At 34.1% G+C, this 72,089-nt stretch overlaps 1 long non-coding RNA gene across 1 annotated transcript; it reads right to left on the bottom strand.

Annotated features, from left to right (window-relative positions):
• Nucleotides 1-20,795: 20,795 nt before the first annotated feature.
• On the bottom strand, nucleotides 20,796-37,064 carry LOC141494939 (uncharacterized). Its single transcript, XR_012470590.1, has 3 exons — nucleotides 36,952-37,064; nucleotides 34,524-34,659; nucleotides 20,796-21,359 (listed from the first exon to the last, which is right to left on the bottom strand). It is a non-coding gene; the product is annotated as an uncharacterized LOC141494939 (long non-coding RNA).
• Nucleotides 37,065-72,089: the final 35,025 nt, after the last annotated feature.

Genomic DNA, 72,089 nt, shown 5'->3' with positions numbered 1-72,089 from the left:
TGACTTCATCAACTGGAGGGGCAGGGGATTTTTGCTCAGGAAGAATACAAAGGTGGAAATATATTCTCCAATATGTCAAGAATCAATTACTTTTTCTCATTTATCAGTGAAGATAATAGTCCATCTCTAGTTGTATAGATAGTCTTAGAGAGTTTGTAGAAAAATCATTCATCCTGCAAGCAAAACTGGAGATAAGCATTTCTGACCTCACCAGGATGGTTCTCAGAAGATAAACATACAATCTGTTCCTATGAGGAAGTCTCTAGTTTGTTAAATACTCCCAGAGCTTTTATTCCCCTCCCATGTCTTGTCAAATCGAAGATCTCCTCATTGGCAAATTGAGGTACTAAAGCAGGAAATTTTTAAGGTTAAAAACTGTTACCTAATATTCAAAATTATATTTTCCCACATATTTGAGATTAGACTATGTTATTGTTTTACAAAATACACTACAAATTCACAAAATATCCTACCAACAAAACAATTGGACTTTGAATTCATCTCACAAAAATGAGAGGGTAACTAGGCGATGCAGTGGATAGAGTATTGGTCCTGGAGTCAGGAAGACTGATCTCCCTGAATTCAAATCTAACCTCAGAAATGTACTAAATGTGTGATCCTGAACAAGTCACTTAATCTTGTTGTCCTTAGTTCTTTGCCTGTAAAACATACTAGAGAAGAAAATGATAAGTCACTCTAGTATTTCTGCCAAGAAAATCCCAAAAGAGGTCATGAAGAATCAGACATGACTGAAATGACAAAACAACCTCACAAAGACTAGTACTCTACATTTAAAAAAAAGAAAGGCTTTAAAAATATTATTTACTACCAAGAATTAAAGGATTTAACAAACTATCATAGAAGGCAATCATCATCTGTCTTAAGATGAAAAAGTTTCTATTAAATTTTGAATTCTAGAAGGAAAGTGTTCACTTCAAGTCAAATAACAAACCATAAACTAATTCAATGCTCATGAAGTATATGCTTCTAATTATCTAGTTATTAATTATGAGATGAATGTTTGATTTACACAATAAATTAAGAATATTTAATTTTAATGGGCTATTTTAAAACAAAAGGAAAATGGTTTTGTCTAGCTCGGAACAAAATCCCTTCTATTTAGTAGCACCCTTCAATTTTCAAAACACTATTCTTTCCACTATCTCATTTTATCCTTATATTACCTCTATAAAGAAGGTATTATTTCTATATTAGAAACGAGAAAATTTTAACTTGGAGAGATTATATTCTGCTAATTCAAATATTAGGTTTTTGCTTGATGTTGAGTTATTTCAGTTTTATCAAACTCCTTATAACTTCATTTTGGGGTTACTGGAGTTGTTTGCTGTTACTCCTCCAGCTCATTTTATGGCTAAGTAGATTGAGGCAAACAGAATTCAGTGACTTGAACAGGGTCTACAGTTAAGTGAGTGTCTGAGACCATATTTATACTCAGGTCCAATGTGCTTATTAAACCAAATGGGTTACAAGATTTCCTATAATGAATTAGTAGACATATTCCACAGAAGCTGTGCTTATTATATTCAAATATTCGATTTGGTCAATGTTGGAATCTTGCCAAATATTCTTCTCCCTGTCCATTGGCCAGGGTCTAACATTAGGAATTCACTTAACTAATTGATCAACATTGCCCTAATAAATATATCCCATAATCACAGCGTGTATTGTGTTAACAACTGAGTAAAGTTCAATGTTTGTAAAGACCAAACAGGTGATGTCATAATTTCCAAAAGAATTATGAGAACCCAGGTCTCTACTCCTTGAAAAAAATAAAGTCATTGGTTATGTAGCATCTGGTCTTAAAGTCAAAGTCATCCAAAGTTGGTTGCCTTTCCAAAGATGGACAGGACTTGAGTATTAAAGAAATTCTAGTTAAGGACAATCTGAGAAGCCATTGACCTGAATGAGAGAAAAACCTAACCTAGTGATGCTATTTGAGAAGCATCCTTTTAATAATGATACCCTTCTATGTTATGTTAAAGAACACATGAAAGGTAGTTAATTTTAGCCATGTTGATTTTTGTAGAGAACTCTTCATGTAGGAACTTCCCCCATAATCTTAGACCAATAGTCCATGGAGGGTATGGTATATAGTTGGAAAGATAATCTCCTGGCATAACTTCTTATTATACAGGTCTTCGATTGATATTAAAACTGGTCATTACGAAAAGAAGGAGGAAGAGTGCAGGTGTATTTACTTTTGGGAAATTACAAAATGATTTAAATGAGCCATGCTTCACTTTGAAAAAAGGACTATTTTTCCACACTGACCAGAAAAGGGTTCTATATGGCATTGTACTCAGTTTCCATCTTAACTTTATATGAAAAATTTGATATTGTCTGTTTTATATATTTGCAAATGATAAAAGAGAATGAATAGTAAGATGTCCTTTTGGGTGGGATCCACTTGGATATCCAAATGGGAAAATATATCTACAAAAGAAAGAATGATAGCTTCTATATTATTAATTTAAAGAGAACTTGGGAAAAGCTTCTGCTGGCAGCCCATGCTATTATTACCACTGAAAATTCAACTGATATGTCATCTTGTCCAGAAATACTGATCAGAGAATGGTTTTGAAATTTGCTACTGCCACTGGCGGCGGAGTTATTTCTGGAAACTTTACTTTGCACCTTTACTGATCAGATCCACAATCACTCAGACCCATAAAATTAAGAACAAAGTTTTCAATAGATATTTCCACATTAAATTCTTGCAACCTCTAAACAATGTGCAATGTAAAATTTTCCAAATGGAGAGACCTTGAGGAAGAAATACAAGCTATACTGGGACAGAAAGAAATATATTCTATTCTAATTGTTCTTCCTGCTACTGAATTTGTTCTGAAGATATATTCAACAAACTGAGAGGTGAGCTTTCATCTCAGTATCTTCATTCAGGTATAAAAAGCAACCATTTCATCTATTTGCTCAAAAATCCACAAAAAATTAAACATAAAACAACTTGTGTAGAGAAGTGAATCCTCTGATGACTAAATCCAGGGTAGGCTAGAGATAGCTCAAACCAGGTAATTGATAAATTACCAAGCTTATATTTATCTATACCATGGGAGGGGGGAATGCTACAAGTCAGGATTGGATTTATCATTTTGTTTGTTGTCTAAAGAAAATGATGGCGAAAGTATTAATGTAAATTAAAGTATTAATGCAAATTAACCTTAAAAACATGTCTGGAAGACATTTACCAACATATTCCTCATTGTATTTGACTGTTAAGAAAAATGAGACTACAACAAAAAAGAGTAAGTTAGAAAAATTCAGAAAATACTTATGCAGAAAGATCTTTACTTGGATTAGTAGAGGTTCTTTTTGTCTACTTCTTACTCATAATCCTATTGTTTTTCTGGAAATCTGAATTCTTTCCTTAATTGGATTCTGGTAATTATTCTTTCAAAACTAAATAATAAAAAGGGAATAAAACAATCTATACAATCTCTGAAAGCTCACTATTGAGCCATTGAGATTTAGATTTTTTAAACCATCAATGCTAATAATTTTTGTAAAGAAGTTTGTTTTTTTAAAGCAAATATGGATTAATTACCTATGTGTTCATAGCCCTGTGGGAAATGTCAAGATATGAGGAACAAATCACCCCATTGTGTACTAAAATAGTTTACAACAGAGGTGTCAAACCCAATGCCTGCAAGCCACATGCAGCCTACAAACTCCCTAGTAAAGTTGAACCAGATGAACCTGTAATTGGGAAATGTTTAACAAAATACAAAAAATACAGGACATTGTTAATTTGTGATTTTCTAAGTTAATATGTGGCCCCCAGGGATTTATTTCTGTTTCAGTCTGATACCACTGAATTTACCTGAATCTCTACCAGATTAGCTTAGTTAAAAAAAAAAAGCTATTGAAGGGGCCCTTTAGGAATAATTCTCTCAAAATGAAAAGACATGTATTTGTATCATTTTGCTCAAGATAAAGGGATGAATGTTGAAATAAGAGAAGAGTATTATTATTATTATTGGTTTTGTTTTCTCTTTCCTATGCCTTTTACAATAATAAAAGTCCTCCCTTTCTCCTTCCTTCCTTCTTTCCTTCCTTTTTCTTTTTTCTATATATATTTACTTTTGTAATATGGCTAATATGGAAATAGTTTTATATAACTCCACATGTTTACTCAACCTCATAACACTACCTTCTCAAAAGGTAGAGGAAGGACACAAGGGAGGGAGAGAATCAGGAACTCAAAAATTTTTTTTAGTTTTTTTTTTTTATTTTGCAAGGCAATGGAGTTAAGTGGCTTGCCCAAGGCCACACAGCTAAGGTTAATTATTAAGTGTCTGAGGCTGGATTTGAACTCAGGTACTCCTGACTCCAGGGACTGTACTCTATCCACTGCACCACCTAGCCACCCCTGGAACTCAAAATTTTTAAGAAACGAATGTTAAAATTTTAAAGTTATTAGGAAATATTTAATAATATAAATAAAAATATATAGAAACTCCAAAAGCTCTAATGACTTTTGCTCTTCTCCCCACCCCATTCAAGTTATAAGGGGATAATGGAGACTAACTTGAATAACTCCTGAGCTAAGCATCTGCTATAGCTATCTTTGCTGCTCTCTTTGCCATCTACAAAGGAGGTCAACTCAACCCAAGGAATAGCCTCAACAAAGTAGGTTAATTATCTCCCAGTAGCTTACATACTTTCTTTTCTATTTGAAATTATGAGCATTCATCTATATAATTGCTTTAAGATTTTCAAAATGCTTAATAAATTATAAATTTATAATTGTCTCATTTTATTTTCATAACAACCTTGGGAGATGTTTGCTATTATTATCCTCATTTACAGATGATGAAACTGAGACTTGTAATTGTCTAAAGGTAGATTTGAACCCAGTTCTTACTCAGGCCAGATCTAGCACTCTATCTACTCTACTACCTAGTTGACTTTTGCCCCTTTGGTACTTTTACTTTTAAATCATTACTTTGGTATCAGAAATGTTCCTTGCACATCGAACATGGGACCGGCCAATTGAGATCCCGTTCTTCATTAGCATGCATAGCTTATATTGCGTAATGAAACCTTCTCTGCTCCATGTGGATTTAGGCACATGCACATGTATCCTATGATGGTTTCTTTTCTACTTACTGTGTGGTGAAGAGGGGCCTTTCCATTGGCTGCTGAATTAGAACTGGTATGCATACAAAAGGCATTAATCAGTCAATTTGATTGCTCTCTTTGTTGGTGGTAACTGAGGGAAGACATGCTATAAGCCTCAGAACCTCCCCACCCAGGGTGTGGTTCATGAGTACTTGGCCCTTCTATTACTTCTGTTTCTGTTGTGTCTATTATTTCTTGCTCTTGGTTTGGGGAATATTGCAGTTAGCCAAAATACTGTGAGCTTCAAAAATCTTGGAAGAGTGAGAGGTAAGAAATTCAAGAAGTAGAAGTTCATACCAGAGCTTTCTTGAAGTTAGGTCTAGAGAGATCCCAGTGCCATTCCAAAGACCAACTGATTGATATAGCCAATCAGGGGATCAAATCATTAATTCCTTATTTCAGATGCCATACTTTGAAGCAAAGGAGTCACTCATTCAACAACTATGATACATGTATAAGTGAACTTTAAGGCTAATAATTTTGTGGTATTTAAAGGTTGAGCCTATTCTCCCTATACCAAAATGGTAGAAAGGGACAACATAGCACAATTCAGGGGGGGTATATTTTGCTCTCTGTGTTGCTGTATGTTTTCAGTAAATCTTTTTGTGTAAAATATATATAATATATATTTATATATATAATACATATTTGCATATATACAATTATATACTCATATACTAGACACATGTATAGAATCATAAGTTCAAATCTATGTACATATGTAATATAGAAATATATATCATATATGTATGTAAACATATCTAATTTATCCTGATATATTCAATGTTCATTGGTTTAGTGATATTGTGGTACTAATCACTACAATAAATGACAAAAGAAAGCTATTAATTGTGCTATTAATTGATATTAAGATGAATGAGCCAGAATAGGAGCCTGAGTTAAATGAATCAGGATGATACTCCAACTTTCAGATATACCCCTCAGAGCTTGCTACCCTTTTGGGGAATCTGAGTTGATAATATGAGTGGGAGTACTCATAAATATTCAGTTGATCCTCTATAGAATAAAAGAACATATTCTATCATTTCTTGTTATAATGGGTCTCCCTGAAAGGCTACTCCAATTTTGAAGTCTTCTAGGGTTCAGTACTCATTCAAAACACAATAATGTATGCTTGAGGGATAAAACTTATGACCAGATTACATAGCCCCACATCATCTCCTCTAGACTATGCTATTGCTAAATCATGCCATATGATTTTTTTTGGTAAAACTATTACAGATAATGAGATTGCTTTTTGCAAAATTGTAATTTGACTAGAAGTGGTGCTGAATCTTGAGGCTAACAGGTGCTGTTTGGAAAACTCATGATTGATGTTCAGCCAGAAGATATAGCTTTAATTTGATGACTTTGTAACAGCTGGCTGTTGCTACTGTTGCCAAGGGAGACTGACGCAGCTCCCTGAAAATGGGGTAAGTGCTTTAAAATCATCACCATGTGTTTATTTTAATGCATTAATTCCATTTTTGGCACTCTGACGTTCATTTCCATGGGAACCAAAGCAGTGCCCAGTAGCTTTCTGCTGTGAGTGAGGAGACTTATACGTTGGAAGTTGTAGTTTCAGGCTGAGCCCCACAAAGACAGTTTTCAAAGAACCCCTTGAGGCTTTTGTGTGCAAAAGCTTTTCCAACAACCAAGGTGTCTAAATTGATTTAAAAATAACGTTTAGCACTTTCTTTTGTACAGAAAATAAATAAGAAGAGCAAAAGTTAATTAATAAAACTTTGCTTCCCAAGTTTTGCTTAGCTTATATGGTTTCAATCTATCTGCTACTTCCCCAAGATTTCCATTTTCCTTCTGATTCCAAAAGATTCTCACAAACCCTTCCCCATGTCTTCAGAATTTCATTTTCACTATATGTAAAAATGGACATTTATGTTTCTACCTCTTGACACTGAACTATTGTGATTATTGTTCTTTCATTAAGTAAAATATAAACTCAAACCATCAATAATTTGATAATAAGATTCCTAAAAGTATCATACTAATGGTTAATGATAACTGGATTGGATTAAGGGTTGACTAAGTGGGGGAGTGGGGGACAGTGACAGTTAGAAGGAACAGAATGTTAAATCAAAAAGCATATAAGAAAATAAAGGCCTTTAATAGGAAATTTGTCAAACCATAGATTTATCCTGATTTTGAAGAATTATTTACTTATAAAATCTTAATATTGGTGATAGAGAAAGGAATTATAAACTCATATGTTCTGAGGTTGAGGGGACCTTAGAATTTATCTAGTTCAATCTTTTCATTTTGATAAAGGGAAACTGGACACTTGAGAGATTAAATAAATTGTCCAGGTTACAGAATAAGTGGCAGAACAGCCATTCAAATCTTGGTCCTATTTGTATGGGGTTTTTTTGCAAGATTTGGACTTTACTGGAAACTGAATCTGACTAGATACTAGGTGAAACAAAACAGAGGTTCCCCAACTTTTTGATCTCAGAACCATTTAGAGCTCTGAAAATTTGTTTGAGAATGCCTTTGAAAACTTGGTTTGTGGGGGGTTTCTATTGATGTTTGTTGTTTTATATGTCTTTTTCAGTTGTGCCCAACTATTTGTAACCCCAGTTGGGGTTCTTTTGCAAAGATACTGGAATGCTTTGCCGTTTCCTTTTCTAGCTCATTTTATGGATGAGGAAAGTGAAGTGAACAGGGTTAGGTGACTTGTCCAGGGTAAGACAACTCATAAAGTATCTGAGGCCAGATTTGAACTCTTGAGGATGAGTCTGACACTATCTGCTCTGTCACCTTGCTATCCCTATTGTTATTTACAGTATTAGAAATGATAATATCTTAGCATTGTTATAAAAAGTTTTATTTCATGGATACCCTGAAAATATCTGGGGAATCCACAGAATTTGCCAGACTGGTTAAAAGCCATAAGATTAGGAGTTTGGGGGAGGGCAATGAGAACCAAAGGAAAAATTTTGAACCTAAGTAAGAGAGTTTCCTAGCCTCAAAAGCAGTTCAATATAGTAATAGATAATTAAGAAGCCATCAAGAAATAAAAGTTTTATTCTAACTAAGGTCTTAGTCTTATGTAGTACAGTGTTGAAGAAAATCTTAGAGTACTCATTAAATTGAGTTGGCATAGGAAATATGTATCATGTCCACTGGTGGATCACACACACACACACACACTGATGAATAAAAACATATATTATTATCCATTATACTTATTTTTTTAATTCTTCCGGTCTCTCTGATTAATCCAGGTAGGTTTGTAGGGAAAAGTTTGCCTTTCATAAAATTGTTATGTAGGACTGCAAACATTCTTTTAGCAACAATACAATTTTGAATGTTGGGTCAGGATTATTTTTAAAATAAAAGACGCAGGATAATTTGAGAATAAAATATAGCATGATACTATATTTGCAAAAATGACTGCTTTTGATAAGGAATCATTTTATGTTTAAGTTTTAGGCATTAAAAAAACCTGCACAAGGACAAATGCTAGAAATGGTTAATCCTTCAAAATCAATCAAACAATCTAACAAAAGAGACTAAAGAATGCATCATGAAGATTTTGGAATGTCATACTAATATTTTTGCTGGTTTAAAAGTCAGAGAATAATAGCTCTCTTTTTTAAAAAAAGTCTTTCTTATAGTACTTTAATTTATAAAATGCTTTACATATGTTATTTCATTTGATAGAGAACATATTTCGGATGATGGCAATTTGCAGTATGCTTGTTAAGGAAAAAAATGTGCGTTAGGTTTCAAAAATGTGCTGAAGGGGAGAACAGAACCTGAGAAAAGACTGCTTCAAATTTGAAGCAATTATTTAATTTGCAAGAAAGTATCCATGTTATAATGCCCCAGAGATACATATTGGCACATTCTTCCTTCCTTTCTTTTTTTTTTTAAGTTCTTTTTCTGACAAATGAGAAGTAAATTGTATGTCTATAATGGGGATTTATTATTGCTTAAATCAATTTTCTGAGTAGGTTGTGGGATCATCATTTCATATTTAGCCCATCATCCACATCCTCTCTATTTCTAATACTGTACAAGGATAACTTATTTTCATAATACTAATACCACTGAGTGAATTGAAAAAAAAGTACTCAGTATAAATTATACTGAGTATATAAATATATAAGATAAATAGTGCAAGTATTAATATCCAAAACATTTAATTAGAGCTGCAATTTCATTGATACAGGTAATTTCCAATGAGGAAATGCCATTCACCATTTAAGTTCAGTAGAGAGGCATCCAGTTATCCCTTCCACATTGTGACTTTGCTCATGGCCGTTTCCATATATGGCTGATGCGAATAAGAAATTAAATGGGAATTTTGGAGGAGTTTTGGAGGAGTCATGCAAAGATCACAGCTGGTGACAAAATACTTAGCCCACATTTTGCAATAAGGTACTCTAAATACCCCATAAAAGAAAAAGCAAAGAAATTCAACTTCTTTTTTATCAAGGGAGAATCAAAATTTTTTGTTGATCATGGGATGCTATATCATCCCCTAACCCTGGATATGTGGAAGGGATAACACTTTATTTCAGAGCCTGGGAAGGAGCCTGGGAAAGAAAAAGAACTACATTCAAGATCTTGCCTCTTAAATTACTAGCTTCATGTTGTGACTAAATTCTTTAAGTTCTCAGTGCCCCCAAGCAAATTTCTAATTCTTTGGGTTAGAAACATATCTATTTTACAACAGAGGAAATTCGGACTCTGAGAAATTTGATCTTTGCACCAAAGTTGCACAAGTTAAAAAGCAGAAAAGCTAAGTCTTTGACCGAGGTCTTCTGTTTTGGAATCCGGTGCTTATTTGATTTAGGGAACCCTGCTTCCCAATTACTTTGTGGGTGTGCCATGTAAGATGGTACAGTGTGTCCTACACCACCATTTGTTCTTTCCATTTAAACAAATTACTGGGTGTGATGGGAAAATAATAAAAGTGAAGTCTTGAACTCTAGCACTAAGAAAAAGGGGGTCTGCCAAAGGCAAGGATTTATACAAGAATTCTCAATTACAACTGATCTGGTCAGGGAAGAAAGAAAAACTGAACATTCCCTGAGAGGGAACAGTGGCAGAACTGGAGTTGTCTCATATTGTGTATGGTAATTTGTCTTTGCCAAGGCAAGAACCAGGATGAAGAGGAAAGTAAATGATTATGGAAAAGGCAAGCCATTATCAAACTTCCTAGTGACCCTGGATCAAGACTTCATGAAATCAATCTATCTGATCCAATAAGCATTTATTAAGCCCTTAGTCTTCACAAGCCACTATCTAAGCACTGGGGTGGGGAAGAGGTAAAGATAATATATTTTTTTAAAAAATGATTTTATGTAGTTTACATTTTACTTCTCATGATAACACAAATTGAACCCTGGGTAGGATAATGAGGTAGGTGCCACTAGGTCTCAAGAAGCACCCAAGGACACCTTTATATTACCTATTGAAACTGCTCTGCAATTGCTTAGAAAGGATTTATAGAAAATCCCTCAAGTGGGACCCTTAGTGAGAATCAGGTGAAAGACTTTGATCTAAGTGTCTCTTGGCTTTGGTGCCAGACTGTGTGATTCCAAGTTGGCAGGGTTTGGGGGAAAATGTAGGGCTTTGGAAAAGGGGCCTGAAATCAGGAGGCTCTGAGGGTTTTTTCCAAAAATAGAAGACCTATAATAAATCTGATTTGTTTTGAAACATTCTGGTTGGCAACGAACACAAACATGCAGGGTCCAAATCGACCAAAGTACAATTCTCCAAAACTTTCAGTTTTGTCCTGGCATCATTAATCTTAATCAGTAAGATGCAGCAGCCCACTGGCAGGCAGAACATCGGAAACCATTCACCTATCAGTGCTCCAAGATTGCCAGATATTTTGCAGTCCAAATATTTTGATAGTGGGGTGGTCTACCATTGCCAATTAAATGGAACAATGTGAAATGAGAACAAACCTTGAAAACTATGCCTTAGAGATTTTATTGAATAGTTAACACAGGCAAAGAGGCATGTTTCTCACTTAGGGCACTGGGGCCATTAATACTAACTGCCAAGGACCCTTGATATTCCAGAGAAGGGAAAATATAGATTTATGACTTTAAAATTCTCTCATTTTTCACTTAGACTTTACCATGAAGGAGAATAGTATAATGAGCAAAATCCCAAACTTTCTAAGCAAATGTTAAAAGATTCTTCAATTCTGAGATTCCATTTATTGTTGTCATGTGTATGTGTAATTAATCAAGAAATATATATTAAATCTATGGGTCAGTCACTGTAATAAGCACTAGAAAACACTTTTCTATAATGTCTTAAGATTTGGAAAACACCATCGTCCCTTGAGTTTGGTGCAGTGGATATATCGTGTTAAGAAGATATGAGTTCAAATCTAGCCTCTGACATTTACTAATTATTTGACCTTGAGCAAATCTCTTAACCTTTCTCACCTCAGTTTAATCATCCATAAAATGGGAATAATAATAGTATTTACCTCCCTATCAGGTATGAGGTTTAACTGAGATATCATTTATAAAGACCTTTGGAAACTTTAAAGTATCATATAAATATATGTGCTATTACTATTCCTAATATAGTACAGTTAATTATTCAAATATTTTGGGGGAGGAGGGATTGAACCTATGATTTCCAATGGTCTTTGGAATACTAAAATATGGAAAGAAAGCAGGGGTAGGGGTGGCAGGTGGAATGCCAGATTTGGAATCAGAGATCTTGCATTCAAATCTCTGACTCATCTATCTGATAAAAGATTTGGATTATGGGTCTGCTCCCATAATATACCTGCCAGAGTTAAATCTTTAATGAAACTTCTTCCTCAGATATTTAATGTAGTGACTGACACATAGTGAGTACTGAATGAATATTTACTGGTTGATTGAGAAGCACATCTGAATATCACCTACTCAGATCCTTAGAAAGATGTTTGGGGTAATGAGATATAAAGTTGTCTTCAGTGGCCAGCCTGCTAGTATCTTTCATTGGCAGGACTTGAACCCAGGTCTGCTGACTCAAGAGTATCCTCTATTCACTCTCTGATGTTTTATCTCATTATTAGTGTGAACTTAAATTGAGATTATTATGAAATTTCTAATAATAATGATAATTTTGATGGTATTTTAACTTTTAGAAAACTCTTTTCATAACAATATCATGAAGTGGATTGTACAAATATATTCTATCTATTTCATGTTTCTATACTACTTTACATTTTGATAAAACCTTTCCCAACCAAAAACCAAAGCAATTTCTTTCATACTATTGAATCATAATAGGTAATATCATATTAATGACAAAACTACATAGAAAAGCAAGTTTTGAAAAGGTAAAATTGCAAATAAAACCTCCAGGTTATTGGAATGTTTTTTCATTAATTTGTTAATTGTTGAAGCAGCAACTTGCTATCAGTAAAATGAAGTAAATCATATTCAGTTCACAGTGAAACCTGACCTGGGGGATAAACAATTAATCAATCAGCACATCATTTATTAAATACACACTATGTGCTTATGATAGTCACATGGGATACATTGGAAAAAAAATATTTTCTGACTTGGAGGAGTTTATATTTAACCAGGAAAAATTATGCAAGGCAAAGCCTTGTCCCATTCCCTCCTCCCCCTTCTCCCCCCCCCAACACACTTTCTAGGTCATTCAAATCTAAGTATGGGTTATTGACACAAACCCTGTAAGCTGCTCTCTATTTCATCTAGCTTTGTTCATCTGTAGTCCATCAATAAAAAATTTTACAAATCCAACATGAAACTTAACATGTGATAGAAAGGTTTAATGGATGGTAAACATTTCAGAGGGAGGTTGGGAAAGTAACTTGGAAACTATAGAATCTGGTGATATGGGGAAAATGAATATACACAAATAGATATCAAGATGAAGCAAAATATAAAGACAGTTAAGAGAAAATCAATTTTATTAAAGTTCATGGTTAAGAATTTTATTTTAATAAAAATAATTTATGAATCACATATGAGAAGGCATATCCTTCCTTCCCAGAAAAAGAAGTTTTATTAAACATTTCAAAAATTTAATATATCTCACAGTAGAAAATAATGATAATACTTGGATGTGACTTTTGAAAAATGTTTTCAGTGGAAAATGATGCCCAGATTTTGAACATGAGTATAATAACATTACATGAATGGGTTTTGTTTCCAAGAACTTGTGTTCAAATCTGACCTCTCCTATTTATTTCCAGGGTGGCTTTGCACAAACTATCTAATTTTTGCTGAATCTCAGTTGTCTCATTTTAAAAAAAGAAGTGAACATGGAAAATTTAGATGAGATGATCTTCAAGATCTAACTTTTAGTCTTAAACATGATCCTATAGTCTTAACATCTCCCTTGATGCCAGGGCATAGCATTCTGAATATAAAAAAGATAATGAATAAATGATAAATATTAGAATGAAATTGGTAGTGATGAAGGTATTAGAAAAAGAAATGCTTTGTAGCTTCCACAGGAATTCATTAATGTTTTAGCCACTTTCTTTTTTATGAAATTCCTAAAATATCTAATAAAATTTCTTCCTGTAAGAAGGTAAATTTGACCATTTAATTGTCAGTATGACTTTCTGAGATGAGATCAATGACTGACATTTGTCTTCAGATGATGTTTCTCTCTCTTCTGTTTTTTGGAGTTCCTCTGCCTTTACATTGGAAACAAAAGCACAAAAATTACCAATAGGTATTTCATACCTGAGACGAAAAAGGAGATGAGGAATAAGATAATCATCCTCTATTTTTGAAGAATTAAGTGCACCTGGTCCAGATAAACTAAGAGCTGATGACTGTGATTGCTGAGATTTTGATAGCAATATTTCTTGAAATACTATGGTTAATAGGAGAAGTACTATTAGAGTAGAGAAGTTTGATTTTGCTCCAGTTGGGAGATGGGGATTGTTACCTTCAGAGAATACAAACTAGAAGATAGTGAGCTTGGAAACAATCAAGCAATAAAGCAATAAAGTATGTTTCAAAGAATCAACTTTAGGCTTGATCTCATAAAATAAGGAAGCTTTCTTCTTAATCGAAAAACAGAGCTAACTAGAAAAATTGAAAAATAGAATGATCTACTTCAGAAGTTACTATATATTCTGAAACAGTATAAACCCATGACAATAGACAAAAAAAAATGACCAATTCAAAAGGACAAGTTCAGATAATATATGAACTTATGTGTTGTAGAAAGAGGGATGTGAACAATTTCTCCCTCAGCTATGGGGCAAGTTTTAATTTTAGCTAATTCTTCTTACTAGGTCCTAAGGTTGTTGTTTTTATACTTCTGAAGAACTTCAAGTCCCTTCATTATCAGCTAAACTTGGCACTGTAGTACAAAACTCTAACATTCCATCAGAGTTATGCTTGTCACTTAAACTTAGTGTTTGCCAAACTCTACCTAATACGCTCTATCCATACCAAAACTCTCTAATTTGAAATCTGCATCATATTGCTTTGTGCCTTATAATGAATATGTATTAGTTGATATACAATGAGTTATACTACAATTTTGAAAATCCTCTCTTAAAACAACATTATTCTAAACTTGTGCTATTTTCAGTTGAAACTCTGGAGCATTATTTGGTTACCTGGGACTTTCAACAAAAGTTCTGGGTCAAGTGGAATTCTGGTCCAATATGATCTAGACTGATCATTCTATACATCTAAATAGCTACATGTGTGTTCTGGCTCCTCTAACATGGAGGCAATGATAGGAGAAGAATGCATTTATTAATCATTTACTGTGTATTAGTCATTGTGGTGAGTACTTTAAAAATATACTTCATTTGATCCTCATAAAAACCTTGGAAGGTAGGTTCGCATCATCCCTATTTTATCACTGAGGAAACTGAAGTTGACAGAAATATATAGGTTATGATTTACTCATGTTCACACAGTTAGTAAGTGTTTCTTTTCTTTTTTTTACTTTTTTAAGTCAGTGGGGTTAAGTGACTTGCCCAAGGTCACACAGCTAGGCAATTATTAAGTATCTGAGGTCACATTTGAACTCAGGTCCTCTAGGGTCAGTGTTCTATCCACTGTGCCACCTAGCTGTCCCTAGTAAGTGTTTGAAAATAGAATTGAACTCAAGTTTTCCTGACTCCAGATCCAGTACTGTGCCATTACTGTAAGCAGACTGATATGGATTGAAACACCTCCATGAAACACCTCAAGAACTCTTGCCTGAAATAAGTCATCTTCTATAACCACCTCAGGTAATGAACTCAGTACGGTATGGTTTAGTGTTTGTGTCTATACATCACTGTATATAAAATACCAATGAAACTCATTTAAAATTGAAAAGTCTTAACAGTTTACATGTTATCAAATAGATAGGTGGTTCTTGCCTAAATTATAGCCTGATATAAAGGAAAAGACATTAGATTTATTACTGGGATGTCTGACTTCTTGTTTTGTCTGTCAATTAACTGACATTCTGAAAATAGTTATCCTTTCTTTTTTCTTATTCTAGAATGTTAATTCCATGGTCACTTGCATGGATTATTTCAATTTCCATTTTAACCTCTGGATTCCAAGATATTAGGAAAATTTTCCTGAAAATTTCCTGAAATATAATGTTTATCTCTATTTTAATCACATTTTAGGCAACTCGATAATTATTAAAATCTCTTTGTGCTGTTTTATAAATGATTTATAAATGATGATATATTTCACATTTTTTCTATATTTTTGTATCATTTCACTTTGTTTTACCGTTGTTTGATGTCTCATTAACTTCCACTTGCCCAATTTTTAATTTTAAGGGATTCTTTTCTTCAGTGAGTTTTTCCCTCTCTTTTTTCAAATGGCTAATTCTAATTTTTAAAAGAGTTCTTTTAACAAATTTTTGTGCCTCTTTAGCATTAGGTCAATTCTATTTTTTAAGATGTTATTTTTCAGTATTTTTTGTGCTTTTCTAAACTGTCAATTCTCTTTTTGTAATTTTCTTTTATCACTTTTCCTAATTTTACTTCTACTAATCTTATCTCTTTCTTTAAATCTTCCAGGAATATTTGTTCAACTTAGGTCCTATTAGTATTTTTCTTTCAGGCTTTGCTCATAGTCCTTTTCACATTATTGTCTTCTTATTTAGTTGACATCCGACCTCTCCTGCTGATCTCCTATGTCGTCTCAGGCTGGAAAAATGTCTCACACTGAGATTTTGTATATAGTGCTCCACAATTTGATTTGAGGAATTATTGTGGAGGGAATTTTGTCTTGGTCTTCCCTACTACTACTACTGCTGTAGCATGTTCAACTTCTTTTTGCTTGTTTGCTTTGCTTGCTTGTTCATTTTTTCAGCCTATTGCTTGGCTTTGAACTTTGTTAAAAGTAAGGCTCTGCTCATCTGGACTTAGGGAGGCACTGTCCCAAGCTTCAGGCTTTTTTTGTGCTGCTGTTTTCAGAGCTAGTTCCCAGAGTCTGCAAATTATTCCAAGTTGTTATGATCTAGGGATACATGTAGTCAATTCTCTCCTGGTCTGTGCACTGGGACTAGAACTGTTCCTCTGTAGATCTTCTTGGCCTTGGTCCTATGGCCAGGTCCTTTGCTTTCCTAAAACCAAAGCGCTAGTTGTCCTCTTCCTTAGAACTGAGATCAGCACCCCTGCTCCCTTGTGACTGAGCAGATGTGCTCCTCTCCAGCCTGGATCAGACGGTTCTTGTGGACAACAGAGTTGCCAGTCAGCACCAGTTAACTGCAGTGCTAGCAAAGAGTCCCCTACAGTCTCTGACAGGTTGTTCAATCAACTTATTATCTTTGGGCTGACATCTCCCAAATTGGCTTCTTTAGCTGTTACTTCTGTTGAGGCTGCCTTCAAAACCCTGAAATGATGTTGGTGCTACACTCAGGCCAGTCCCCACTTGGTGTCACAGACCTCTTCTACCTAACTCCTAAATTGTCTTGGACTGGAAAAAAATGTCTCATTCTGAACTTTTGTTGACTCTTCTGCGCCAAAATTTGATTTGAATAGTTTTTCTAAAATGGTTTGGATGAGAATGTTGGGAGAGTTTAGTTAGCTTGCTGCATGTACTCTGCCACCTTGGCTCCACCTCAGTTTAAACTCTTAATATAATCTTGATAATACTTTAAAAATATATTAAATTGATGATCTTTCATCTGTATATGAAAAAGTTGTTTTTTTCCAAGATAATTGATTCCAAGAAACATTTAGAAAAAAAATAGGCTATTTTGATTTTAAGAGGGAAGGATGCAGGATGCATACCAGTGAAACCACCTTCCGTCTCTCTCTCTCAGACTCATTCTCCAACTTGGCTCCCAAATTTTATCTTCTTGTGTTTATTTTCCGTCTTCCCACAATTCCTTCCAATGTCTTCTTTGGCATTTGTTAATTATCTTTTGCATTTTCCTCCAACAGCTTTCAAGCTTCTGTCTTCTTGGAATTACCTTCCTTTCCTCTTAACTTACCACCAAAGTATCACTCAGCAATTGTCATGATTGCATGGACATTTTCCCAACCTTCTCACTACCCTAACTTGAAGATAGTAGTTCAGATCTGAGATTCTATATTTGTTAACTGTATGATTATAGGAAATGATTTTACTGCTCTTAGCCTTAGTCTTCTCATTTGTAAAAATAAAATAACCCTCAAATTACCTCCTTTTTAGGATTATTGTGGAATGTTTAAAAGACAATAACATTCAAAGAAATGAAAATTGTGTTTTTATAGTTAATCTCAGTCTAAACTTGCCAGGATATTGTTATTTTTCATTTCTAAACATAATGAGGTTGATCAGATCTTTTATTTTACTCCTATTTTTTCTCTTTTCTTTCAATTCTGAAAATATTTTTCACAATAAACAACTCATGCAGTGAATATTTTATACACACACATATTTTTCCTTAATGATACTACAAACACAAACAACAGAGTAGTACATGTGAGGAACCACAAGCAAGCCAGCATAGCTGTGTATAGACTATACTCAAGTCTAATTCATCTATAGAGGGCTATCATCATATTACCATTATTTTCCAGATTAGGAAGATACTGTGAGATCTAATTCATTCTCTGCAGTTTTTCATTTTTTAAATTCATATGGAGCAGGTCTAGTTTATAGCTATGACTGAATTCAAGATAATCTAATAAAATGATCACATTTTATAGATAAAGAAATTGAGAGCAAAAGTTAAAAAACTTGACCAGGTTGCCTAATTAGAGCCTGGTACAGGCAAGATGGGAATAACCTAAGTCTTCTATCTCCTAGGTTAATGATTTTTCTAATTGCACATTTCATTGCACACCATTGGATGTTAGTCTTCTTCATCCAGAAGAGAAAATAGATAACTGAAATATAATTACCAAGACCTCTTACTAACTGAAAATAGCTTACCCAAGGAGAAAAGTAGCTAATTTTCAATAAACCAATAATTATTTATTAATTCCCAAGTATAATACTAAGTGCTGGGGATTCAAAGAAAGGTAAAAAATGGTCTCTACTATTTTTCTACTTATCAAGAAATTTACAGTCTAAGTTTGGAAGGGTAGAACATTAGCTTCTGTTAGAATCTTCATCACCAACATTAGCCACACCGGTCCTTGTGTCTTCAAGTTTCTTCATTTATGGTCTAAGGAGTGTTTTGTCATATTGTACTAAATATAAGAAAATTCAGATACCAGTTCATCATACTAGAATGAAAAATTTCTCCCTTCCCTCCCACCCCTTTCCACCACCACTCCTTCACCTTGATCACTTATTTCAAGGACTCAAACTCTTTTAGAAACAAATATGTAAAGTTTGCAGGAAACTTGGAAGTCACTGAATGAAGCACTATCTTATTTTATCATTTAATAAGTAAACTGAGGCACAAAGAGTTTAATGACTTGCTTAGGATCACACAGGTTTTTTCTGAGAATTTGAATTCAGAAGTTCCTAATGCCAAGATAGATATTTTACATATTTTGTCACTGACCTGCTCCATCACTTATTCCCAATTCCTTTTTTGCTCTAAGAAGAGCAGAGCATAAAATTTAAAAAATTTTAAACAGCTTTTCTGCTTTCCAATGACTTTGGGTTACCCCTGCCATTGGCATATCTGAAGAGTGTCACTAACCATATCTGTGTCAACAATTCATGCTGTTATTATATCCAAGTTTTCAAAATGCCATTCAACCTGACACTTTTTGTGTGTGCTTAAAATTTAGTAATAATAAATAATATTTATTAAATGATATGAAAGTTATTTAATAAAAACTATATAGCAGTATGTAAAGCAATCTAAGCTAAGTTTGCTCAGTTAAATAGAGAATGTCTCTTTTTAAATATCTCTGAAAATATTATTAAATGATTATTTTATACAAGGGAAAAAAAGTTAAATGACAAGTTGTCAGAGTGTATAGTCCCTAAGGAAAAAAGAATGAGTTATTCTTTCTGCAGGAAGATGACATAAAATTTCTTCAAACTCTAGCAGAGTAGTAACTCATATGAAATAAGATAAATAGATATTTGAGATGATGATAAAAAGGTATCATCTGCTTGAAATTACACAATACTATTGATTTTTGCCAAAACTTTATAACTGAAGCCAGTCTATGATTCTAATTCCATCATGATTTGATAATTGGAATTTTTTCCCAATCTGCTAATCCTTTGTCTTTATAAATGTATTGTTATTAAAACTGTTATGTGTTCTATTGTTAAAGTATTTCTCACACTCACATGAATTATAATCATTACTGAAGCAACTACATGTTGCTATATTTTTAGGTTTTTATATAATTACAGGTATTACAAAAGTGCTTGATTCTACACTATCTAGAAAATTCCAAATATTCAAAATAATTTCATGCTTTTACATTTTGCTGAGATGATATAATTTTTTTTACCCACAGTACATGAGGAAATTATGAAGGCTTAAATATATAATTCCATATATTGTGACTTAATCAGCATTTTAACTTGACATTTATGCTTTCTAGCCACAAAATTTCAAATTTTGCTTAACATGTTTTTGATTGGTTTTTTTTTAACTTTCCAGTGATAGTTGATCTTGACTACAATGCAGTTGAAAGTAGTGAAATTGGGGCGGCTAGGTAGCGTAGAGGATAGAGCACTGGCCCTGGAGTCAGGAATACCTGGGTTCAAATCCAGTCTCACACTTAATAATTACCTAGCTGTGTGGCCTTGGGCAAGCCACTTAGCCCCATTTGCCTTGCAAAAAAGAAAAAAAAAAACCTAAAAAGAAAGTAGTGAAATTTCTTCAAAAATTCTGATCCTTAATGCAGTCTTTCAAAAAGATAATTTAGTCAATGATTTTACAAAACCAGAACACAAAGAATGAGAAAAAATGCTCACATACATATGTATGTGTATATTATATATGCACAAATATACACATATATATATCAATATCAGGATCTATGTCCCACATAGCAGTAACACATAACAAATTACATACCACTAATCCTGGTCCTCTAGGACCACTTGATCAATTTTAATAATTTGCCCTTAGTTCTTTATTGGTGTTTAATAAAAGATCTTTAGTTACAGTTTTTCATTTGGTTTGACTTTTATTAGATTGGTAATAAATAGAATGATTTTTAGTCAGAAATATTTAAATGATTTAGACATTGAATTGTCAAGTGAAAATTGTATGCAAAAACCTGTATTACATAATGATTTTAGGAAGGTATTCTAACAGCTCCATAAGTACAACAGACTTTTTCAATAGCAGCATTAGGACAAAAATCAATTAAGTTTGTTTTCAAAAATTCATCATTAAAGTCAAAGGCATTTAAAATACTCTTTCCTATGATTTACTGCAATTCTTTTAAAGTAAAAAAATAGTATCATTAGTGCAGGATCTGACAACTGATTGGATTTAGAAACCACTCAAAAAATTCCTAAATTTATAAAAAATGACTTTGTTGAACTGTTATGAGGTGGCTACAAATCACCACTGGTAAAAGCTATGACCAGAAAACAATGCATCAGAAATTTGGCAAGAGTAAGGAATAGCCAAGAGAGAATACATGTACGTGATTGGTATCCAAGCAACACCAAAAGAATTAGAGGAAGATACTTGGGATTAGACCTTCATATAGTAGGTTGATGCTGGACAGAAATTACACAGCAAGAGCATCCATGGATGAGTTGAAATCTTCACAATTGGAAGGAGTATCCCCAATTCTGAAATCACTAATTCATGAAGGTAGTGACATATCCCTGCAAAGTTTAGAAAATATATTTTATTTTAAGTATGACTATAATATGTATTATATGATTTGCATTCTCATTCCATGATTATCTCTATTTTGTTTGTATACACCAGGTTAGCATTTTGCTTTTCCAACAACTGAATCGCATGGACATGCTAAGAACTTTCTTCAAATATATCGACTCCCTTATTTTTCCTTCTTGGCTATAACAGACTTGCCATCATTAAGAAAATTGAATACCTAATATATAGAGTGATCTATCTATAGTCCAAAATGACACTTTGGCAATCATACAATAAATTATATTTTTCATTTCATGTCATTTCAATTCAAATCACATTTTTGTTTTATGTATATCCTATTTCCTGATAATAGGACTTGAGAAACTTTTTTATTGTATTGGCAAAGTGGGAAAAAATAATTCTCATAACCCTGTTTGCTTGTTTTCTTAGTCATCACTTCTTTTCAAAAGAACAAAGCACATTTTGGGGGCAAGGTCACCATGATGGGTCCCTCTTTGACACCAGGTGCTAATGTAATGTGCAGTGGGCCTAACCACTATTAATGAAGTTAATTTATAAATTTAAGTTATAGTATTCCATTTTCTGAGCCTGCCAGGGCTTTTCAAGTAACTTTTCAAAAGGCTTTCTTTCCCCATCCCTCTCACTCCAAATATCTTTGATTCCTTAAACTTTGATCACTAAAGTGCAAAAGTTTAGTTGGATAAAATTGTTGGAAGAAAGTCGGTCTTGATTTTCAGCTTCTTTATGTGGTAAGAGTAAAATTGAAATTGTTCTCTGTATTTTAGTTGGGTAAAACTGGCCTTTCTTCTACCCAACTGGTATACTCTATCTGGTGCACAAAGTCTGGGAAACAAAACATTAAATCAAGTTTCTTCCCCTATCAGAAAATTTACCCTTTATGAGGAAAATCACATAAATGCCATAAAGAATTATATTAATTTCCTACTTGGGAAAATAAGGATAGATACAAATATTATTTTAAGCACATTTGGGGAGATCTGTGTCAGCTGTTGTCAATATCCAAAGAGTCTGAAAATGAACATTCTGCTCTGAAGCAAGATGGTTGGGAGACAGGTCAGGTTTTTACTGGCAGACTTTATGGGGTGATTATGCTCATCCTTCAATGTAAGGTGCTACTTTCCTTTGTAAACATAAAATGATTCACTGCTGTTGGAGATGGGTTTTGAAAGGGCAAATTAAATAAAAATGTAGGCATCCTATTATTTTCCCTTCATGATGAAAGCAAGCGTTTTCTATCCCCCAAATTTTTGCTTCACACATCTTTTGACTAATGCAAGAATATGTGATTCTGGTGACCCCCTCCCCTTTCAAGTACACATCACTTTTAACATACTTATTATTCTCTTTTGTAATATTTTCACATTTCTATTTTCTTTCTTTTTTTCTTTTTTTGGTTTTTGCAGGGCAATGAGTTTAAGTGACTTGCCCAAAGTCACACAGCTAGCTCTGTTTGTGTGTGTGTGTGTGTGTGTGTGTGTGTGTGTGTGTCTGAGGCTGGATTTGAACTCAGTCCTCCTGATGCCAGAGTCCATGATCTATCCACTGTGCCACTTAGCTGCCCTATTTTCACATTTCTTGATCATTCTGGGATTTCTTTGGTATTTTAGGGGATAGAGTTTGAATCTATGATTTCATTCATAAAAGGAACTGCCAAGTAAAGAAAGTCCTATTAATTCAAGTTATCTTTTTTGCAATATCTGGTCTTAGTTTTCTTGATCACAGAGAAATTAAGTGACTTGTATAAGTACAATCAACCCTTCCACATCACAACTTTCCCCATTGTGATTTCAATATATTTATATTGTGAGTTGGCCTAAGAAATTAAATGGGAAATCTCAGGGAGTTTTACCAAAGCCACAAACAACATGGGAAGGCCAGTAGATAACACAGAAAAAGTTGAGAAACTCAGAAATGCATAAAATATTCACATGGTATTCTACAATATGAACATATTTTAACTTTTCATACCATGATAATTCAGACTACTTCTCTGGTAGAAAGAGAGGGCCAAAACTTTTACACGGATTTTCCAGATTGTGGGGGTGCTGCACACTTAACTTCCATGATTTGGAAGGGATAACTATATATACACAGACACTATGTATCAGAAGTAGGACTCAGATTCGTCTTCCTGGTTCCAACTCCAGTTCCTATTCACTAAACCACACTACTTTTTCTGTATTGTAATGACTATGAAATACATACATTTTCCCAAATATCATTCTAACTATTATACTTAAAACCCAGAATCCAGATGAAAAGTGAAATATTTGGCAATCTAGATATGTTGAATCCTCTAATATATGTTAAAATAGCACACATGACTGAATGTTTTAATTATCATCCTGAAAAGTGGATTAAAAAAACCAGAAAGGATATTTTTTCATAAGCAGAGGTATGAGTGAAGGGTACCAAGGTAGTGCCATTTCCCTCTCTACCACACTATTTGAACAAATTTTCTTTAAATCAGATTAACCAAAGGTTTTTCTATTTTATTGACTTTTTCATAAAATCATAACATCAACTCAGTTTTATTCAAGAGATCAATGGTTTTCTTGCTTTCAATAATCTCTTCCTTGATTTTCAGAATTTCTAGTTGGTTATCTTATTGGGGATCTTTTGAATTTGTTCTTTTTCTAGCTTTTTTAGTTTGCATGTCCGATTCATTGATCTCTTCTTTATTTTATTTATATAGGCATTTAGAGACATAAAGTTTCCCCTCAAAATTGCCTTGGCTGCATACCATAAATTTTGGTATGTGGTCTCCTTAGTATCATTTTCTTGAATATAAATATTGATTGTTTCTATTATTTTCTATTTGCTCCACTCATTATTTTAGATTGTTATTTTTTTTTTGGTTACTCTTTCCATGATCCTTTATAATATATAAATTTTTATTGCATCATGGTCCAAGAAGTGTGTATTTATTATTTCTGCCTTTCTGCATTTGATTATAGGGTTTTTGCCCTAGTACATAGTCAGTTTTGGTATGGGTGCCATGTACTACCAAGAAAAAGAGATATTCTTTTCTATCCCCATAAAGTTTTTTCCAGAGTTCTATCCTATCTGTTTTCTACGATTTCATTCACCTTCTTAACTTCCTTCTTGTTTATGTTGTTGTTAGATTTATCTAGTTCTGAGAGAGGAAGGGTTAGATCCCCCATTATTAAAATTTTGCTGTTTATGTCTCCTTACAATTCAGTCAGCTTTTTCTCTACGAATTTGAATACTATACTACTAGGTGCATACATGCTTCATAATGATATAGTTTCATTACCAATGGTGTCCTTTAAGAAGATGTAGTTTCCTTCCTTATCCCTTTTAATGAGATCGATTTTTGCTTTTACTTTGAGATCAGAATTGCTCCCCCTGATTTTTTTTTACTTTGAGGCATAATATATTTTGCTCCATCCTTTTACCTTTACACTATGTGCATCTCTCTCTGCTTCAAATGTGTTTCTTATAAACAGCATATTGTAGGATTCTAGTTTTTAATCCATTTTGCTATCTGCTTCCATTTTATGGAACAGTTCATCCCTTTCACATTTACAGTTAAGATAACTAATTCTGTATTTCCCTCTGTACTATCTTTCTCCATTTATATTTTTCTCTTTCCTCTTATTCCTCCTTACCAAAGTTTTATTCCCTTTTCTTTAACTTTCCTTTTAAAATTTAACTTTGTTTATTTTCATTTATACCTGTGCCTTCCCTTTTTCCATTCCCTCCCTTATCTTTCCCTTTCCCAGCACCCCAACCTCCCTGTAGATTAGGATAGATTTTTAAACCCAAGTGGGAAATTCCTTATTCCCTCTCTGGGCCAATTCTATTGAGTAGAATTTACTCAGAGTGTACACACTCCCCCTTCTTTTCCTCTAAAATTAGAAAAACTTTGTGCTTCTTTATCTGGTGTTATTTATCTCAAATACTATTAATCAAGTATCATCAATCACAGTTTATTTGATTGCTTGATAACCTCATATTGTTATCAAAGTATCATCACAGATTGATTGCTTGATTGCTCAATAAGCAGCAGCATCTCAAATTACATCAAATTATAATTATTTTTTACCTTACCCTTTTTAAAAGTACTCTCCAATGACACACCATCCTCTTCTAGAGCCAAAGAGTCAATTCAAAGCCAAATCATACTTTGAACTATTTGTGCCCCTCCTCCCAGGCCTATTTTCTCTAACACTCTACCCTCCCCTCCCCACCTAGGTATTTAACCCCATCATAAATGAGATAAGGATTAACTCCAGCCCTGAAACATTTGATTCCAAAAACTTTAAAACCCTCTAAGTACCAGGAGGCTCTGGAGTTCTCACTTGAGAACTTTACAAATGATTGTTAAGTGATGGGAGAGCTGACTCTGGACTGAGGACTGCTCAGTTTATGATGACCTCACCAGAGTAAATGCTAAGATTTGTCTGTACATCAGAGTTAAATTGGGTCAAAGGATAAATGGAAACACTTAAGTTTAAAGTTAACACCCCTGCTTTTCAACAGGGCTTTTTGTCTCAAACATAGTGAAATCATCTTGGACTTCTTCAGTGGAGAGACAAGACCTAACTATACCCAGATTGTTTAAGTCCAATCTCTTCAATTATATTTGACCCTGTAATTATTCTGAGAGAAGTAAGGTTCTCAAGACTTAGAACTGTTTTATCTTCCCTTTTAGCTTTGTATACAATTTGATGGTCTTAAAGAATCTTTTTTTGCTTTTTCCTTCCACTTTTCATTTACCTTTTTATGCAACTCTTGAGTTGTGTATTTGGTGATAAAATTCTCTGTTCCATTCTGTTCTTTGTGGTAGGAAATTCTAGAAGTCCTCTATTTTGTTAAACATCTATTTTTTTCCTTGATAGCATATGCTTAATTTTGCAGGGTAGTAAATTCTGGGTTGTAAACCTAGATGCTTTGGGTGATTTTGCATTGATTTCTTCTTTCAGCTTTTATACTTATCTTTGTTGCTTTAGCTCTGCTCCTGGGATATAGGGCTTATAGAGCCAAGGTTTGTTTTTTTGTTTGTTTGTTTGTTTGTTTTTGCTGGAGCTTAGGTCAGATCCTTGGCTCATTGTTGCTCAAGTTGCTTCCTATGTAGTCCAGGCCTTGACTTTGCAGAGGTTTGTTTCCTCCTTTATATCCAGGTTCTGACTTGGCACTGGTTTGTTCCTGACCCAGTCCTGTCGTTTGCCCCATTGTTCTCAGGGTTTGACTTTGAGGTTGGGACCCTCCCTGCTTGCTTGCTATCTAGCTGCCAGGACCTCTCCTGTTGTCAAACTGTATTATACTGTGTCTAAAAGCCTCCAGTTGGCTTTCCTGCATCTCCTGCCTCCTGGGCTGGACTTCCCCTTTTCCCCCAAAGAGACAGACCTTCACTGAAGATCTTCCTTGATGTCTACCATTGAGAACATTTTCTTGTTGAGATTTGTAGCTTGAATGTCAGAATAGAGGCTTCATTTATCTGTGATAGGGAAAAGCTCCAGGAGCATGTTAGCATCACACTGCCATCTTGGCTCTGTCCTGGAAATCCTGGCACTCTTTTTTTTTTAGGTTTTTTTTGCAAGGCAAATGGGGTTAAGTGGCTTGCCCAAGGCCACACAGCTAGGTAATTATTAAGTGTCTGAGACCGGATTTGAACCCAGGTACTCCTGACTCCAGGGCTGGTGCTTTATCCACTGTGCCACCTAGCCACCCCATAGTCCTGTCACTCTTTACATGATTCTCATTTTCTAGATGCTTTGAACTTTCCCTCCACCATTATCTTTATAATGACTACAAAGACATTCCCTACCTGAGGAAATCTCTTGAAACTCTGCATGAGGAAAGTGACTGTCTTTTGCCTTTTTCTCTCATGTTTTTATCAGAAAATTTTGGAAGTCCTCTATTTCATTGAAAAACCATCTTCCCCCCCAAAAAAAATTTGCTTATTTTTGTGAGGTACTTAATTCTTGGTTGTAATCCAAGGTCCTATACCTTCTGTAATATCACATTCGAATCCTCTAATGCTGAAGCTGATAAGCCCTGTGTAATTCTGATTGTGGTCTCTTGGTATTTAAATTGCTTTTTTTTGACTGCTTACATTAATTTCTCCTCTAGCTGAGAATTATGGAATTTAACTACAATATTCCTTGATGTTTTTATTCTGGGCTTTCTTTCTGGAAGTGATTTATGGATTCTTTCAAGGACTTTTTTGTCTTTTTGTTCTAGGATAGCTTTCCATTATAATTTCCTGAAAGATATTCTTCCAGACTTCTTTTTTTTTTTTTTGATCAAGGTGTTTGGGTAGATTATCAATTCATAGCTTTCTCTCCTGGATCTATTTTCCAGGTCATTTGTTTTTCTTAAAGGGTACTTTATATTTTCTTCTATTTTATTTTTCAATCTTTTAGTTTGTGTTTGATGGAATCTTGGCATCTCATAGAGTCATTAATTTCTATTTCTCCTATTCTGATTTTCATGGTTTTATTTTCTTCAGTTAGCTTTTGCATTTCCTTTTCCAGTTGGTTAACTTTACTTTTTTTGATGAATTTAATTCTTTTACCATTTGGTCATTTTTACTTTTAAAGGAATTGACTTCTTCCAGTCAATTTTTGATAATTCTCCTGCAGGGCTCTCATTTCTTTTTTCCATCTCTCTTGTTCTTCTTTGGTTTTTAAAATCCTTTTGTGCTCTTCCATGAAGACTCATATTAGGCACTTAATAAATTTTTTTTAGGTTTTTTTTTTAGGATTTTGCAAGGCAAATGGGGTTAAATGTCTTGCCCAAGGCCACACAGCTAGGTAATTATTAAGTGTCTGAGACCAGATTTGAACCCAGGTACTCCTGATTCCAGGGCTGGTGCTCTATCCACTGTACCACCTAGCCACCCCTTAAAAAATGTTTATTGACCGAATGACTGACAAACTTTTTAAAATCCAAGCTGCCATTTTCTTTTATAATTTTACTATATCCTTGCAGGCTAAGTACAATGATTATATCCTCTTTAAAAAGGAGGAAACTGAGGCTCAGAATAATCTTACTACCTAGAAAGACAGACTCAGAACCTAGATTTTTTAGGCCAGTTTTTTCCAACTACAGAAATCTATCCTCTAAGCTGCATTGATTCTAGGATGTTTTTAAGATATATTAGTAGTAGTGGGTTGTTGCTGGTTGGTAGTGGGGACTTGCTGGTTGAAGTCTATTAGTTGTGGTAATAGTAATTGTGTGCTTTTTGTGGTAAAGGTAGTAGAATCTGTGATTTCACTAATATAGGGAACAATTGGTGGGGAAATTTCAGCCATATAGAATGACGCCTCTTCTATATTTCATAGTCACACAAATTGTCTGGGGGCATAGAGAAGATAACTGACTTGCCCAGGATTACACAGTTAGTATATCAAAGACCAGACTAAACACCTGAACTTTCTGGGATTCATAGACTGATTTTATTAATACTTATATGATATCTCATATGCTGTGGAATTAAATATAAAGCCCTGTGAATTGTTCTCCATCCCACCCCCATTTCTTCAGACCTTAAATTTATTTCCTAACTTTGAAGATGAAAGACCTACATTTGGACTGAACAACCTTTTCCTTTATAAACCTCCCTCCTGTGATTTAAAAAGCAAAGCAAAACAAATACCCATAAGGCCTTTTAGTCAAACCTCACCTCTCCAAAATGTGGCCTGACTAATGCTCAAAATAATTGGAGAAAATGGAAGTTTTCACAAATTAACTCATGATTTATGTTTATAGGTACTAATGAAAATAAAATTTGCATTTTTCCATTTATTTCATGCTTTTATGAAAATATAATTACTATAAATTATAGCAACAAAAGCTGCCAAAAAATGTGAGCACCAAATGGTGAATGAATAATTTCCAAAATGATTTCCCCTTGTCAAATCATTTCAATCCAAGGGAAAAAAAATCAAAATTGGACAGATATTTAATGGCGCTGATTAGAGCAACAGTCAATTTGATAATGAATGAAGCAAGATTGTTCAAAGCAATTTAAAATTAGCCTTTCAGGTGATATATCTCCCCATTTCTTAGCAGAAATGGAGGAAATGTTCATATGTATGGAACAAAATTTAATGCCAGATTGATTTTTCCAAAATATTAATTAGTTTTGCTGATTTTTAAAATCTTTTTTCTTTATTTTTTAAAGGACAAATATCAAGAATTTAAAACTTAAAGAATTAAAAATCTATCAGTTTCCACTGAAAATGGTGCCCATTACAAGATAAACAGAGGGCTGAACACATAGGACTCAGTAATATTGACAGCTACCTGGTAGTAGGCTACTCACGTAGACTGGAAGAACCAGTCATAAAATTGGGCACAGGACTCAGTGTCAACCAGAGATATCTGAGAGAGAATTTAATCTACACCCCCCCAAACAAAGAATATTGTAAATTAATTTACTGAAGTCTGCATATGTGTATGTGTGTGTGTGTGTGTGTGTGTGTGTTATAAGGACAGTTATGATAAAAAACTGAAAACTAAAGGAATAACTATAAATTGGGAATTGGTTAATTATGGCATATGATGTGATAAATATTATGTTATATGAAATTATGGAGATATGACTAGAGAAACCTAAAGAAAGGCATGAATTAATACAAAATTAAATGAAATTGACTGATAAAAAAATCATATGCAACATTGTAAAAAACAGACAACTTTGTAAGACCTAAGAACTGTGATCCAACCCATGACCAACCATGATACCAGAGAACTGATAATGAATATCCCTAACTGCCTCCTTCTGAAGGGAGATGATGGACTAAATATGAGAGTGAGAATGAGAATACATGTTTGAATATGATCTTTGAGGGAATTTCTTTTGCTTGATTAGGGATATTTGTTCACAACATTTTTCTTTGTTTTTTTGCTTCTCCATTCTCTACTTCTTGTCCCAAGGGATAGCATGATTTAGAAGATATGTGTTTCTTAATTAAAAAAAATTCCAAGAAACAAACAAACCAACAACAATGTGAATACTTCCCTATAGTTGGGCACGAATAGGCTCCTACTACTCATTTCCCCTCTCCCCTTCCCATTCTGCTCCAACATGCACAATTAAGAAATTGGATGACATCCAGTTGCTTGTTACAGTTGATGAAGTTTTGACTGCTTCCAGTTAAAAACAGGATATTGTGCATTTCTTTGAAGAGAAAAATTAAAAGAAACTCCTTGTTGTTACAAAGGAAAGGGGGTAATAAAGAAATATCCCCCATTAAACCTGTACTTGCTAAGAGGCAAATGCAAAGAGAGTTAAGGGTAAAAAAGAGAGAGTCAACAAAAAAAAAGAATAAATCCCTCCAGTTCAATTATGACTAGATCTTGTTCTCAGAAAGAATTGTCTCATTACATACTATCTGCTGCATGATCTTCTATTAAATTATTACAATCAACTATTTGACAAAATAAGTCTTAGTTCATTGTGAGAAGGGGAAAATTCACATTGAACTATAGATTTGTAGAGCTCAAGGATATGTAAAGATTGATCATATTTTTCATCTACCGCATTTTACATTGAGACACAGACAGGATATGGAAAAGACAAGTCTAGGTGCCAAGTCCCTGGTCTCCCTCATGTAGGGTTCTCCCCAGTGCACAATGGTGCCTTATCTATTGGAAGATGAATAACCTTTCCTTTAACTTTCTTGAAAAAACTGTCATCCTAATAGTGTCAACTAAATATGTTTGCCAATGGAAAACATTCATTCCCACAGAGAGATTTGTTTATGGTTAATAGATTAGTCAAAGAATTCAAATACCAAGGTAAAAGATGCCAGAGAAATATGGCACATAAATAATTATTACAGTAAAAGCAATAATTGAACTGAATATTTTTGCTCCCCTTAAAATAGTCAGGACATAAACCAGTGAACCTCAAAATGTTCAGAATTTTGATTTAAATAGATATCTCAAAGATCCAAGTTCAGACTCAGGGTTAAAAAAGTGTTTGAGATCTTTGTTATTTTTATCTGACAATGCCTATCTCTAAAATAAAATCCTCAAAAGCATTCCCAGTTCTCCCCTACCATTCTTTTTATTAAAAAAAATCCCTTCATTGTATCCTACTAGCCCTTTAAGCTATCATTCCCTAACTTTCCTTTCATAGTCAAAAATCTAAAAAAGGGGTGGCTAAGTGGCGCAGTGGATAGAGCACTGGCCCTGGAGTCAGGAGTACCTGAGTTCAAATCCGGCCTCAGACACTTAATAATTACCTAGCTGTGTGGCCTTGGGCAAGCCACTTAACCCCCATTGCCTTGCAAAAACTAAAAAAAAAAAAAAAAGATATAAAGGAAAGATAAATAAAAACCTATCTATACTCATTGCCTCCACTTCTTTTCCTACCACTCATTCCTTAAGTTGTTGTTGCAAAATGAATTCCAATATCTTTATTCAACTGAAACCCTTCCCTCTATAATTACCAGGTATCTTTTAATTTACTAATCTTGTCATCTTTTCTGAGTTTTCATTCTTTACCTCTCATTTGACATTGCTAAACATTTGACATTGCTGACTAACCCCTTCTCCTGGATTGTTTCTTTTTTTAAATTATTCTTCTTTGCTGGTCTACCACCGATGCTTTATCTACTAAATATGAATAATACTCCACATTTGTGACCTGGCCTCTTTTCTAACTGCATTATACATTTTCTCTCAGTGATCTCATCTGGTTTCATAGCATCAACAGCTAGGAATCACAGAGTTCAAATCCAATTTCAGACACTGTTACCTGTTTGACCATGAGCAGGTCACTTAACCACTCTTTGCCTTTTTTTAAAAGTTTTTTTGCAAGGCAAAGGGGTTTAAGTGGCTTGCCCAAGGCCACACAGCTAGGTAATTATTAAGTGACTGAGGCCGGATTTGAACTCTGGTATTCCTGACTCCAGAGCAGGTGTTCTATCCACTGTACCACCTAGCCACCCTTTTGCCTTAGTTTTCTTGATTATAAATTAGGCATTATTATAGAACCTATCTCCTAGGGTTTTTGCAATAACTTGCAACATACATAAATGCTAGGTATTATTAGCCCTATGTAGATAACTTACAAATCAAAATATCGAGCCCTAGTAGGAGTTCTGATTCTGCATTAATACTTATTGAATATTTCAAACTAGATATTCCAATGAAATGTTAAACTGTGTCCAAGACAGACTTATTAGCTTTCAAGCAAAAACAAAAACAAAACAACCCTATGACATTTGTCTTTTTCTCTTTTCTTTCTTTTCCATGTCATGCCATGTATCACCTCTTAAACAGATTTTGGCAAAAACCACCCTTATCACTCTCCTTGCCTTAAATCTTCTCCTGTCCCATCCTTCTTTGACATAGGTGCCAAAGCAATATCCCTACAGGACATGTCTAACCATCTAATTCCTCCACTCAGTAAGCTCCAGTGACTATTATCTCTAATATAAATTACAAATTCCTCCAATTGACATTTAAAGCCCTTCGTGGTCTGATTCCAGCCTATCTTTCCAAGTCTCCTGGAACATTATCCCTCTTCATATATCTCATATGATAGCCAAACTGAAATAATGGTTTGTTCCCAATATACAATGTTCCATTTCCCATCCCTATCCATATATGTATTTACCAGGCTGTCTTTCATGCTGGAGAGAACTTGTTTCTTCTCCTCTAACTCTTAGAATCCCTTGCTCCTTTCAAAGTTCAGGTCAAGTTCCATGTCTTACATTACAGCCCAATAGCTAAGCTACTCAATAATATGGTACAATGGGTAGAGTACTAAGTCTGGGGTCAGGAAGATCTGAATGCAAATCCAGTCTGTGACACTGAGTGACAGCTTAGTCTTTTAACCACCTTCTGTCTACATTTCCTCACCTGTAAAATGGAAATAGTTAAGTCACCTATCTCCTAGAGTTACTGTCAGGATGGAAAGAAATTACAATTGTAAAACCCTTAAGATAGAACCTGTTACATAATAAACACCATATAAATGTTATTGTCATTATTATCATTATATATGTACTATTCTAATAGATATGCATATTTTAATTACTTTCATATGTGCATATTATTTCTTCCCAGTAAAATATAAACATCTTTCAGACAAATACTACTTTAATTTTGTCTCTAATTCTAAGACCTAGTAAAAAAGGCACTTAAAAATGCTTATTAAGTAAATAAATATGAACCATTAAATGATAGCTAAGAATTCTATATTTATATAGTCCAGTAAAATTTACAAAGTATTTTCTTCACATGGATACTTTTAAGTAGGTAATACCAACACTAGTGTCACCATTTGTTAGGAGAATGAGTTTCATGGAAATAACTCTTCTAGCTCAGCAGAGTATAATATAGTATAGTAAAGCACAGAATAGATTAGTATAATATAGTAGGTCAGTGATGGTGCTTGTATTCAGAAGCAGTTGTTCTGATTCCACATGCCAAACTCCTTCAGTTAAAGCATATAATGATGTGTCAGGCTAATAATTTCCTTTCTGAAATTAACCCTAAAACTGAGTACCCTTTCATATATAAAAGACTTATTCAAAATATTCCTTCAAAAATTTTCCTTAAGGATTCCATTGTTTCCAGTTCTTCCCTGGGATGCTATTTAGTGACCTCTGACCAACAGCAATAAAGGTTTAATCCAAATCTGAGTTTACACCTAGATGGAGAAATGGTAAATAGACCCAATCTAATAGATGGATCTTCAAGTCTTGGTTGAGTATGCCAGGACCAATCTTACCGGAATATTCACTTTACAAGTTTCACATCTGAGTTCAGTTCTCTGATGAAAAGGAAATGAGTAAAGCTATGAAACAAGATTTCAAGCAAGATAAAGCCACAGAGTATAGAATTACAGTGTAGGACCGACCACCCAGAAGTTACAATACAAGGAGCCATACAACTTGCAATTCATTCATGGAAAGATGTTTGGCACTTGGATTAGATCCTTTGTGTCTGCTGAAATCTGCTGTCAGTTCATTGCCAGCACTAAGCTGACGTATTGATGACTTAGGAGCCCTTTCAAAGTTTGAGGGGAAGGGGAGTGGTGGGGTGGGGAAGTAGTAGGAAGCTATTATTGCCCAAAGCAACTTTTTGTTTGTGTAGAACACCAGTTGGAATATTCTGAAATTGCTATTTTAAAATACCTAGAAAAGCAGACAAAACCATTTTCTCTGAGTCTCTCATCTCCTGGAAGTCCAATGGGTTGGTCTTCAAAGTAAACATATTGTTTTACTTTGTTCTTCCTACTTTTAATGACATTTTCTGTTTGGTTTTACTTCTCTGTAATATAAAAAAGACAGAAAGGTTTAGTGGAATGAATATTGGATCTCAGGATCAGGAGACCTGGCTTGTCACTTAGAGATTACCCTCATATATGTCCCTGCACAAGTCCTTCAGTTTCTGTGAACCATAGTTTATACATCCTCAATGTAATTCCTGCAGTATAAATTATGTACATTATTTACACATTTTTTTCCATCTTCTTGCTCTACCTACCTTAAGGGGCTGTTGTGAGGAAAGGGGCTTGACAAAGTGCCAGGCAAATGTAAGCTACTAAGATTTCTAAAATCTTAACATTTATATAATTTTCCTTTTAAATTCCCATAATAGGAGAGCAAAAGAAAGAAAATGGAAAATAATAAACTTTAAGAATCTGCCCATCCCCCATATGTGTAAATTCATGTTTCTAATCAATAAAAGAAAATAGAGAAATGTTTTTTGGAATTCTTTTATATAACTTCTATATATGGAGAGAGAGAGAGAGAGAGAGAGTGAGTAGGCACTTAAAATGTTAGGCTTGGTAGGCATATATATAGTAGATACTTAAAATGTTAATATTTTTATTTTGTATAATCAGTCAGAAGAGAGATCACATGAGGAGTCATTTTCTGGTCTCTGTAATGAATACTAATTCATAAAGTTTACATTTTCTACTTAATTCACATTATGCCTATTTGGGAAGTTCCCTATAATTGTTTTAGGAAGGCTGAGAGCATTCAGTTATTCATATTTTTCAGTTATTCATATTTCTTCATATTCCTAATTATATTCCTTCTTTTCTACAAATAGCAAGGTTTTACAAATTAAATAGATAAAGATATTTTAATCTAAATTTTCAAGGAATTATAGATCGAGAGATGGAGGGAATTGTAATGGTCATAGAGCCCAAACACCTTATTTTTCAGGTAATGTAAATGAAGGTCAAACAGCTATAATGACTCAAGGTCACCCAGACAGTTCGGGGACTCAAAGCAATATCTTTACATTCCCAAATCCAGGGTTCTTTCCACCATACTTCTCCCCCCCCCCATTGCTTACCTTCCTCATGGTTAACTATGATTCTGATTTTCTGATTTATCATTAAACACTAGAGTCTAGGAATAGATACTCATATAGATAGGTAGAGAAAGATAGACAGATATAATATAACCCTATTCTATCAATAATATAGTGCCTATAATACATATATTATATGGATAATATAAAGCACACAAAAATGCTTTAATATTTTCAAAAAATCTATAATATCATCAGTACAAAAGCTCCTTCCATCAATAATCGCAACCACTCAAGTTTTTTTTTTCCCCAAAAAAAACAGCAAGCAAAATACCATCCAATATCCAACCATAATCCTATTTTTTCCTTGAAATCAGTTAATGTGGGTCTTTGCATAGCACCTAATCTGTCTCTCAGTCTTCAAAGTCTTACCATTCTGATAGGACTCAGTGGGGCATGCACTTTATTGCCTTAGAGTTTTCAATTTGACACAGGGAGACATCATAGTAGCACTTTAGATGATGGGAGAAAAGTGAGGTGGGGGGGAGGAGAAAGTTTTTGGTTCACCAATGAAATTAAGGGTCTGGGATTTTTTCAAATAGAAAAAGTAGAAATGGTTTCAATTTACTCAAAAAAAATGTCAATTTCATCTCGGTTTTCACTAGTTTCCAAAGATTTGATAATTTCAAAGTGTATTGATGACAAGAGGTAAAGGGCTACTTCTTTCCCATACATTTCTTGTTATATTCTCACAGAACAGTAGGAGGCATTCCCCCAGGCCTTCCTCTTTATAACTCACCCCAATTCCTACTTATGACCACCCAGAGGGGAATCTCCTGGAGCAGGAAATGGGGGTGGAAGAAAAGAGAAGAATGCAGTTCCCACCACATTCCTTGGCTCTGCTGTTGTCTCATAGAGGATACTGGGTGAGGGTTAGGGAGACCTTCCTCCCACTGCATCTTTTCTCCATCTGTGCCAACTGCCTACTTTCAGATGTTCTGCTCTCCAGGTTGAACTGTCTTTTTGTTTGTTTGTTTATGTTTTGTTTTTAACTCAGCACCTTTAGATACTGCCATCTGCTTCTAGGGGTCCCACTCCCAGGAGTTGTCTGAGGGTTGTTCCTTGGCAAACCTCATTTGGGAAACCTGACAGGTAAGTGTCTTTAAGCTAGGATTTTTCAAGACACAATTGAAAATAGGTGGAAGTAATTTTCAAGTCACAAAACCTGAGTTTGTATTCTAGATACTTAAACTTTGTGGGAATTTTAGGAAGTAACTTAATCTGTCTTATACTTACTTTATCTTTAAAAGATGATGATTGGGGGAAGCTTGCTGGCACAGCGAATAGAGCACTGGCCTTGGAGTCAGGAGTAGTGGCCTTGGGCAAGCCACTTAACCCCATTGCCTTGGAAAATCTAAAAAAAAGAGATGATGATTATGATTGGAGTAGAAATCTGTGGTTAATTAGATTCTGAATCAAGTTTTACTTGAGATCATTAGTGAAAAATTTCTGAGTAGGAAAATTTCATAATATTTTATTTTTAAATTATAAAAAACTATAAATATCATATTGTCTCTATTCAGATAGCAATAATGTTAACGTCACTCTCCTCCAAAAGCACACTTAAAGACAAAGTTCACTTTCCTTTCCCTCATTTCCTTCTTTCTCATAGCAACCCAGTGCACCTCTAATACCAAGGTTCTTTGCTATGGTATAGTATGGTATAGCAGAAAGAGCATTAGACTTGATGTCTGAGAGCTAGGCTTAAATTTTGAAGAGCAATTCATTTAACATATCTAAGCCTCAGCATGTTCCTCTGTAAAATGGGAATGTTAATTTCTATAGCATTTACCTCATAGGGTTGTTGTTAGGACCAAATGAAATAATACTTAATGAGTATTATGTAAAGTATTATGTTATGTTACATTTAATCCTGGATATTATTAAATATATAGTTCTGAAGTAAGGGCACTTTTAAGTTTTGAAATGTTAAAAAGCAATGTCTTTTGAAATATTTTGTATTTTCAAATAATTACATTTTCTTTCTTTTTTTTTTAAGTTTTTTCAAGGCAATGAGGTTAAGTGGCTTGCCCAAGGCCACACAGCTAAGTAATTATTAAGTGTCTGAATCCGGATTTGAACTCAGGTACTCCTAACTCCACAGACCGTGCTCTATCCACTGTACCACCTTGCCGCCCCACCAAATAATTACATTTTCTAAGGAAAGTCAATCAGTGGATACTCATGGGAAGGTACTACTCAAAAACTTGTTGTAGTAGTGAATTGGAAACACCAACTTTTATAGAAATTTATGTAAAGAGAGTAAATCCTCATGCCCTCAGTCCAAAAGAGTACTTTTAGTCACATATATTGGTATGGGTGGAATAGCATCATCTACTTCATAAGAGTTTAACATGCTAGGATATCATTGGGGAACAAACAATACACATCAAAAGAAAAGATAACTCCTACCTTACATTGTCTAAGTGTCATATGATGGTGTGTGTAACTTAAAATATAGTTAAAATAAACTTGTAGCAAAGTTTTCATAAATTTCTGTTCCAATGACCTATGGCACATTTTCCAAACTTAGATAATTAGGATCTTGCTTCCAGACTTTCTTTCATGTTTCTAATAGCTGCCCAAATCCACAAAGACTATAATAGCAAAGTCTTGGCAGGAAACTGAAAAGGAGAAAATACTAGAGATAAAGTTTGCTCCATATCTGGAGTATTAGATTAACCATCTTAAAAGTGAAATATCTTTCTTAACATATATCTCATAGGTCAATTTTTTCGTATTCCTCAAATATGTAAGCTTTTCTCTGAAACCATTTTCTCCATGTCAGATTCTCTAGGCTTGTATAAAGAAGTGAATAATGTTTTGGATGAACTTATAAACTATTTACTACTGAATAGTTGTAAAGTACTTTGGTCTCAAAATTAATTCAATTTTAAAAATTATTCTGAGAAAAATCATGTTATTAAAACAATGGAAATCATAGGAATGAATAGAAATTTCCTTAAAATAAGAAGTTGGATCTATCTAAAACCATCATCAACATTGTCTCTAATGGGGATGAGCTAGAAATCTTTCCAATAAAATCACCATTATACTAGAAATATTAGCTTTAGCAATAAGAGAGGGGAAAAAAAGCCTGAAGGACTTAGAATAGGTAGTGAGGAAACAAAACTCTCACTCTTTGCAGATGATATGGTGGTATTATTAAAGAACCCTACTGAATTAACCAAAAAATTTGTTGAGACTATTATTGTTCAGCAAAGGATATAAAATAAACCCATATTATCAGCAGCATTTCTATATAGTTCCAACAAAATCCAACTGGAATGATAGAGAAGTTCTATTTAAAATATCTCTTGACCATATAAAATAGAAAAATCCAAGAAATATATGAACATAATTTCAAAACACTTCTCCAACATATAAAGACACATCTAGACAGATGGAAAAATATTCATTAGTCCTGGTTAGGCTGAGGCAATAAAATAAAAATGACATTTTTTTACCAAATTTCATTTACTTACTCATTACTATACCAAGCACACTACCAAAGGATTGTTCTAGAAAGATAGAAAAATAATAATGATATACATCTGGAAGAGCAGAAAGTCAAGAATATCAAGGGAATTAATCGAGCAAATGTGAAGGAAGGTTTAGCTTTACCAGATCTCAAACTGTAGTACAAAGTAGCAATCCTAATCTAGTTACTGATTAAGATAGAGTGGTGGGGTAGTGGAACAGTTTAGGTAGACAACACACAATAGTAAATGACTGTAGTAATATATTCTGATGTGAATATAGGACAAGAACTCATTATTTGATGAAAAGTGTTATGAAAACTGCAAAACAGTTTGGCAGAAACTAGGAATATACTAATATCTCAAACTGTCTATGAGATAAAATCAAAATGGTTACATGATTTAAACATAAATGGTGATACTGTAAGGAAATTAGGGGAGCACTAAAGAATTTTGCCTTTAAGAAATAAGAAAACAATTCATAGTCAAAGAAAATATAGAATGCCTTACAGGATATAAAGTAGATAATTTTGATCATATCAGATTAAACGCTTTTACAGAATCAAAACTCATTCAGCCAAGATAAAACATAGGAAACTGGGATGGAGGGAGGGTAGAATTTTATATCAAATTACTATGATAAAGGTTCATTCTAAAAAATATAGAAAATAGAATATAATTTATTAGAATACAGTAATCTCAAAAAGGTAAAAATTCCATACATACAAAAAGTATTCACAGCATCTTTTGAGTGGTAAAGAATTGGAAATTGAGGGAATATCCATCTAATGTGTAATTACTGAAAAAATTTTGGTATATGTATGTGATGGAGCTCTATTGTTCTCTTTAAAAAAAATCATAGGAACAGGATTTCAGAAAAGCCTGGAAAGATTTGCGTGAATGAAATGAGAAGAACCAGAAGAACATTATATACACTAAGAACAACATGGGGTAATGATCAACCATGATGGACTTGTTCATTTTAGTAGAACAATAATTAAAAATAGTTTTAAGGGACTTGTGATGGAAAATACCATCCAAATCCAGAAAAGGAATTGTGGAGTTTAAATGTAGACCAAAGCTTACTATCTTCAAATTTTAAAACTTGTCTTCAGTATTATGTAGTTTTGTTATCTCTAATGCTTGCTTGCTTTCTTTCTTTCTTTCTTTCTTTCTTTCTTTCTTTCTTTCTTTCTTTCTTCCTTTTGGATCTAAATCTTCTATCACAACATGCTCAAGTTAGGTCTAAAAAAGAATACCGAGAATGGATAAATGATATGAACAGGCATTTTTCAAATGAAGAAATCAAAGCTACCCATAGTCATGAAAAAATGCTCCAAATCACCATTGATTAGAGAAATTCAAACTAAAAAAATTCTGAAGTATCATCTCACATATATCATATTGGCTAAAATGACAGAAAGGGAAAATGAAAAAAGTTGGAGGGGATATGGGAAAAATTTGAAAATTAATGTTCTGTGGCTGAAATTGAAATCTGATCAAATCATTCTAGAGAGCAATTAGAACTATGTCCAAAAGACTATAAAACTGCAGATCTCTTTACCCAGAAATATCACAATTAGATCTATATCCAAAGAGGCTGAAAAAAATATATAAAGTATTTTTATGTAACAATCATTTTTAGCAGCTCTCCTTGAGGTTGCTAAGAATTGAAAATTGAACAGATGGCCATCAATAGGAAATGGCTGAACAAGTGATATATAATAGAACATCATTGTGATATAACAAATGATAAGTGTTTTTTTTCAGAAAAACCTGGAAAGACTCAGGAAATGATGAAGAAACAGAAGAACATTGCACACAGTACCAGCATCATAGTACAATGATCACCTGTAACTAATAAAAATTTTTAGTAATGCAATTATCTGAGACAATCCTGAAGGACTCATAATGGAAAACCCTATCCATCTCCAGATAAGTAACTAATGGAATCTTTTTTTTTTTATTTCTTTGCAAGGCAAATGGGGTTAAGTGGCTTGCCCAAGGCCACACAGCTAGGTAATTATTAAGTGTCTGAGACCAGATTTGAACCCAGGAACTCCTGATTCCAGGGCCGATGCTTTATCCACTGTGCCACCTAGCTGCCCCTTAACTAATGGAATCTTAAAGTAGATTGAAACATAGTTATGTTTTGTTTTTGTTTATGTTTTGCCTTATTTTCTTGGTTTTCTTTGTGTTTTCTTTTGCAATATGACTAATATGAAACTGTGTTTTACATGATTGCACAAAAATAACCCATATCAAATTGCTTGCCTTCTCAATGAGGAGTGAGGGGGAGGGAGGGAAGGAAAGAACTTGGAAAAAAAATTTCAAAAAATATTGTTAAAATTTTTTACATGTAATTGGGAAAAAATTAAAGACAAATACTATAATCCTCTTATTTAGTTCATCCTTTAAAAATATTTTCCTATTTTTTTAGTATTACAAAATTTTCCTTTGCTGTGCAAATCTATTCACAAAAATATCCGACTTCATAAAAACAGAGGCATTCAATTGGATTTAAGATCCAGGTTAAAATTCCCCCTTATGTAGTCTTCTATGAATTTGAAGCCTCAATTTCCATATCTGTTGAATAGGGATAAATTATTGAGTGTGAAGATGATCCTGATCTGGTGAATAGGTCAAGCTTCAGATAATTATTTATTTTAGCCACAATAAACCTATGAAGGCCATAGACTTAGTGATTATTTGCTACATTTCTCTAATATATTAGTTTGAGTTTGCATTTGGCTATAGAAAAGCTGGCTTGGTGTTTGTCACAATTGGTTGTCAATCTTTCCTTAAATTATACCATAATTCAACTTATTCTTTTTCATATCACATAAAGATGGATGTCCACTAGCCTGGCATATCCAAAACTTGAAAATGAGACATCAATAATTAAAGTCAATTCAAGGAAAAGAGTCAAATATTTTATTTTAAAAATGTGTGAAAATAGTCAGTTGCATTTGAGGAAAAATAGGTATGAACAATGTCTACATATAATGTAGAAATAATGCATATAAAATATTAAAATTCTAATTAATTGTGGAGAGGCACTAGTATGAACACTAATGCTAGAAATAGAGATTTGAAAACCAATCTATTAGTATTTACTGACAGGGAGTCCTTGGATGATTATCTTAGCCTTTATATCATTCCTCCGTTTCCTTATCTATAAAATGAAGAGTTTGGTCTGAGTGCTCTCTCAAATCTCTTCTTGTTCTAAATTGATGATCTTGTGATTCAGTTAAATGTTTAAAACTGTAAGGAATGAATTGCTAAGAAATGTCCAATGTTCATATTTAGATATAGGTAAGGGATATTTTATGTAATAGATGTCCTTACAAATGACTATAGATCTGATAAGCCCCAAACAAGGTAAATTGTGAAGAAATGGAGATTTGTGTCATTGGTTCAGCCTATGTTTCCTGGCACTCAGTCCTACATAGTCTGATAAAAATGGGGGTGGAGTATGGAGGAAGGTGAAAGAGGCAATAGGCTTCTAAACATCTGCTGGGAACCAAGTCATGATGCATGATGTGATTGCTGATTGAAAGTGCTAGCAACAAACACACTGCCTGGAGTCATAAGCAAGAACATGTTTTGAGGAGCTTACTGAGGCCAAAGTAGAGCCCACAAGTTCTGACAAGGGACCTTTCACAAATTAGAAAACATCTCTGGAACATTAGTGCCTTCTAATTTTCAATTCAAATTCCATACTTCCATAAATTTTCTAATCATTGAAAATGCAAGAAAGTAGTTGCCAATGTCCACCACCAATATCCCTCCATGGGGTACTAACCATATTGGATTGGCTCATTGTTCTCATTTGAAAAGTCCTTGTGGAAGATGATCACAACAAATATTTTTAGCTGATATTTATAAAATATTAGACTTTGAAGGGTTCTTAGAAGTCACCTAGCTCTACTATATGGTTTTACAAAGGAAAAAAAATAGTCAGGAATGATAGGTGACTTGCTCAAAACCATATGTCAGTGGTCTTTTCTCTATAGAATACTGCATTGAACATGAAAGAAAAATAAATGAAAATAAACATTTTAAATGCATGTGAGAGAGGCAGAACCAAGATGATGTAGAAAAGGCAGGAGGAATTTTGCCGAATACTCTCCTGAACACCTTCCAAATAGCTTTAAATTTAACTCCTCAAATCAAAATTTGGAGTTCCAGAGCCAAAAAGAGTTTCAATTTTCCAACCCAAGACATCTTAAGAATTCAACCTGTCTGTCACCCTGGGGTATTGGTCAGACCCAGAGTACAACACTGGCCATGCCACCAATAGCAGACCTTGTAGGTAGATACAACAGTGTCAGCAGAAGTTTTGAGTTCTCTTAAGACTACAGTAGTCAGGGGTTCAGGCAATGGGTCAGAAAAATATTATAGAAGACCATTTGATAATACTAGGTTGAGGAATCTTTTCTATTGTCTATATGCAGTTGCAGGCTACATTCCAAGGTAAAGAGGAGCATCAGAGCTTGAGATATATGACACCACAACAGAGAAAAGTTTCTGTAGGAGCAGAAATCATAGTCTCAATTGTAAAGTAGAAAGCGTGTTGGAGCTTGTAGCTTTAGATGAGCAGAGACTCTGGTCACAGTTTTCAGTCCAAAAAGAGATTTAGCACTTTTGGCTAAAGGGGACTATTGTCCCTACTGTAATATTAAAAGGCAGAGGTAAGCAGAGTAGTAACCTCTTCTTAAATCCTATCATTTTATATAGCCCCAGAACTAGCTTTTGAAAATAGCAGCACAAAAATCCTGAACATTTGAACAGTGCCTCCTCAACCCAGGGAACAAAGTCCAACATCAACATAAAGTTAAAAGTCAAGAAATCAGCTGGGAAAATGAGTTAACAATAAAAAAAAGAAATAAAAAAGTTATTCTGGTGACAAGGAAGATCAAGATACAAATTTGGAAGTCAATGATGTCAAGACAGCTACAAGTAAAGCTGCAAAGGAAAAAAAAGTGATGTGGACATAAACTCATCAAGAATCTAGCAATAGCTCAAAAAGAATTTTTAAAATCAATAAAAGAAATAGAGGGTAATTGGGAAAAGAAATAAGATTGATGCCAGAAAAATATTAAGAGATTCAAAAATTTGATAAAAGAAGACACAAAATACTTATAAGAAAATGACAACTTAAAAACAGAATTGACTAAATACAAAATGTGCAAAAGCTCACTAAAGAAAACAATTCCTTTAAAAGTAGAATTGGGTAAGTGGAAACTAAGAACTCACACCAAGAAATAATAAGATACTGTCATAAGAATGAAAAAACTAGAAGAAAACATGAAATGTTATTGGAAAAAACAATTGACTTAAAATAGATCAAAGACAGATAATTTAAGAATTATTGGACTATATGAAAACCATGATTAAAAAAACCTAGAAATCATATTACAAGAAATTATTAAGGAAACCTGTCCTAACATCCTGGAAGCAGAGGATAAAATAGAAATTTAAAGAGTCCACCAATTACCTCCTGAAAGAGATTCCAAAATTAAAATTCCCAGAAATATGGTAGCCAGAAATTTCTAATTTTTAAACGAAGGAGAAAATACTTCAATTGACCAGAAAGAAGCAATCCAAATATCATGGAATCAAAGTCAGGATCACACAAGATTTAGCAGTTTCCACATTAAAAATTAAGGGACCTGGATTCTGTTAGTCTGAAAAGCATAGGAGCTAGGATTGTAATCAAGAAAAAGCTTAATCAGAAAGAGTATAATGCTTTAGGAGGAAAAACAGATATTTAATTAAATAGAGACTTTTTAAGAAATCCTGATGGAAAGACCATAGCTGATTTAAACTGATTTAAGCTGATATTGAAACAAATATCAAAAATGAAGGTGAATATACCAGCAATGAAGAAACAATTAAAAGAATAAACTCATGCAAAGTGAAGTAAACAGAACAGGGACACATTGTATACAGTAACTATGTCACACATTGCTCAATAGTGAATGACTTGGTTATTCTGATCAATGCAATGATTCAAGACATTTCTGAATTATTTATGATGAAAAATGTCATAAACATCCAGAGAAGAAACTGATGACTCTAAATGCAGAGCAAAATATACCTTTTTAAAAACTATTCTCCTTTTGTATTTTCTTTCTTCTTATGCCTGTGTTTTCTTTTGCAACTAGGTTAATATGGAAACAACAGATGGGTGGGATAGTGGATAGACCTTTGGACCTGAACTTCACATCCAGACTCATGACACTTAGCATTTGAATGAACCTGGGCAAGTCACTTAATTCTGGCTGCCCCAGTTTCTTTATCTATAAGTTGGAAAAGGAAGTGGAATACTCCAATATCTCTGCCTAGAAAAACTCAACTTAGCACAAAGATTGGACATGACAAATGACTGAACAAATATGAAAATGTTTTTCATGACTTTACACATATAACCCATATCAAATTGCTCATCTTTTCAAGGTGTAGGGAGAAGAGACAGAGACAGAAGCTGAAACTCAAAAGGTAAAAAAAATAGGGGTGGCTAGGTGGTGCAGTGAATAGAGCATCAGCCCTGGAGTCAGGAGTACCTGAGTTCAAATCTGACCTCAGACACTTAATAATTACCTAGCTGTGTGGCCTTGAGCAAGCCACTTAACCCCATTGCCTTGGAAAAACTAAAAAAAAAATACTAAAATGTTTTGCATGTAATTAAAAATGATTAATAAAATAAAAATATCTATTAGAGGAAAATGTTAATGAGAGAGTTGGGAAGAAAATAGTCCAATACCTTACACTTACAACAATTGAAAATAATTTTACTTTTTAAAATTTAAATTTTTTAGCAATTTCTAATATTAATTAACAATCATTTTCTAAATGTCTACCAGTTGTAGGTACTATATTAAATATTGAGGATATAAAATTATTTGCCACATTATCCTCACTAATTATCTTATTTATAAGTATAAAATAATTTAATAAAATGATTAAGAAATTATAAGTGATTTTAAATTTTTATGTAAGATTTACAAACCTTTACAAACAAAGGACTGTTTCCTATCCTATATAGTGTTGGGGGGGTAGAATAGATTATTTCTAAGACACTTCTGGCACATAATAAGAAATTAATGCTTATTGGTTGATTGACTCTAAGATACCAAGTACCAAGTATAAATAAAAACAATGCTTCCATACATTCTTGCATTCAGAATTCCTTTCCCACCACCAAATAAACATAATCTTTTTTAAACATTGCCTTTTTTTCCCTTACAAACATAATGCATTTGACATTTACCCTTCCTATCAATTCCTATTTTACCCTCTCTTTTCTAAAATGTGTTTTTGCCTTCTTGAAATGCTCTTCCTATCCTTTCACACATTTATAGGCTACCGTCTTTCTGGTATACCAAAGAGTCTTTATAAAGCAAGATTCTTTGTCCTTCCCTATTGCTGTTTCTTTTAAGCAAGACCCTATAAACTCTTTCTTTGTAAACTATAGATTATTCACTTTTCTTTTTCCCACAGTTCTGGCCAACTGGTTCCAAAAGTCTTTTATTGTAGTTTATTCAGAGATGAGGTGTTGCTAGGCCTTCTCCTTAAACCCTTTTTCCTTGATCAGAAACTTTATGCTGACTTAAACCAAATCATTTATTATGTGAAGCATCCTTCATGGCTTTTCTGCTTTGTTCTTTTTCTATTTTTCTGTAGTCTCTTAAGGATGGTTTTAATATCCTCCCACCATCAATTTCTAATTTATGGTTATAGACCTCCACTGATATTTCTTCGTTAGTAGAATTCCAAGTTCTCCCTCTTTTTTTTCTATCTTTAGCCTTTGTGCTTCATTCCACTATGTTCTTTCTCATGACATGTTTGTAAGGTGCCTTCTTGATTTTTAAACATCTCTCTTTCATAAAGTTCTCCCTTCCCACCATTCAACACTACCCATTACAATCTGATGTCTGGCTCCCAGTGATCACAATCCTTCTTCTTTTCATTGAAATGCAAGATCTTAAGCTATACAACAATTATCTATTAATTTAGCCTGATCCTGGAGGAAGATAGTGAATTAGAGTTAACCCTTCTGAACTCTCTCAACAATGCCCTCCAAACAACTTTTTAATAACATCTTAACTCAAATTTTGGAGTGGCAGATCAAGGTGAGACATTTTTATGGCTTAAGAAAACTTGGGAGATAGGCAGGAGAAGTTTGTGATGCCAGAGGGGAGATGTATCTGGAGCCCACACACATGACAATAACAGTTACAGCACCAATAACAGTTTCAGGAACTCTCAGTTTAAGGAAGGTAAAGTGAACAGAAAACTAATAGACAATTTGAAACAGAGGATTCAAGACAAACATAAAAATGTAGACATAAAAGAGTTCCTATATAGTCAAGCATTTCTATGCAGGAGGAGGATATATTCAACTCCTTAGAACTACAACATTATTAGAACAATTTAAAAGATAGACAGAGGGCATGAATATGAGTAAATTATGATGAAATTATCTTCCTCCAAAAATGAAGGGGTGAAGAGAGAAAAAAATGTGGAACTCAAAACCTTACGAAAATGACTTTAAAATTATCTTTGGGGTGGCTAGGTGGCGCAGTAGATAAAGCACTGGCCCTGGAGTCAGGAGTAGCTGAGTTCAAATCTGGTCTCAGACACTTAATAATTACCTAGCTGTGTGACCTTGGGCAAACCACTTAACCCCGTTTGCCTTGCAAAAAACTAAAAAAAATTATCTTTGCGTATAACTGGCAAAAATAAATATATTAATAAAAAAGGGAGGGGTAAGAAATAGGGATGCACTGGGAGAAAGAGCAAGGGAGAGGTAGAATGGGGAATTTTTTTCTCACATAAAAAACTTGCACATAGAGAGTTTTTACAGTGGAAGCAGAAATGTGTGAGGGTTGAGAATATCTTTTTTTCCAACCAGAGAATTAAAAGACCACACATGGAATAGGGAGCTAGAAATCAGGAGGCCTGACTCCCACACCTACTTAAACAATTAGACTCGGTTAAATTGACTGTTCTTGGATTTGGGTCTCAGTCCTAAGTCTCAATTTTAGGGCAAAAAGGAGTACTATTACCCAAGGGCTTATGTCCACAAGGGACCTGGGAGTCTGGTCACAGTCAAGCATAAAATTGGAGGGGAGTGCTGCTTGTGATCACTCATAGACCAAAGCACAGTCTAGGAAATTACTGTAAATACACTTCTCCATGGATCCTCATATACTACCTCATAAGATCGAAAAACTTACAGGTTCCCAGAATTATCTCTGAAAATGATGAATGTTGGAGAGAATGTAAAAAAATTGAGATATTAATGGACTGTTGATGAAGTTATAAGTGGATTAAACAATTTTGTACAGCAATTTGGAACTATGCCAATAGGGCTATTCAACTATGCATACCCTTTGATCAAACAATACTGGTACTAGTATATCCCAAGATTAAAAAAGAAAAAAGAAATAGAAGAACAATAGATACAAAAATATTTATAACAGCTCTTGTAGTGGTCATAAAAAACTGAAGTTGAAGTGATGTCTACCAATTAGTGTCTGAGTTGCATATGATAGTGTTGGAATACTATTGTACTTTAAGAAATGAAAAAGAGGGGAGGAGCCATGATGGCAGAGTAAAGGCAGGGACTCACTTGAGCTCTCCCCCAAACCTGAGTCTAACAAAATTCTAGAATGGCAGAATTTACAAAAAGACAGTGAAACAATTTTTCATCCCAAGACAATTTGGAAGATTCTCAGGAAGAGTCTATTACACGAAGGTTAAAAAGGACCTTCAATGCAGCCTGTGTCATGTGGGAGGGAACCAGTTGGAGCCATCCACTAACAGACTGTGGAATTCCTGTGTCAGTGGCAGTTTCTATACCTCTTATCCCAGGGATTGGCAAGGACAGTTTGGAAGGTGAGCAGGGAAACTGCTGCAGCCACAGTAAGAGGGGAGCCCAGTCCAGTGTAGACCTCAGCAGCAGACACAAGCCCAGTGAATCAGGAACAGGTCTCCCAAGTAGCAGGGAAACTGTTTCTGGAGCTCTCAGTCCACAAACCAAAAGCAGAACTTTCTGCCTTAGCAGATCAGGAACTCTCTTCACAGTTTCACTGCAGAAGAGTGGTTGTGGTCATCCACAAACAAGAGCACAGACCAGGAGAATAGTAATAGTTTCTCATAAGATCTTGTAAGAATTGAAAACTTGCAGGTCCCTGGAGGTATCTCTGAAAACAGCTACAAAAACCCTCAAAAGGTTAGGAAACTATGTCCTCTATCCTGGAAGCAATGCCCCACCTTAACATAGAGTTAAACCAAGTCATAAGCTGTGGAAATGAGTAAAACACAAAAATATATTCAAAGACAATTACTTTGATCATAAAGAGGATCAAAATATACATTCAGAAGAAGATAAAAAACTCAAAGCTTCTTCATCCAAAACCTCCAAGAAAAATATGAATTGGTCTCAGGTCATGGAAGAGCTCAAAAAAGATTTTTGAAAATCAAGTACGGGAGGTTGAGGAAAAATTGGGAAGAGAAAACAGAACAATGAAGGGAAAATCATGGAAACCAAATCAGCAGTTTGACAAAGGAAATAAAAAAATATTGAAGAAAATAACATCTTAAAAACTAATCTGGGATAAATGGAAAAAAGTAATCCAAAAGGCCAATGAGGAGAAGAATGTCTTAAAAAGCAGAATTGGCCAAATGAAAATGGCTATACAAAAGCTCTCTGAAGAACATAGTTTCCTAAAATATGGAATAGAGATGAGCAAAGTTGATGATGGTGAGAACTGAAGAAACAATAAAGAACCCAAATGAATGAAAAAAACTAGAAGAATATGTGAAATATCTCATTGGAAAAATAATTGACCTGGAAAACAGATCCAGAAGAAAAAATTTAAAAATTATTGGACTACCTGAAAGTCATGAACAAAAATGATCCTAGACATCATTTTTCAAGAAATAATCCAGGAAAAGTACTCTAATATACTTGAAGCAGAGGGTAAAATAGAAATTGAAAGAATCCACCAATCATCTCCTGAAAGGGATCCAAAAATGAAAACTGCAAAGAATGTAATAGTCAAATTTCATAATTCCCAAGTCAAGGAGAAAAATATTGCAAGCAGCTAGGAAGAAACAATTCAAGTATCATGGAGCCAAAGTTATAATAATCCAAAATCTAGCAGCTTCTACATTAAGGAATCATTGACTTGGAATGTGATATTCTGGAGGGTAAAAGTGCTTGGACTACAACCAAGAATCAATTATCCAGCATACTCTTGCAGGAGAAGAGAGGGAAATTCAAAGAAATAGGGGACTTTCAACCTTTACTGATGAAAAGACCAGAGCTGAATAGAAAATTTGATATTCAAATGCAAGACTCAAGTCAAGCATAAAAAAAAGTAAAGAGGAAATTCAAATCATTGGAACTTAATGATGCTGAATTGCTTATCTTTCTGCATGAGAAAACATTGATAACTCATAAGAACCTTCTCATTGATTAGGGCAGTTAGAAGGAGCATATAAAGAGAAGACACAGGTGGGAGTTGAATTTCAAGGTATTATATATCTAAAAAATGGAGTTAATGGGTATGGAAAAAAATGTACTGTGAGAGAAAAAGGAAAGGAGAAGTAGAATGGGGCAAGTTATTTCACATTAAAGGAGACAAGAAAAAAGCTTTTGTAAGGGAATGGAAGAGGGAAAAGGTGAAAGGGAATGAGTGAGCCTTACTCTTATCAGAAATGGCTTAGAGAGGGAATAACATATGTACTCAAGAAATATAGAAATATATCTTACCCTAGAGGAAAGTAGTCGGGGAAATGGATGGGAGAAAAGGAGAAAAGTAGTGATGGAAGGGAGGGAAGATTATGAAAAGGATTATTCAGATACAAAACATTTTTGAGGACAGACAGGGTAAAAGGAGATAGAGAATAGAATAAATGGGGTAGAGGGTAATAGAATGGAGGGAAATACAATTAGTAATAATGGGGAAAATAATTGAAACAAGTTTTTTTTTATCTGATAAAGACTTCATTTCTCAAACATAGAAAACTGAGTCAAATTTAGTTAAAAAATAAGAGCCATTCTCCAATTGATACATGATCGAGAGATATGAACAATTTTCAGATAAGGTAATTAATGAAATCTATTTAAATAATGTAAACATGTCCTAATTTACTATTGATAGTGGAAATACAGGTTGGAACATTTCTGACTGGCTGAAAATAGGACATAAGGAGAGAATGAGACATTGATACATTGTTGGACGAGTTAGGAAATTGTTAAACAATTATGCAGAGCAATTTGGAACTATGCCCAATAGGCTATAAAACATCTCTACCCTTCAACCTAGCAGTACCACTGCAAGGTCTATATTCCAGAAAAGTTGAAACATGGGAAGAAAAGAGCTTAAATGTATAGGGATATTTATAACAGTTCTTTTATGATGGCATGGACTTGGAGATTGAAGGGGGATGCCTAGCAGTTAAGGAATGATTGAAGAAATTTTGATATGTGATTGATATGAAATGTCATTCTGTTATGGGTAATGATGAACAAAATACTCATAGTAAAAAATTTACATGAGCAGATGCAATGGAAAATGAGCTATTTACAAAGTAACAGCAATGCTGTAGAATGATTGACTGTGAATGACTTTCCTTTTCTCAGCAATGCTACGACTCAAGAGAACTCTAAAGAATTGATAAAGAATGCTATCCACCCCAAAAACAGAGCTAATGGTGCCTGAATACAGATTGAAGCATGCTTTTTTTTCACTTTTTTCCCTTGAGGTTTCTCTTGGGGTGGGGGGAAGTATGTTTATTTTTACAACCTGACTGTTGTAGTAAAGTTTTTCACGAGTAGATATTTTTAACCTATTCAGGGATGAATAGCCCTACTTTTAAAAGTTTTTATTGAAGCAATAGACAATATATTTTGAATTGTCATTTTAGTGAGAGCTCTGTAGTAGCTCAACTTTGTAAACACATGAGGGCCACATAAAATCACATTGCAGGATGCATGGAGGCCAAAGACTGCATTTTGGACAGCCCTGACCTATATTAAATAGCTTGGTTTCTCAAAGAGGGGAAATGGGGTGGGAAGAAGGGAGAGAATTTGGAACTCAAGGATTTGGAAGTGAATGATGAAATTTGTTTTTGCACATAACTAGGGAGGAAAAAGAAAAGAAAATATTAATAAAACAAGAAAATAAGCATGGAAGATATTTAGTATTAAAAATGCTAACCCCCCCCAAAAAAAAATGATGAGCAGGGTGCTTTTAGAATACCAAGAAGGACTTATCTGATGTGAAGTGAAATGAGAAGAATCAGTAGAACATTGTATACAGTAATAGATAGAGTGAAATGAGATATGTTTTATGATGATCAACTGTGAATGACCAAGACAATTTTTTTTTTATTTTTAGGGGTTTTTTTTGCAAAGCAATGGGGTTAAGTGGCTTGCTCAAGGCCACACAACTAGGTAATTATTAATTTGAACTCAGGTACTCTTGACTACAGGGCCGGTGCTCTATCCACTGTGCCACTTAGCCACCCTGACCAATACAATTCTGAAGGACTTCTGGTGAAAAATGTTATCCATCTCCAGAAAAAAAAAAAAACTGACTAAAGGCAGATTTGAGCAAGTTTTTTTATTATTACTTTTTTTTGCCTTTGTTTTCTTTCACATCATGACTGAACATGGGAATTTTTTCTAAAAAAATAGACCTCTTTCCCCCTTTACTTTTTGGATAGTCTGTACCTTTCCTAAAACTCATCTATTGTTGCACTATTTTCTATACCATGGTAGCTTTTTCCCTATGCTTCATGCCTATGTTACTCATAAAAGCTTATAAGCTCATCAATAATATTCCTCTCCCTTTATTTAATGAGAGCTTCATTCAAACCTTTGTTATTTTATTATTCACTCTATCCACCATATGTTGGCTTCCTGCCTTTGTTAATAACCTATGTTCTCTTGTTTGACACTTTTCTTCTCTCCCAAAGACTGAGAGCAAAAAACTAAACTATTATAAAAACTAAGTATTATAAAATATTTAGAGGGATTCAAACACAAACACCCTATCTTCAGTCACTTGATGATTAACCTCACTCCTCAAACAATGATGTCTTTACTAAATTATTTCTTTCTTCATCCTTAGCTAAGCAACCTTTGCTTGTCTGCTTCAAGGCTCCCTCATTGCATCTGCTCTTGCTTCTGAAATACATTCATAAATATTTCCTATATTATGCACAGCCTTAATCTTTCTCATGATCTCACATATTTACCTACCTCTTAGACATTTGAAACTGGATGTTCATAGATAGCTTAAACTCAACCTTTCCAAAGCAGAACTCATTCTTTTTCCCTTCCCACCAAAATCTCTCCTCTTCCAAGCTTCTTGTTGAGAGTACCGCCATCCATCTCATCAGCTAGACTATCACCAACTTGGTATCCTCTTTTATCAATCTCTCTTCTTTCTTCTCTCTCCTTCCCTTTTTCTATACCTTTACAACTTTCTTTCCATCTCCCTTACCTTCTTTTTCATATCTAACTTTTTACCAAGTTCTATCAATTTCACTTTTATAGCATCTCTCATATATGTCCTCCTTTCTTCTTTGACACCACCATTACCCTAGTTTCGGCATCATCTCACACACCTGTGCAACATCTTTTTGTATAATTTTGTATGGTTTGTATAGTTTCCCTGACTCAAACTACCCCAAATGTCTTCAACTCAATTGTAAATTTGATCTTGAAAAAACTCATGTCTGATTATCCCACCCCACTTCCCACCTAAACCACTATTTTACAGTGATTTTTCTATTATCTTCAAGATCAAATATAAAATCTCTCACTGGAATTTTAAAGTCTTTCATGTTCTATCCTTTTCCTATCTTTCCAGTCTGCTCATACTTTTTTACCCTCCACATTCTAAGTATTCAGCAACATTTACTTCCTTTTTGTTGCTCAAGGAAGACAGTTCATCAACTGATTCCATAACTTTCCCCTGACTCTTTCTCATGTTTGGAAGGTTTTTTTTTCCCTTCTCATTCATGCCTCCTGGATTCCCTGGTTTCCTTCAAGGCTTGCCTCAAATTCCACATCCTACAAGGGGAACTTCCATAGTCTTCCTTTACTTTAAGATCTTCCTTCTCTGATTATCTTTCATTTCTCTTGTATGTTCATAGTTGTGTGCATACTATAATCTGAAAGTGAGTTCCCTGAAGGCAGGGACTGATTTTGCCTTTCTTTGTTTTCCCAGTACATAGCACAAAGTCTGACATATAATAGCCTTTAATAAATGTCTTCAACTGACTTTTTTTTTTTTACTTTAGATTCTACTTTCTTCCCCTTTGCATATCTTAGGATAGATGTAGCAACCCTCTTATCCATCCTTGATCCTCTGCAAATCCTACATTAGATCATTCAGTGAAATTATCTCACAATTCTATTAAAATCCTATTATGTCTAAAGCATTGTTCTATGAACCAGAGGTGTAAATATAAAGTTTAGACTGAACATAGTTTTGGATTTTGGAATTTTTTTGTAATTAGCATTAAGGGATTCAGACACAAAAATAGATAAATACAACCCATAATAAAACATTATGTATCCACTTTCTGATAAGTTAATTGTTTAACATGTTAAATCAAAGTCAAATAATATATTTTCATACTTGGAAGGGATCTTGTAGGTCATCTAATTGACCTCATAACTAAATAAAAAATTTATGTACATTGCATCTGAATAGAGGTAATTTTTTTCTGCATGAAGACATTTTGTAGGGTAAAGGTATCTCTCAAGGGAGCCCATTTCATTCTTGAATGGGTCTAATTAATTTCTAGAGATTTGGGGTTTTTTTTTGTTTTTGTTTTCCCATTGACGCTATGCATAAATCTTTCCCTTCAAAACTTCACCCATTGTTTCTAGTTTTTCTTTCTGAGACCAAGCAGAATTAATGCTGTCCATGTGCTATGTCTCTAGATACTTAAGGACAATTATTATGTACTGTCTTACCCCATTGTGTCTCCCAAGCTAAGCATTCTTTGTTCCTTCAACCCATTTCCATAGGCCATGATCTCCAAGCCCTTTAAAAATTGCATCACCAAGGTCTGGATACACTCTAACTAAATAATGTCTTCCCTAGAATGTGGTACCCCAAATGGACACAATATTCCTATTTTAATATGACTAGGACAGAGTATAATACCTTGTCTATTGCACTTTCAGCTGTATAAATCTACAAAACACTTTACTTTTGTGGTCTCATTTGATCCCCACAATGTTGATTTTTTTTTATGCCTATTTTACTGGTGAAGAAACTGAGATTGAAAGGTTTATTGGCTTTTCTCAGTCACACAGCTCCTAAGAGTCTTAGTCAGGATTCATATTCAGTTCTTCCTGATTCCAAATCTGACAATGTCAATCATACCATCTACCTGCCAGATGACTAATCTGTTGTCTCATTAATCCTAGATACCACACCTGAACAAAGTGTTCCTGTTGCCCAGAAGAGATCAAGGAGACTTCACAAAGGTTGTAAACATTTGATTTGAAATTTAGAGAGGGATTGGGAATTAGAAAATTAAGAACAAAAAAAGAAGACATTGCAAACTTAAGGCTGGGTATCAGAGGGCTTGTTTGAGACATGGAGAAACACTCCAATTTTATTGGAATATAAGGCACATAGAAGAGAATGAAATTAGGTAAATCAAAAAAGTTGGGTGGTGACAGATTGTAAAAGAGTTTAAGTTTTCCTTGGAAGGCATTAGGGTACTATTGGATATTTTTAAAAAGAGGAGTAACAAGACCAGATTTATGTGTAAAAAAAATTATTTCACAGTGGCATAAATGTATTAGTGTAGGTAGAAAATAAAAGATGGAAGACTCATTGAAACTGTCTAGGAAATTGTTGCTAAGCAGCTATAATAGAATAATATACTTTTAATTCACTTCAATTCTGTTCACAAAATATTCATTAACTATCTACTTTGTGCTTAGAATACAAAAACCAAGTTCATGATTTCACAGAGTTAACATTCCACAAGTATTCAGGGACCCAAAATGAACACACATAAATTCAAGGTCATTCAATAAGAAAGTTTCCAAGAGGCTTTTGTTGAGGAGATGACACCTGACCTGAGCCCAAAAAGATGTGGATTCTGAGAAAAAAAGAAAAAAAGAGAATGTCAAATATGAAGAATAGTCTATCTCAAACCCAGAGCAAGTCTCCTTCCAGGGAGACAAAGGAGAGAAAAAGGAGATTAATCAGTATCATTTCTTCACCCTCAACATTTTTACATTTAAATGAACTACATTAATTTAGTCTTTGATTTTTGACTATGCTTCCCTTTTTTTTCAACTTTGTGTAGTGCATGCATGTATGTGAGTGGGAGCATGTATTCTGGTTAATTATGTCTACAGATGTGAATATGTATTTTGTTCCTTCAAGCCTTTAGATTTATTGCTTCCCTTGAAAGCTTTTCTTTTTTAAAAAAAGGTAATTCTTTATTATAAACTTAGTAACTGTCAACAACAAAAAATAGAAATAAACACAATGGTTAGATTTCTTTAGATAATTTTTAACATGCCAAACAACTGTCTGACATCTCCGAAAAAGAGCAGTTTCCTTTTCTCATATATTGTAAATCTCATTCTCCATAAGCTTTTGTCAATGTTTTCAAATTTTGACAAATTAATTTTTGATATTATCATTGTATAAGCAGGAAAGACAGAAATATCACAAGGGCTTTTGGGAAAGATGAAACAGACCTGGAATAGGAGTCTGGCCACAGAGCAAACTTGCAGGGACCAAAGTTTAAGAAAGCAAATAATCATAGCCAGGAAATTATTTCACACAAGATTAGACAATCTGATTATAATTTTTAGAGTCCTTTAAGTGCTATAAAATGGAAGGTGATTTTTTCTTTGGAAGGTGACTTTCCCAAAATTCCTTTCATGTATACTACTTTTTTCAAATATAGTTTAGTGTGGTTGTAAAACAAACCTCTTAAATTAAATGGCCAAAGGAAGACAAATTCACCATGGCATCAGTATAGTTATAAATAAGTAAGGTTTGTAAGATGGCCTGGGATATTAGTAGAGAAAGGAGAGGAAAGTAAGACAAGAAACACTGATTATGAACCTGCTCTGTGTTAGTGCTAAGGGTTTTTCAACTGTTTATCTCACTTTATCCTCTTCATAGAGACAAATTGAAGGTTCAAGGGTATGCTCCATAGCAAAAACCTTGTATAATACTCCTTACACAGGAGCCCTTATACTTTTGGTGATTAATTGATAATCTGCAATTACTTCATACACTTGCTACAATGGGTAGAGCATTATACTTAGAGTCTAAAAGGGCAGGTGGTGATTTTAAGGAGTCAGTGTTTCTTCATTCAAAGTAACTTCATTTCCTGTATTGACTAGTAGAAATTACACATATTCAATGAATTTATCTTAAATCCAAAACTAGAAGGGACAGAAATAAGAGCCGAAAATATCTTTGTAGGCTGGGGCACTGGGATGAATCTAGTAATAATAAATATAAAGTCTTACACTTGCATGCAAAAAGAAAAAAAATCATATCTCTGAGAAGGATGGCATGATTTGTTCTGAAAAGGAGCTGGAGAAATGTTATTAGACTTAGGCTGATAAGTCATCAGTGTGATATGGAAGCAAAAGAAGCAAAAGTGCTATTAGATTGCATGGAGAGGCATATTCCTTTCCAGATACTTTGATTTAAGAAGCCTATTAATAAACGAGAGTTTTCATAGGTATAATGGGGCAGATCCTCATTCCGTATTACATTTAGTTGAAGAATCCAGTCATGTCTACCCTGTATAAGAAAAGAATCAGAGGGGGCATAACTGTCTTCAAGTATTTAAAGAGATGGCATATGAATCAGGTACTAGACTATCTATACTTCTCCTCCAAGAGCAGGATTAGGAATACTGGTTAGAAGTAGCAAAGATGCAAATTTAGGGGAAGAGATGTCAGGAAATATGTCCCAACAAATAGAACTATCTGGAAATGGAATAGACTGCCTTAAAAGGAAGTAGGTTCTCCCTCTTTGGAGCACTTCACTGAGTCTGGATAACCATTTGTTAGAATGAAGATTCCTTTTATGTATAGATTAAACAAGTTGATAAATTTAATCTGTGGTTCCTTCTGACTTTGGAATTTTTTGATTTTGTGAATCAAGAAGATCTGAGTTTGAATTTTACATTAGGTATGTAATAATTGAGTGTTGGGGCAGCCAGGTAGCATAGCGGATAGAGCACTGGCCCTGAAGTTAGGAAGATCTGAGTTCAAATCTGCACTCAGACACTTAATAATTACTAGCTGTGTCAGCTTGGGCAAGTCACTTAACCCTGTTGCCTTGCAAAAATAAAAAATAGCTGGGTGTCCCTGTGTTTCCTTTAATCTGTCTATAAATTGAGATGACTGGATTCAATGACCTGTAATGAATGGCCCTTCCAACTATACCTCCATGATAACTGCGGAAAGTTTAGGGGACAGTAATTTATGGAAAGTAGTTTAGGGGAAGGGAAGTGTATTTAGAGTCAGGAGACTCGAGTTCTAACCCTATCTCTGCCATTTAAGAATTTTGTGACCTTTGGCAAATCATTTAACTTCTCTTAACACCAGTTTCTTTATTCTTTTAAATTGAGAAAATCAAATCAAATGACATTTGAGGTTCTTTCCAACTCTAGGTCTGTTATATTATAATCCTATTACCTAAGTTTATATCCTACTTCCTTCACTTAGTACCAGTACAATTTTGGGCAAGTTATCTAACATCTCTAGACCTCATTCCTCAAATATAAAATGAGGAGGTTGAACTAAGTGAACTCTAATGCTGCAAAACTTCAATATATGATACCCTGACTACTTTTCCCAAGTCTATTATCATTATTATTATTATTATTATTAGTCTGTAATTTAAAGCCTAATTAAAGACTTTGGGGAATCCAAATCTAGGGCATTGAAGAAACCTCCTCCTCAACAAAATCCACAATAGTGTGAAGGAGATAAATTCAATCATCCACAAATAAAATATTAAGTGGTTGCAAAAACATATATTGCTTAGATGAAAACTTGGGCAAGAAAGCCATTGAATTAGATCATAAATGAATGTTTGTTGAAGCTCATTTAAAGATGGTTAATGAATTTAGCCTGGTATTGAGTAAGAGGATGAACGATTAGATTATCTAATGATAACAATATGTTATGTAGCCATTCGAGCTCACAGCTTTTAAAAATCAAATTGAATTTTAACACCAAATTTCTTTTGGTAATGCCTTGTGGCTTCTAAACAGTATGGCTTCATACCAATTAAAGGATTTAATGATAATCCAAAGGGCAAAGGAAAGACCCCAGATTGCCATAAACAGACTACAACGTGTTGCTAGTCATGATTTATGTGACAGTTTGCAGACAATGTTCCATGAAAAATATTTGAAAGAAATACTAAATCTAGAGTTAGAGGACCTGGACTGAAATCCATTACTAAAACTATTTGTGTATCTTGGGTAAACTGCTTAACTTCTCTGGGCCCAAGTATGAGGCAGGTCCTTTTCAGTTCAAGATGAACAAGCCTATATGAAACCAGAAAAGCAGACACACTGGTCATATACCAAGATCATAATCCATTAAGTGGAAAATGCAGATAGTACTATGGTAATTTAAAGGCCCTTAGTGATCATCTAATAGAAAACATTTTGAAAACATTAAGAATTCTGAAGAATGTGATCCATAGCAGTTCCTTCAAAGTAGAAAAACAGCAATTCAGCAAATAGATCTCAGTTTAAAGGAACCTCAAAAGCTTCCTAGTGTAATCAATACTTGAACAAGAATCCCTTCTACCCTATTAGCAACAATCATCATAAAGGCTGCATTAAAAAAACCTCCATTATATTCAATTCAATTCATTTCATTTTTGGATAGTTCTAATTATGAGTTTCTACTTATTTCAACTGTAAATTTGCCTCTCTGACCTGTTTATCCATAGTGTCTGGGACTGCTTTCTATGGTGAAGCAGAACAAATCTAATTATCTCCCCAATTTGTATTTGGTTTTGTGGGAAAAGACATCATTCTTTTCTTGGGGCCAAATCTTATGTGTTTGGGGTGGAGAGGAAAATTTGTAGAAGCAATTTGGATAGACTGTGGCAAACCTGGTCAATGATAGTTCCTTGGAATAATTTAAGAAGCATAAGCCCTTAAGATAAGATCATTAGGGATTCATCAAGGACAAGCTCCACACTTCTAATTTTGTTTTTTGGGGGAAAAGGGGAGGAAGGGGGTGTCAGATTGTGATTCCCTTGGTTCAAAGAAATCTTGTTGAGCATATTGGTGATCAGCAACTACTCTTCAAATTATAATTTCAGAGATTTGCTTAGAAGCACTACATTAGGTAACTTGTCCAGGGTCTCATGGACAGGATGTGTTAGAGGCTGACTTTGAACTGAATTCTTTCTGCTCGAAGGCAGGCTCTCTATTCAAGAAACCAAGGTGTCTTTCCTGATGACTTTTCCATGGTATATTTTTCAATTCATTTAGTCTATTTTCCTTGTAAATTAATCAGAAAAATGAAGTAAAGGTATTTATTTTTAGTTCTGATTTATTCTAGATTTACCTTTGAATCTAAATGAAAGAGCTCAGACTCTTAGGTAGCATTTTATGATGTGATTGATAGGATTATTTGTTATTTACTTGGATAAACAACTTTACTTGGATGAACCAAGAAAAATTCAATATTTTTTATTAATGTTTTACTTCAGTATAAATTATGTATTAAAATCCCTCATCTTGATCTGGTAGTCTCACTCTCTTTCAAGTCGGTGGATGGGATATAGGGATGATGTAATGCAGATAAATGAGATTTAGATCTGAAACTGGGATTTTTGTGTTTGGAATCCCATTTCTGACATTTAGATAGCTATAACCACTTTTTGATTTTCACTACCTCACTGATAAAATGGAAGGTTTTAAGAACCTTAAAATGCTACATAAGCAATTTTTTAGACAGTTCCCAAATAAATGTCTCATATCTCAAATATATAAAGAATATTTGTCAAATCTTTAAGAATATGAGTCATTCCCCAGTTGATAAATAGTCAGAGGATATGGACTGGTAGTATTCTGAAGAAGAGATCAAATCAATTTGCAGTTATGTGAAAAATGCTCTTAATCATTAGTGTTTAAAGAAATTCAAAATTAAAACAATCTGGCATATCATTTTACACCTATCAGATTGACAAAAAATATTGAAGGGATGTGGAAAAATTGGGACATAATTTACTGTTTGTGGAACTGATCTATGAACGATTTTGGAGAACAAACTGGAATTATAGCCAATGAGTTATTAAACTGCCTAATTCCTTTGGGCCAGCAACAAACACTACTAGGTTTATCTCCAAAGATGATTAGGGGAAAAGGGAAAAGAACTTATATGTTCTAAAATATTTATAGTAGCTCTCTTTGTGGTAGCAAAACATTGGATATTGCAGAAATGTCCACCAACTAGGGTATGATCATGTCAGAATACTACTGTGCTATAAGAAGCAGTGGTTTTGTTGATTTTAGAAAAAGCATGAATAGACTTGCACAAAATTATGAAGGGCAAAATGAGCAGAAACAAGAGAAGCTTGAATATAGGGTACAATATTGGTTTTTAGAACAACTTTAAGTGACTAAGTCATTTTGAGTATTACAAATACTCAAATTAACTACAAAGGACCTATGAAGGAATATGCATATACATTCAGATAAATAAATGTATGTATAGAATGATTTTACATTTTATATTTCTATATACATAGAAACATATATATATATATATATATATAATATTTGCAAATATATTTGTGTCTAGGGGGAATGGAAGGAAGAAAAGAAAGAAAAAAGGAAGTTACATGATAACTATTCTATATTTACAAAGGAATGCGAGTTGCACCTAATAGATTTGCAATTTCATGTACAATCATCTTTTTTTAAAATATCTATATTATGGAAATATTTGTTTTATTTCATAAATTGAAAATAAAATACAAATTTTATAACATAAAACGTAACATCAGTACTGAGTGCTGTATAGATATGAGAATTTGATGAATTAATGCTCCCCATAGATTTATGTACACAGACAATTTCAATTAAATATCCTTTTAATAGGTGCCTTCCATGTGCAAACCTTTATGATTAAGTGCTAATGATAGAAAGACAATAAAAATGAAACAGTCCCTATTCTCAAGAAACTTGCTTTTTAGTTGAAGAGGTAAAGGAATTGCTTGTGGTCTCATCATTATACAAAGAAGTGGGTATTAGAAAACAAACTTTGAGCATTGGGAGCATTAAAGAAATCTCAATATACCAAAGTGATTTCTTTAAAGGAAAACACTCTTCAGATATAATAAGTTGTAGAATGTTTGCCTAAAATTATCATCATTACTATTGTTTTAATCATACCTTATAACATTTCTACTTTGTTTCTTAATAATATTTAAAGCCAATCAAGATGCCAGTTCCAAAAAGGAAAATGAATATATAATTGGGATACTCTCTGAAGAATTGCAATATGAAATAGAAGAGCAGTAGACTTGTGAAATGAGGAGATCTTGATTTCTCCATTATCTACTCATGGAATTTTGGCAAGTCACTTTCCTTCTCTACCCTCCCTCAGTTTTTGCATCTAGAGAATAGAAGTCTTGACTGGTCAATCCATTTCTAAATCCAGACTATTTGATTACCATGCAAAGGGCAGTCAAGTTCTGGAATAATATAAGCTATCTGGATATCTAAGTACATTTGAGCTTCTCCTTTCAATTATATAAATTCCATAATAGAAGTTTGTTATTATTGCTGCTGCTACTGCTGCTAAAGGGAATTTTTACAGCTCTATTCAGATTCTCTGTACTTGTCATGGGACATTAATTTTTACCACCATTTTCTCAAAAGAAAGCTTTGCTAAGAAACACTGGACTGAAAACTGAGTAATTCTGTAGCAGAAGATGAGCTAAGGGACATGTAAAATATTCCAAAACAATCTACGTAGCCTCTGTTGAGTTTTACTGGATTTATTCCTTGACCTACATTTCTGTTGTTACACATTTTAAAGGGAGAATTGCTCTAGAGGGTACCCCCACCAAAGAAGTTCAGTCCAAGAACACTTGAGGCCCTTATGCGGAACAACATGTGTGGATAATAAATATAGCTGCCAGATCTGAACTTTCTAGGAAATGGAATTTTTCTATGACGACTTTCTTGGAAAATGAGCTTTTCCCAAGTACTTTCAATACATTTGTCATAATCATCTCATGGTACATTGTTTGGAGACCCATGAAGTTTCAGTTGTATCATTTTCCATTTCAGTGAATTCTCTTACTACTCTAATTTCTCATTATATGTTGGGGGGAAACAACTTTTGATATCAACTATTTTTCATATCCATGAAAATGGAGCAAAACCCTAAACAATCACTTCACATCACTTGCCCAACCCACCCTCATTTTAAACAGGTTTGCAGTCAGAGCTAAAATGTATTGAGTGGAAACATTAAGTTCCTTTATTGCTCTCCAACATATAGTCTACAGCTTGAAAAAAGAATAAACAAAAATATTCATGATATTATGTTTTCTTTACTTCTAGGGATGAGAGAACTGATTCAGAAAAAAATATATGTGTCTTCCTAACATTTGCCTATGTCAAGAAGCAAAGGTGAATAGACCAATTGTTTATCCAAACATTTCAAAACCTTTTTTTTTTCCACTTCTGGTTTCCGGCCAGGAGAGGAACCGGAAATGTCAAAATTCCTCCAGACAAGCTGTTCTCATAGCATATTTGGCTGTGATTTGTACTTAATTTGCCAGAAATCCCATGAGAAATTTTGTTTTCATTACTTTTCCAGCTTGGATTTTGCAGACTTGATATCTCTCCAACACAGATCCTAAATTTGGGAGATATATATCCACAGTTTGAACTCTGACCATGTGAGGAGTTTACTCCTCCCATCCTGATTTTTCTTACTTCCTTTTTAATAGATTGCCTTTCAAAATTCAAAATAGAGGCCAGAAGGAAAGGGGCTATAATCTACCTTTGGTAATTCACTAGCATTTATAAAGTAAATCAGAATTTGGATTGTGGTCACTAAAACAAATGCCTTTAGATTTAAAAAGGAGGAGGGGATAAATACCATGAAGATGATTTATTATTGTTATTTTCATTGTAATTATTCATCCTGATGTTGGATCTTCCTTCTGATAGTCACAGACACCTGCTGACAGTGTCCAGTCTTGAGTGGTTATTAGGGGGAGGTCTGGAAGAATAGGGTAAGGTACAGACACCACAGAGGAATGAGACAAGGGACTTTAGATTGTTTCAAGATGTTCCACATGCAAAGAGTTAGTCATAGGAAGTAACTGAAGGTAGAAGGTGGAAAAGAGTTTTCACCATTCACTAGAGTTTTTCAGAATGTGGTTGAACAATCTACTTGTCAGGAATATTATAGAAGTGATTCTTTTTCTTCTCTCTCATCTTCCTCTCTCTCTCTCTCTCTCTCTCTCTCTCTCTCTCTCTCTCTCTCTCTCTCTCTCTCTCTCTCTCTCTCTTTCTCCCTCTCTCTCTCTCTCTCCTGTCTCTGTTTCTGTCTATTTATCTGTCTCTCTGCCCTCATATAGTTTGGACTACATGGCCATTGAGTTCCCTTCCAACTTTGCAACAATCTGATTCTCTATTTCAGGGACAGTGTTTGGTATCTGAGGGTCTAAATCAATCAATCAATCAGTCAGTAAATGAAGTACCTACTTCCTATGAGGGACTCTGACAGGTGAGGGATAATCAAAGACAAAAAATTAAAGAGTTCCTGCTCTCAAGAAGTTTGATCTTTGGGTTTGGGAACATGTATACTAAGGAGATAAACAAACTGTATTTTAAGATTCAATTAAAGGTAATTTGATTGGGGAAGGTACTACAATCTGGGGATCTGGGAAAGGCTTCATGTAGGATCTGAAACGCAAGCTGAACTTTGAAGGAAGATAAACATTTTAAGAAACAGAGAGGAGAAGAAAATGCATTTTAAACATTAGGGTCAGCTTATGCAAAGGCACCGAAATGTGAGGTGGAATAGCTTTTATATGTGAAGAAGAGCAACAATGATAATTTGATCAGATGAACAGGTACACATAAGAAATCCAGAAGCCTTATAACTGGTGGCATGTAGGTGGCATAGTGAACAGAGTGCCAGACATTGATTCAGGAAGATGATCGAGGATAAAACAATTAAACTTGTATGCCTCAATTTCCTGCTTGTAGGAGACTTTGGCAACCTGGCTCATGGGAGAGTCTGAAATGAGTTGGAGAAGGAAATGGCAAACCACTCCATTGTCTTCACCAAAAACACCTTAAATGGGGGCATGAAGAGTCTGAAACAACTGAAAAATGACTGAATTAACATAGCCTTGTGTCCATGATTCTGTCAGAGATTAATTATTGATTTGATTCTCTCTGTCCTTCTGAATTTAATGAACAGTGTCTGATAGATGTTTCAGGAGTCCAGGAATTTGAAGGCTTGCTTTTCATTTTGAGGTTATTAAAACAACTAAATGTGGCACAATCTATAATCTCACCTATTAACTGATAATTTCCTTGGAGGTGTGTCTTCCAGGGAGATCCTTTGTGGTCAAAGAATTGCTTATCTTCTCCAATATTTCTGTCAGGCATGTTTATGGCATCATCACTTATGGCATCATCAATTCTATGAAATTATTAAAACTATACATATACAGGACCTATGAAGATAGAACAGTATAAATGAATAAGTTGATGAGATAGATCTAAAATAAAAGGGGCTTTTATTCTCTGGATGTCTAGAACCTGGAAAGGTTATCAGTGAAATGAGTTCCCCAGTCCACCATCCCCATTAATAATTGCTAGACAAAAATTTAGAAAAAAAAATTCTAAATTTTGTCTAGCTTAGGAAGAGATAAAATTGAATAAGAATAGTTGATATTTAATGAGATATTGAGATGTTTTTATGGGAAGAGGTTTCTGAATTCTTCTATTTGTTGTTGTTCTGTATCTACTTTGACACTTCTATTCCTGTCCATGTGCCTCAGACTTCAAAACTGGATTGAGCATAAAAGTGTCATATTCATTAACCTTTGAGTTTCAAACTTCTTCCTTCTCAGTTTTTTTATTCCTAACTTCCTTTTGTTTATGATATTCAATCTAGTACATCCATTCAATTGAATGAAAAATTTAGTAAATTTTTACAGTGTGGAAAAGTATAATGCTAGTAGATATTAAGATTATTATCCTATCTTGTAATCCAATAGAGAATACAGTTGGTTCTATTATAATGTGACATATGTGCTCCCATATAAAACCACATATCCCTTACAAAACAACAATGGTTAAAAACTATCTTTACATGTAATTGGAAAAATAAATACATTTTTAATTTTTTATAAAAATACCTTTCTATGCAACATTATCCAATAAAAACCATGGGATTCATGAGGAAATTGATTAAAGGTCACAATGATTCAAAACTTCATCATGGAAAAAGATAGAAATCTAATCAAAATGACAGTACAGTTCTTTATTTGTTAAAAGTTAAGAAATATACAGATACTGTAATAGATAGTGATGACATTCCTGATCTCTGAGTACTATTCATGCTCTCCCATAGGCCAGGTTGCCAAATTCTCCTACAAATTGAACTAGAGTTCTTGAAGGAAAGTGGGGGCAGGGAGGGAATAGGGACCAGTACTCCTCTGCCCACGTGAAACATTGCAGTAAAAAATATACAATAAATATGACACTTTGTCTTAACAAAGAATTGAAGTTTGCTTGAGAAAGTGGGTATTAGAAAGGTTGCAGCTTATTGTGAAAGGGTTTGGTTTTCTGCATTCTTGCCATTTCTCAAGGAAGAAATTGTACAATAGAAAACTAAGAGTTCACATTATGTTCAAAATGTTCCCCAATATAGTCATCACACTGGAACAAATTTGCAGTTTTCAAAACAATCATTATAATAGAACTGACTATAAAAAGGCATAAATGGCTAGAGTAGAAAGCATATAAAAAGTAATATATGTTAAAAAGGATAATGGACTCTGTATTAGAAAAATGGGTCCAGATTGTGTCTACACAACTATTTGTGTTACATTAAATAAAACACAGCTTCCCTAAGTATAAATTTTATGGTTATCCTTAAAATGGGAATAATAGTATCTTAGTATAATACCTAGACTACCACTTTATATACAAGATGGTTCTAACCATCCAGTTAGATTTAAAATATTCTTATGAAATAAATCCTTATATACTTATAAAATGTAACTTTAAAAATTCCCTACAAAAAATTGAAATATTACAGAATCTTAGTTGTGGGAGTTAAGGTTGAACTGGAGGATAGATTCTGGGCTCTTTTGACTTTATTTTATTCCTCTGATAGGAGTTCAAAACTTGCCTTGCATATATCACTAGCAAATCACCAATGCTCTCTATCTCAATTTCCTCATCTATGGGGATAATAAAAGAACCCAAATTCACATTGTTGATCGGAAGATAAAATGAGGTAATATATTGAAAGAACTTTATAAACCTAAAAGTTCTATGTAAATGTTAGTCACTATCATCATCAATTTCATCATCACTATCACTACCACCACCACCACCACCACCACCACCACCACCACCACCACCACCACCTCCTCATGCTTTTTTTCATCAAGTATCATATCCTTGCACTTGATCTACCCTGAATTTTCCCAGCCCAGACTTCTTACTCTGAATTCCCAAAATGCTATTTATCTTGCCGTCATTCTGACAACTATAGTCTGGAGGCGTTTAGCGTAGGGACAAATATTCTAACACTCAGCCCCATAGGACATCATCTAATCTCTCTGACTCTAACCTTCCGGCATATTTTACAGGAGGTTCAGGGTGTTCAACCCAAGTTCTGACTATGAAGCACTGGCAGATTTTAAGCAGGCTTCTTATAATTCATGCATACCATACACCTACTCCAACATTGTTGGCTTTGACCAATCTATGTTTGAAACTCCTTTTTGGGGTAATGCCTTAAAAGGCATTAGGACATTCTTTTAAATCTTCTACATGTTGCCAAACCTTCACTCTTTGAGAGATGATTTAATTTTTGGAAGAAGCTAAACATCATTCAGAGTCATGTTTATTGAATAGATTTGTGTAAAAGTCAGTCACATCACTTACAAAATGTCAATCACGTATACATACTCATACTTTCTATGACAGCTGCTTCCCTGTTTTTCTCTCCCTTTACTGACTTTCCTGGACTTGGCTACTATGCCTATATTACCTCTGGTATGTCTGACCTTTTCACTTTCACAGCTTGGGTACTAGAATTCTTTATCTGACCAACTTAAATGACCCCACCTGGCTAAAATAATTCCCGAACCTTTTTGATTAGTCTTATCCTATTGACATTTGTGTTTCTAAGAACATTACAGTTTGCATGAGGAGACTAAAATGAGACTATGTCCAATTCTACCCAAGTGCCTTTGGCTTAAGTAACTGATTCTCTAGGTTTCTTTTGGTGACTGGGTCATTTGGGACATTTCAGCAACCTAGAGAACTCAAAGGCATTACATTTATTATTTGTTTCTTAAAACAAACTTTTGTTCAAAGAGCATGCAAGGATAGACAAAGGATATTTTTGAGACACTATGGGATACTGAAAAGATTTAAAGTTGATAGATTTGGGTTCAAATTTTAGGTCTTATACTTCCTAGTGATATTCAGAGCAACTCACATTACCTCTCTGACCTTCAGTTTTCTCATTTGCTATATAAAGACAATGGCTTTATGAAACAAAACTTCTGTGAGATAAACGCTTTCTTTGAAAACATTAAAATGCTATAGAAATCTGAACTACTAGCTTTAATGAAAATTAATAGGTGCCTGAACCTTAGATGTGGGAAAATTGCAAAGAAATCAAAATTTATTTCAAATTAGAGGTGTTTCTTGTACTGAAAGTTCCATGAGCCAACAGTATATTATGGCAGTCAAGAAAATTTATATATTCTTTGGTGACATTAAGTGTAGGTATAGGGGGATGAAGCAAAGCAAGAAACAAAATAAAAGGAAAATATGACCAAAAAGAAGAATATCAGAAATTATATCTGATTAAGTGGATACTTATGGGTAATGGCAAGACTTTAAAAAAGGGCAGTTTCCAAATCTAGGAGTGGTCACCATGTACTTTTCCTGGGCAGACCACATTTTTTTCAGGTTTTTCAAGGCAAATGAGGTTAAGTGGCTTGCCCAAGGCCACACAGCTAGGTAATTATTAAATGTCTGAGGCCAGATTTGAACTCAGGTACTCCTGACTCCAGGGTGGGTGCTCTATCCACTGTGCCACCTAGCCACCCTAGATCACATTTTTAATACTATGTTCAGTTCTGGGGGCCAAATTTCAAGTATGATGGAGAAGAGCTAGAGAGTGCTTAGGATAAGTGAAGAACATGAAGACCTCAAGATTAGTATTTCAAGAAAATGAAGATATAATTTGGAGGTAGGAAGATTTAGGGAAATAATATTTTTATCAAGTAATATAGGGATAATAACAGGAATATATGGTAAAGGGGCAGCAGATGAGCCAGAGTTGAGGCTCGGAGTTGAGGTTATATACTTGGTGCGCTTATCTGTATGACCAGGGATATGTGCTCAACCCTTCCTAATAAGAAGTGAGGTTCAACTTTGCCTCATGTGCCACCCTACCATGTCCTCTGCATAATAACAGCATTTAAATTGAATTATTGTAAAGATGAAATGATGCAATATATGAAAATGTGTTTTTCAAACTTTAAAATACCATGTAAATGCATTATTGTTGATGTTATTGTTATAGCTCTTGACAGGTTTCCATGTGAAAGAGTGATTAGACTTGTTTGGCCTCATAGTTTAGAGATAGGAGCAATGCATGGAAATGGCACCAAAGAAAACTGAAGGTTAATGCAAGGAAACTTCCTAACAATGAGAGCCTTTCTAATATCAAATGGACTGCATCAAGGAATAGATTTTTACATACTGATGGCTTTGATCAGACTGGATGATTACTGGAGAGATATATGGTATATGGTTCAGGTATGAATTGAACTAGTAATCCATGTGTATATTTATGTGTGTTTACTCAAATACACAAATGTTGTGTGTGTGTGTGTTATAATTATATTTATAGGCTCAGCATACCCTAAATCAATCCTGAACAAATTTCAGAATTGTGTACATGTGATTTTTCTCTGAATAAGAATACCATGATTTTGTAGGTTGCTTTATCTTTTCAAAACATCCAGATGATTAACAATAATAGTATCATTGAAATTTAGGGTGTTTCAAAGTGATTTACATGCATCATTTCATTTGATCATCAAAACAAATCTGGTAGTTAAGATCTGTTATTATTCTCATCTCTTGTGTATATAGATAACATACATATGTATTCATGTATTCATACACACATATGTTGCATAAACCTCATAGAATATAGACTATGCTCAGGTTTTATTAGTTAAACTTAAAGGAGAGATGAATTGCAAAAGCACAGGATGATATAATTCTAGAATCCAATTGAATCTCAGTGGCAATTTAATCCAAATCAAATCTGAACAAGAGACCCTAATACAGCACAACAAAATAGTGGTCATTCAGCTTGCTTGAAGATTTCTGATAAGTGGGAAAACCTACTATCTCAGAGACTTACCAATCTACTTTGGGGACAGTTCCAATTGTTAGAAAGTTCTTCCTTCCATGAGGTCTACGCTATCCTCTTTACAACCCTCATCCCTTTGCCCTTCATTTTGTCTGAGACTCAAGAAAATAAACTTAATTCATTTGCTGGAAGCAGCTAGGTGACACATGGGAAAGAATGCCAGCCACAGAATCAGTAAGACCCCTATTCCTGAATTCAAATCTGGCCTCAGACATTGACCTTAGGAAAATCACTTGACCCTTTTTCCACTCAATTTCCTCAACTTCTTATATGAATTGGAGAAGGAAATGGCAAACCACTCCATTATCTTTGCCAAGAAAACCTCAAATGGGGTCTAACAAAGAGTCTGACATGAGAGAAAAATTGCTGGACAGCAATTGCTCTTCTATTTAACAGCTCTCCAAACAATTAAAAATAAGTCTGCATCTCAAGTCTGTTTCTTAGGCCAAATATGTCCAATCTCTTCAAACTGATAAGAAGGGGAAGGAATAAGGAATTATTCAGCACCTATTATGGGCTAAGTGCTTTTTAAAAAATAATGTCGCATTGAATCCTTACAGCAATCCTCTGAAGTAGATGCTAAAACACCAATGATTCTATGTCATGAACTTAAGTCCCATTAGTATTTGGATTATCCTCACTTTGCTGCTTTCCAAGTTTTCTATGTCCCCAAATAAAATACAGAGCCCAGAATGAAACACAAAATTGCAAGCTGTGATTATTACCTTTTTTTTTGGTCGCCTTAATTTCCTGGAGTTATGATGATCTTTATACTTCTAAATATTGCATTAGTTTTAGAGTTGCTTTATCATAATATTTCCATATACCGACCTTGCAATCTACAAAAATCCCTATGTATTCTCAAGAGAAGTTTCTAATGATACTTCCATATTTGTCTCAGTAAAGTAATGACAAAAAATAAAATATTCATTTAATGCTAAATATGTGTAAAATGACATCACACAAATGCCATTTTGCATACATATCATTTGATCTTTAATACTAGATAAAATAATACCTTATATTTCTAGATGAAATGATCAATCAATCAGGTAAAAGTTGCAGGATAGATGGGCACCAAAGGTTTAGGAGCATATAAGTCTCAACAGGCCCACACATGAGAAGTGCTAGTCCTCAGGGGTGCC

This window comes from Macrotis lagotis, chromosome 8, assembly GCF_037893015.1.
Source record: "Macrotis lagotis isolate mMagLag1 chromosome 8, bilby.v1.9.chrom.fasta, whole genome shotgun sequence".
NCBI lineage: Eukaryota > Metazoa > Chordata > Mammalia > Peramelemorphia > Peramelidae > Macrotis > Macrotis lagotis.
Note: the sequence above shows the minus strand (reverse complement) of the source record. Positions and strands in the feature narration are given on the sequence as shown.